Source organism: Cuculus canorus, chromosome 7 (genome assembly GCF_017976375.1).
Source record: "Cuculus canorus isolate bCucCan1 chromosome 7, bCucCan1.pri, whole genome shotgun sequence".
NCBI lineage: Eukaryota > Metazoa > Chordata > Aves > Cuculiformes > Cuculidae > Cuculus > Cuculus canorus.
In genome coordinates, this window is record NC_071407.1 from 22,456,205 (window position 1) to 22,526,803 (window position 70,599).

The 70,599-nt window shown below is 43.0% G+C and overlaps 2 protein-coding genes across 3 annotated transcripts; one reads left to right on the plus strand and one right to left on the minus strand.

Annotated features, from left to right (window-relative positions):
- The first annotated feature begins 418 nt into the window (after nt 1–418).
- Nucleotides 419–13,061, plus strand: VDAC2 (voltage dependent anion channel 2). Of its 2 annotated transcripts, none has more exons than XM_054071546.1 (9): nt 419–572; nt 4,478–4,549; nt 5,518–5,567; nt 7,816–7,968; nt 8,059–8,111; nt 8,557–8,784; nt 9,911–10,061; nt 11,162–11,219; nt 12,019–13,061. In XM_054071546.1, the coding sequence occupies exons 2-9, from the start codon at nt 4,483–4,485 to the stop codon at nt 12,108–12,110; spliced, it is 852 nt and encodes a 283-aa protein (XP_053927521.1). In that variant the 5' UTR covers nt 419–572; nt 4,478–4,482; the 3' UTR covers nt 12,111–13,061. The 2 variants fall into 2 exon arrangements, with proteins under 2 accessions (XP_053927521.1, XP_053927522.1); XM_054071547.1 differs by having other exon boundaries at nt 484–576.
- A 10,406-nt stretch (nt 13,062–23,467) lies between these two features.
- COMTD1 (catechol-O-methyltransferase domain containing 1) lies at nt 23,468–31,357 on the minus strand. The gene is made up of 7 exons (XM_054072064.1): nt 31,196–31,357; nt 28,828–28,961; nt 27,521–27,626; nt 26,590–26,712; nt 26,286–26,336; nt 24,735–24,868; nt 23,468–24,067 (listed from the first exon to the last, which is right to left on the minus strand). The coding sequence occupies exons 1-7, from the start codon at nt 31,275–31,277 to the stop codon at nt 23,915–23,917; spliced, it is 783 nt and encodes a 260-aa protein (XP_053928039.1). The 5' UTR covers nt 31,278–31,357; the 3' UTR covers nt 23,468–23,914.
- Between the last annotated feature and the right edge of the window lie 39,242 nt (nt 31,358–70,599).

Sequence of the window (70,599 nt, forward strand, 5' to 3'; positions counted from 1 at the left end):
GAGGACCAGGCCCCGCGGCTCCCCCGTCCCCCTACGCCGCTCCCCAGGCAGCACAGGCCGCACCCTCCTCCAGGCGGCCTGGCCTCCCACCACCGCCCTCCCCGCAGGACCCCTTGGCGCTGCCCCGTTCCGTGCCTGCCTCCCCACTGGTGTGCCGCCACCCTTCGTGGCGCCTGGCGTGTCGAGTCAGGCGCTGCACAGCAGCCCCGACGCGCCAGGGTCCTTCGCGGCTCGGGCGGGCGGGCCGGTGTCTCCTTCACTTCGCCCTCTCCGCAGGACCCCTCGGGGCTGCCCCGCTCGACGCCTGCATCCCCGCGCCCCCCTAAGCTGGGGGTCTTCAGCATCTACACCCGCGCCTTCCGTGGTTCATAGCGCTGGGTGGTGGCGCGGGGCGCCTGGCGCGGCGGCTCAGGCATTGCGCAAGGCAGCCCCGGCGCGCCAGGGTCCTGCGCGGCTCGGGCGGGCGGGCCGGTGTCTCCTTCACTTCGCCCTCCACCGCCGGCGGTTGCAGCAGCGCGGCTTTCGCCCCGCCACGCCCGGCCCCGCTCCTCCCTGCCTCCCGCCCGCCACAGGCAGGTGCCTCCCGCGCCGCCGCCGGCCCGGCTGGAGCGGGGGTCGGGGGCGCCGTTTTCCTGGGATATCGGCAGGGCGGGGTTTTCCTTATGCGTCCCCCCCTTCCCCATCCACCTCCCCCGCTGCGGCCTCCGCGGGCGCTGAGCGAGGCGGGGGCGCAGGGAAGGAGGCGGGGGTTGGGCTGGGGCGACAAGATGGTCGCGGGGCCGCGTTCACCTTGTGGAGAGGCCTTGGCGTGCGGCCTGGCGGGAACGGCGGGGCGGGGAGGGCCTGGGCGCCGCCTGGCCCCGGGAGCAGGGGATGGGGCTGTGTGGGTCCGTCGGTCTATGTGTGTGCTGGGGACTGTCTGTGTGTTTGTCTGTGCGTGCGGGGAATCTGTGTGTCTGTTTATGTAGGGAAGTCTGTGAGGGGATCTGTGTGTGTGTGTGTGTGCGCGCGCCTCTGTGCATGGGGAGGGTGTGCGTCTGTGTGTCTCTGTGCTATCTCCCGGCCTGGCTTTGCCCATCCGCGGTGCTCTCCGTTCCCGGGAGGTGCCGCTTGCCCCCTGCTGTCAGTGTCGGAACACGGGCTTTCAGATGTTCCCAGTTCTTCCCTTCTCCTGGGGCCTTTGAACCAGCTTGGTGCGGGGTGGAAACCGGGAAAGAATCAGGAGTTGATTTAGGCCTTTGTAGCAGCGTGAGTCTAAAGGTCACTGCGGTGTCCGGTGTGTTTTTTGAATAATACCAGTTTATTGTGACTTACATCACTGGAACACAGTTTAAGTGGAGTTAGTGCCAGTTTTTTTAGACTGCATTGAGTTCTTGAGGTTTTTTTCAGGCCTCTGTCCTGCTCTTCAGTATCCTGAGATCTAACAATTGTTAGAAATCCTTGTGGAACTCCTCGGTGTTCCTTTAATTACAGGGCGTGAGAGAGTTTTGAAATGCTACCTCGAAGAAAAACTGTGATGTAATAATTTTGGTAACATACGTTTTTCAGTTCTTGGACTGATTTTCTTTTAACTTTTGCAGAAGCAGACAGCATGTCTGTGGCTTGGGAGTGCCAGATTAATTACACATTTTTTTAGGGTGGCTTGAAACAAAGATCAGTGTGGAGTGATTCAAGTAGATTCTGTGTGTTTTGAAACGAGGAATAACCTTATCTGATAGTTCCTTTAAAAGAAAAAAACCAACACGTTGCTAAATGATACTTATATTTCAGTCACTTATAATTAGTAGTTTTTAAGTGAAAGCCCTCAAAATAGGGTTGAAGAAAATTAATCTTGAGAATTTGGAAGCCTAGCTAACTTCCAAACACTGAAGGACACTGGAATTATTATTTTTTGGCTCTGTTTTCATTTAATGAGCATTCTGATGATGGTGCTCACCTTTTGCCCCTGCCTGTCCCTCTAATTGCAGGATTAGAACAACAGTGTGACAGTAGTGCTCCCTTTTAACTGTTATCACATCTGTTGGCTGGAATCGTGACAAATACTGGTCAGTTTCCTTGCAGTGGGAAGGATGCTTAACTAGGCCAAGTAAAATGGTAGCATCCTTTTTAGAATAGTAAACCTTTGAATTTAGCTGCAGATACTAGTTTGTTAATTTCTCTGGGCCTTACTGCTTAGCATAATTCTCTTGTCTGTAATGGTTGTCTGATCAGACTGGAAGCACTGAAAATTACAGTGAAAAGGTAGTTTATTTCCATTGTGAAAGCCTGTCAGTGCTAAAGGCCAGTGTAAACTTTTAAAACTAGAAATAATCTTCTGAACGTGGTGGTTAGAAGTGAGACCTATTCATTAAAGGAAAAATACATAGCTAAAACGTCATTAAATTATTCTAAACTGCTAATGAACTGTTGTTGTAGAGTGGAAGTTTAGAGGGGAAAGAGCAGTGTTCCCACACTTGCTTGGAATTTGGTCTGCCACCTGCTTCTCTTTATTGGAAATAATAGGAACTGGGATTAGTACTGGGTCTAGAATTGGGGTTTTTTTTCTTAAAAAGATTTTTTTTTTTTTTAATCTTCTTTATAGACTTGAACTTGGGCTGAGCCTTTTTAAGCTACATATGCTCTCCAGTCATTTTCATAGCTCTTTCACAGAGTTACAGGTTTATGTTTCTGGGCAAGCAGCAGATGTCTTACTACAGTGACCTAGTTGTAGAGCATGGAATTCTTCACTAAAGAAGGGGAGGGTATTATCTTTTAGGTAGGTTAAGAGGAGAGGTTGAAGATGCTTAGAGAAGTGGTTGAAGTTTTATTGTGGCTAAGGTACTCTGGAAAACTGCATCAGAAATGGTAGAAAGACAAGATATAGTCTTGTGCTTAACCATTGCTCCTAAAATAGTTTGGGTTTTGGTTTTTTTTTTTTTAAATAGTAGCAGTTCCTACAATTGGGCTGTATAAGGCAGGGGCAATTAGTGTCGGTCTGTTGGGTTTGTTTTAATGTGAATGCTTTTCTGAAACAACAGTCTGTTCAGCAGAGTGGTGCCCTAAAGGAAATTCTTCTGAATCAGGTGTGCCAGGAAAGCTTTTCCTCTGTGTGGATAAGACCATGAAAAGGTGTAAAGAAGCTTTTTTGAGAGGGAAAAAAAAAAGCTTACCTTGCTTCTGTGTTATTGAATACACTTATGAGCTTGCAGAGGTCTGCAGAAGACAAGCAATTCTGTAGCCAGGTGTTGAAGACTTCAATATTGGTTAAAAGTGTATATAAATTAAAATATTTTTTCTGATTTGAATGAAAGTGAGCATGTGAGAGCAATGCCCTTGTTATTTTTGAGGTTCTGAAGATATTTTTCCATTTACTTAAAAAAAAACCAACCAAAAAAAGCCTATGAGAGGAAGTTAAGCAGTCAATTCTGTTAATCTGACTTTCTCTGCAAAACAAATGTGGTTAATCACTTTGGAAAGATAAGAGAAGATTTTTGTTTGCTACTATTTAGCCTCTTTACGGTGCTTATCTAGTCTGTTTCGTTGTCCTCCTGCCCTCGAATAGGCTCAGTTTTCTCTATTCTAAAACTTAGTAGGGTGCCTCTAGTAGTTCAGTTTTGCTATGGAAATCATGGGAGAGCAGTCAGGGAAGGAAGGTGCAGATAGCGTCTGTCTTCCCTGGGAGGAGATCCACGAAGGCCTCTGCCAGACCCGAGGCTGTATCGGTCCATCAGGCCCAGGGGCTGGGTCACAGCCAGTCTTGACTGACAGGTTCTGGAAGAGCAAGATTGCCGGAGGCTCTCAGCTGGAAAAGGGACTCATTTAAGAGAGCTTTTCTCACCTACTCAGCACTCCACAACTACTTCTTTGTTTTAAACTAACAAGACAAACCGCCCCCCCCCAAACTTAAACTCCTGTACCTTATAGGGTGGAGAAATTATCAGATTGGTTGCTAGTTAATGGCATTAGATGCTGCTTCTTAAATAGTATGTCAGCCATTTAAAATATGGGGCAAATGATGTTGCATAGCAGGTCTGCACTCTTTTTACATTGTGAAAATAAAATTTTGTAGGACCTTTTGGATAATTTTCATAAGTATCCACCAAATTTTACTTGGAACTCCAGGAAATGACTGCTTGCATTGTAGTTTTTCAGATTTCCAGTTTCCTGGTGTTTGGTGGTAATTGCTAACTCTGGAAATGTGAGCTATTAGTTGGCTTCTGGTAATTAAAGAATGGAGAAATCTACTTGAAAAATTAAGAACTGAGTGGTCTCATAATGCCTCTTCTCCACGAGTAGATTATGAAGAAAACATTCAGTGTTCCCACTGGCCATCACTGAAAATCTGTGGGTGTTTGAGTGCTGTAATTGAGCCATCTGTCAATTAACTGCCTTCGTGTATGAATGTGCCCTAAAGAGTGTCTGTAAAGGGTTGTGGTAGCAATTTTTGTGTGCGCTCAGTGGTTAAAGGTTCACTATTAATTACCCTATTATCTTTCAGCTCCAATGGCGATTCCTCCGTCCTACGTAGACCTCGGCAAATCTGCCAGAGATATCTTCAATAAAGGCTATGGTAAGAACAGTACCTTGTAGAAGACGCAGTGTTTGGTGCAGCAGTGAATTGCCTTTTTAAGCCTGCGTGTAAAATGCTCGAATGCCTGTGTTTCTGAGGAGGAGGAAGGTGCATTGGTTTTATATCATTACTGTCAACTGACAGATCATTGGAAGCTTGTTGTGGGCTGTTTCAATGTCAACCCTGTTAAATCTTGCTGCTTTAGCCACATAGATGTCAGAGGTGTACAAGAATGCACAAATGTAAGCATCAAATGTAATTTAACTTTGGAGTACACTTTGTGCGCGGTATTTTTTGATATAGCAAGAGATATTTACTGCTGTAGCATTACAGCCTTTTTATCCCAACATTTATTCCTCTTACTATTCCAAAAGAATCCTTTAGCATTTTAAAATGCATTAATACCAGGCACTTGCCTAGTTAAGTGCTGTTTCTTTCTGGACTTTTGGGGGCTCTTTCACCAAGAGCGTCACTCGGCTCGAAGGGTAAAAATGTGAATGGATGCGCCTGTCAAGCTTGCTTATATTACAGTTCCAGTGGCTGTGTATTTCCCAGCAACTTCACTTTTCAGAGTTTTTTACCATGAGATGTTTCTTCTTGGTGCTGAGAGACAAATTTTATGCATTGAGATAGCTCTTCAAACAGCATTGCCATCCTGGGAACAGAAAGGGATGCATTTTATCTGTCAATAAATTTGCTCTTGGAGGTAATTGTTTGGTAGTTACCTGCATGGTGTACAACTGAGAGGCTACTCCCCACTCGCTGTGTGGTGATGATAAAACAGAACTCCTGGTTTCTTCTAGAGGGGCCTCCTCTTTCTGCTGTGGCATCTGAAGTTTGAGTTTTAATTAAGTCAATCTGTGGTTGTTTTTATACATGTATATATGTAGCAACTGCTGAGCCTTCCTGGGAAATGTGCATGGTCTTAGTTAGAGCCTAGTGTGTAACTGTGATTTCTGTTTGTTAAGGTTTTGGGTTGGTGAAGCTGGATGTGAAAACAAAATCTGCCAGCGGAGTGGTGAGTTTAAATACCTTTTATTCATTACATTTTTTTCGGGCTGTGTTCTGATAGTAAAGACATCTTCCACATGCTGTTAAGTATTTTGTAGGTCATACAAGTGATAAATTACTGCTGTAAAATAATTTCAGAAGCCCCTAAACATCTGTCTTTATTCTGAATGTCACAGGGTACCAAAAGTTTATTAATTGCAGTAAAATAAAAAGGTTTATTTGTTGTCCCCTGTGTTAGGTCTGAAGGTGCACAAATAGCTGACATATCTTGGAAGTGTTTTACTATACCACTTCTACCACAGAGAATTTGCTTCTAAAGTACTTTGTGATACTATTTGTGTTGGGGGATTTCTCACATCAGGATGCTTATGTCAAGTGGTTGGCAGTGAATTAGCACTTTGACTCTTTGGCTCCTCTTTAAAGGTCTTAAAGTGTTACAGTCATGTTCCATGCAAGACTCCTTGGTCATGCCAGCAGTGCCTCCTGTAACTTATCTATTTCTAGAGCAGACTTTGCCAGATACAAAGGTAGATATCTCTTTGTTTTGTAACTGGAAGCTTTAACAGTGTAACTGACTGTGAGAAACAAGGTGTCTGGGTTAGACACTGTTTTGTGGAGGTCTTTATCCTGACTGAAGCAGTTTGCAAGAGCCGTGTCATAGATACAGTTGGTATTTTAAGCTTGTTTCTCTTGGGTGCTACCAGTGATACTGGTAAAACTCTGAGAAAAATCCAAACCCTTGTGAATCCCATATCAGTTTTAAGCCATCCGTCCCAGGAGGCAAAAGTGCTGGCATGTATGTACTGCAGATGTGTTAAAGCAGAGATAAGAGATAACACAATAACTCTCTGCTCCTGAAGTTGTTACCACAATGGTTGCACTCACATAAACCATGTGCAGCAGGAAAAGCATGAAGTCAAACTGAAGGTCTTTGGACTTGCAGTTGTGCGGTCCCTGTCAGTGGCCAAGAAATAGACTTTACTAGAATTATACAGCTGTGCAGGTGGTTCAGTGGTTCACTAACGTAGTACAGATAAATATCTTGGCTGTGGTTAAATTTGATCACCCACCATAAAAGAACAGACTAGTGCACGTGCTTGTGAGGTGCAGGAGGTCTTGGGCTGTGAGAAATCAAACGCTTAAGGACTGGTGATTTCAAATACATGTTTCCTTCTTGGAGAGGTGAGTGTGAGGAATCGATTTGAAAATAACACTGTGCATGGAGGAAATTGGAAGTCAGTTTTGATTTATAGGTTTTAAAACTTTAATACATTTTCTAAACCTTAAGGGCAATAATATTTCAGTGGAAATAGCTGCTTAACGTGTGTTTGCAAACCAGGCTTCCATTTCCACTAGGTATTGCCTATGGTTTCCAAATAGCGGTGCATGGAAATAATTCATTCTGCTCTTTATGAGAATCCAAATAGAGACATCAGGAACTGCTTAGCTTAATAAGGAGATGTAAGTGATGTTGCTAACTTTTAAATACTTTCAAGAATTATAAGTAAGACTGTACCAAAAGCGTAAAATCAGACTGTTGCCTTAGCTCACAATTCAACCATGAATGCTCTTACTGGATGTCAATCAAACCCAAGTGTCAGGGTACTAGGAATTTTATGGATGTTGGTAATACCAGGAATGCCCATGGCTTGTGTGAAAGGCTGGTGTGCTGGTTAAATTGGGAACCCTCTTAAACAGCAACAGAAAACCCTGAACAACCGACCATCTACCGCACTTCCAATATGAAAATGATAGCATTTTGTGACATTTGACAGTTGTGCGTGATTTATTTTTGGAGGTGGTTGACTGGAATAATGATAATATGTGTGATCCTTACAGGTTTTTATTGGAGTTGCACTAAGTGCCTTAGTGTTCTCAGCTTGGTGTTTAATTTGCTCATTAGGAGGATCAGACTTAAACATACATGTCAAGAACTTGTTTCTGCTTTTAAAGAGAATACCGGTGGTAACTACTGGTTTGCTCAGAGTTCTGTTGCAGACCTGTCCTTTTTGTAGTAGAGGCAGAGACAGTGCAACTGAGACGGAGAGTGTGGGGAGGCCTCTGTGTGGGCATGAGTTGTCCAGTTCCTGTCCATGTTCCTCATTCTCGGCAAGCTGTCTGATGCCATTGATCCTGCTGCATAGAATAACAACATCTTAGTGTTTGCTAAGAAGAAGTCTCTTTTCTTTTGTCACTGTGCAATACTTTCAGGATCACACGTGTCTTGTGTATAACATGGACACTGTCATTTTTAGGAATTCACAACATCTGGTTCATCGAACACGGACACTGGAAAAGTGAATGGGAGCTTGGAGACCAAATACAAGTGGGCTGAGTATGGGCTGACTTTCACAGAGAAATGGAACACAGATAACACTCTGGGAACAGAAATTGCAATTGAAGATCAGGTAATAGATTAGGAGAGTATTAATTTGTGTTACCTCACTAGTGGAACTGATTTTTTGTAGCTTTATCCTATCTTCTCTCCATTCAATTAGATTGCCAAAGGCTTGAAGTTGACATTCGATACAACTTTCTCACCAAATACAGGGTAAGAATCGTTAGCCTTTTTACCATCTTGAGGGCAGTAATGCCACATGTGGTCAGTAAATGTTCATCTGGGCTGTTGTACTGACGGATGTTTGGGTGGTTTGCTGTTAATGTGAGTCCCGATGCTAAAGAGTTCTCTATAGCATCACTATATTTATTCTACAGAATTAGCATTGGACATTTCACAAAAACCCATTTTGCTTATTTTCTGGGATAGACATACTTGGAAGATTGCAAGAGGTATGAAAATGCCTCAGTGTTCATTCTAAAATGCCTGTTTGCACTAGCCCTGTGCTTTCTTGATGGGCAGGCCTTGCTTTGCTCCAGTCTAGAGGATGCACATGTTTGGCATTTAGCTACATCATGTAGAGTCACATGGCTTGAATTCAGCAGCTCTTTGAGGAAGGGCAGGCTTTGTCTTAAGATAACTTGTTTTTCTGTTTCAGAAAGAAAAGCGGTAAAATCAAGTCAGCTTATAAACGTGAATGCCTAAACCTAGGCTGCGATGTTGACTTCGATTTTGCTGGGCCTGCCATCCATGGCTCAGCCGTCTTTGGTTATGAAGGCTGGCTTGCTGGTTACCAGATGACTTTTGATAGTGCCAAATCAAAATTGACAAGAAATAACTTCTCTGTGGGTTACAAGACTGGAGACTTCCAACTGCACACTAATGTGTAAGTACTGGGAATTGTGTCTGGATTAAGCAGGTTTCTCTACGTGTTCTTCAAGTCAGAATACAAAGGCTTGAAATACCAAGAGGTTCTTGCATGGCCTTGAGGAGGGGATTATTTATCAGTAGGAAAGTAAATAAATTATGTTACTATGTATACCTCTGTCAAGACAGTAAATACCCGTGGCTTGTTACCATTGACAGCATTATCTATGCTACAGCTTACTGGGTACTCGTCAGCAAGGCAGTATTTGAGTCACACAGAACTGATGATAATGCTTTTTTCCAGCTTTTCCATTACACTGAATTGTATCTGACTGTCATTTAAGGACAGTAGATTTGTTAGAGGTAGTAATTAGCACTGCACAGTTCAAGCAGGCCAGCTGTAGTTTCTGGAGCAAGGCTAGAGCTCTGCTTTTGGGCTTAGGGACTAGTTTCATGTTCTTCCCTCTCCAGGATGGAGAGTGCATGAAACAGAGTGTAACTAGTGTAAGACATCTTGTCTGCAGCTGCTTTCAGATCTTAAATATGCTTCAGAGCAAGTTGATCACAACTTCCTGAACAACACTGGTGTTTTTCTAGTGCATTTAGTGATTTTTGAGGTAGAAGTCTGCCTTTTTGGAAGGGGATGGTGGTGATTGTGCCTATCTGGGTTTATGGAAGTTGAGGGTTGTGGGAGGAAGCTACAAGAGACTTTGGTCTCTAAGAATTCCGTTTCAGTCTACTGATGTCAAACACTTTTTTTTTAAAAAAAAAGATCATTAATTCTTTACGAATATCATATATATTCAATGATCATAGAATTTAGAATGCCAATTTCCAAACTATTAACATTTGTTTGTTAGTTTTGTAAGGATGTATTGATCTGGAATAAAATTCATGCATGTAGCTCAACATTAGTGTGAGAATTAACTGTAGCACTCTAAAATATCTTCCCCACCTCCCCAAGAGTAATTGCAGTTTAATTTTACCTTGAAGCCTTGGTTCATCTTCCCTTCTGCCAAAAAACGTGAAAAAGCTCAAACTTATGGAATTCTTACTTGAATAAAAATTTGAAGTAGTTAAAAAAAAAAAAATAGTTGGGTTTATGTAAATATGGGAAACTAATGTTTTGTTCTTACTTTGTGCAGCAATGATGGTTCAGAATTTGGTGGGTCAATTTACCAGAAAGTGAGCGACAATCTTGAAACTGCTGTAAACCTGGCTTGGACAGCAGGCAGCAACAGCACTCGCTTTGGCATTGCGGCTAAATACAAGTTGGATTCGACTGCTTCTATCTCTGTAAGTATGGCTCCAACCACAAGGGTTCTGCTAAGCAGAACCTTCGGCTTTTGTGGATCTGTGTGTTACTGGTACAGAAAGAAGTAAGTTTTTGTAAGAATTACTTTGACAATCCAGGCAGTTGTAACTAAAGTGGCAGTACTTAACTTCTGTAAAGTTGCATACAGTGAAGTGTCTTAGATTCTGACTGTCAAGTGTGCTGCTCAGGGGGAAGGGGCCTCAAGGTGCACCAAGGGAGGCTGAGGTTGGATATTAGGAGGAATTTCTTACTGAAAGGGTTCTCAAGGGCTGGCAGAGGCTGCCCACAAAGGTGGTTGAGTCACCATCCCTGGAGGTCTTTAAAAGATGAGCATATGTCATACTCGGGGACATGGTCTAGTGCTGGAGTAAGCAGGGCAGGATCGATGGTTGAACTCTGTATTAAAGGTCTTTTCCAACTGAAACCATTATGTGATTCCGTGACTTAATGTATTTCTTTAAAAAACATTGAAAATGCCCTTCATGTCTGGCTCTGTAAAGTTTTCAAAATGGTTTTTAAAAACAGTTTTTGATGAACTTTGTTGTTCTCATGGTAAGAACTCTGGCAATCCCGAGTAAAAAGGGGGTACGCAGAAAAGTTATGTTATAAAGTCAGAATTGAACCTGGATTGTCAGAATCGTACTACAAAGGAAGTGATGCAAAGTGAGATCAGTAATTTTGCACATGATTATGATACTAAGCAATGTTTGCTGTTTGACGGGACCCACAAGATCTTAGATTTTTTTGTACTGATATGAAGATGGAGGGTTCCCCTGAAGGGGCTTGTTTGGGGAGACTGATGTTAAATTTCTCTGGCCTTCTAAAAGGGAGGAGTGGGGCAATTCTCCTGCCAAACCACATTGCAGTAACAATTCTTGCTGGCATTAAATTCTGTCTGCTTTTAAATGTTTCTGCTTCAATTGTAAGCTGAGAGCAAGGGCATAGCTGGGAAGAGAACGTCCAGTAAGTTGAGAGAGATTGAAAGAACAAGTAAAATGTGGTTAAGTTGGTAATGGCAGTGTTGTTACAATTACTCTAGCTACTGAATGATAACAAATGACTTTTGTCTTGTTCTTTTCAGGCAAAAGTGAACAATTCTAGTCTAGTCGGAGTGGGTTACACCCAGACCCTGAGGCCAGGTAAGGGTTATTGCATGAATTACATCGCATACGTATCTTCTATGCATCACAAAGAAAATCTGTGTGGTTTTATGCAGCTGTGCCCCATCTTCAGGACAAGTTTGTCTTGAAGGCAAAGTAGATGTTTTACAGTAGCTGAGGTTGCACATCAAACCATTAAACGAGACAAATTCTGTTGTATCTAGTGGTATTTCTGCATCCTCTTCCTCACTGGTTTGTGTTGGAGAGGACTGTGTTGTGTTTGGAAGCTTAGCTTTAGCCTATGGACAGCAATCTTTTAGCATTGCTTTTTCCAGTCGTATCATATTGAAGGATAGCAGATCTTGAAATAATGATTAGTCCACTTACTGCTCTTCATATTTAGTGAAAAACTCTCCAGAACTTAACTTGTTCTGCTTAAATATGAAAGAACCTTTTAATGCTATGTTACCATCAGTTAGCTCCTTGTTTGAAACCCAGTACAAATTGTTGTTTCATTTTATCTCTTCCTTGGTACAAGTGTCTGTCTAGGAATAGTTTTCCTCATTTTTGCACACTTTAATGTAAACAAGGAGAGCTCTTGTGTACTTAACTGGAGAGTCAGGATATCCATTGTATAACATAGTATTGACAAAAAAATCTGGTTGATTCACGTGCATAGATTCCAATAGGTTTCATAGATAAATGGATTCTCCTGTAGAAATCTTTAGAGCAAAGTGATGTAGAAGAGCTACAACTGGGGCTTGTAATACCAGAGGTTGAGTTGGGTGAAAGCTGCTCTGATGTTACATTGTAAACATGCTGTTTAAAAATCTTACAGGTGTGAAGCTGACACTGTCGGCCCTGATAGATGGAAAGAGCATCAACGCTGGTGGCCACAAACTTGGTCTTGGCCTGGAACTGGAGGCTTAAAAAGGTGAAGAAGCTGCTGCAGAGAAAGGGATATCAGAAGAATTTGGCCTTAAAATGTATTTCCAATGTGACCAGCAGGCTTTTTTTCCCAAGAAGGATGACCTAGAACAAGAGCTGTATTTGAAGTATGTAGACAGTTACTTGTTAGCTGGTTTCTAGTAAATTGGTTACCCATCTAGTTGAAATTCTGCATTAGTGCAGTCACTGAAACATTATTTAAATGTATTTAACTGTTTAATGCGCTACCCACAAATAATGAAATAGACATTTATGAAACCTGTACGATTGTGTGCATGTTTGTTTTTATGTTCCTTTTAACATTCGATATTACCAGTGAATGAAAAAATGGATCAGTGGATGTTTTGAAATGAGGTCAACAACTCTGTTACAATCACCTGAAGTAGAAATACATTTGGTATCCCGAATCAAATTATGAATAAAAAAGTACACACACATACTTGTGCCTCAGATATTTTAAGATATGAGGGTAGTGCTCAGTTAATGCTTTAACGTTTAACCCAAGAAGTAGTGCTCTGTCCCTTTGTGCAGTCAATGACCCACACCCACTCATGACAACACTGAATATAGTTGGCTTTCACTGAACCATTTGATTCCTCAAGCCAGTTGAATGTGCTTTTCTGTCAGGTAAGATTTGTCACAGCAGTTTAACTCCCCCTGTATTCCAGGGGTGCTGCATTGCTAGTTGGCCTCAAAGAGTGCAGAATGATGTACTTGGTGCACTGAGATGTTTAAGACTGTTACTTGATGCTTCTGCCCAAGAGGTGAAAAACCTCCCCACAAACACACCTTTTGCTTCTATTTGTATGAAGTGAGACGTATCTCTGCAACTGAATGTACTGGTGTCATGGTGTAACAACAGCCTGCTTACCCCAACTGCTGTGAGAGGTTTCTGCTTCAAATGACTGAAATAAAGGCTTGATTTTAAATGGAGATGGAGGAAAATGCATCCGGTTTTGCTTTCCCTTTGACTAAGAAATCATGGCATTTTAAGTCCAGAAACATACAGAATAAGGAAAAACTCATGTCTTTCTAGGGTAGAATTAAGAGAGAATAAAAGTAGGAGGGTTATTTGCTCTGGAAACATCCTGTAGAAGGTCAAACGTAACTTGCTGTGAGTGCTTTTAATATAGAATATATTCAATACGTGGACAACGGTTACATGTAAGAATGGGGATTTACTGAGTTTGGGATGGCCTGCAGCCTATTTCTCTCATGGCTGAGAAGAGTGTCTAGATCCTGAGTCTTGCAGTCTGCAGTTCAGAGCAGCTCCCTTTGCAGGGCAGGTGGCCAGCTTGTGGCTGTGAAGCTTTACCTCTGGTTTGTAAGCTGTATTTTGTTCACACTGGGTTAGACTCAACCCCCATGAAGTCCCAGTGATTTGCTCGAGGTCTTGCTCCATCCTGTACTAGGATTCTCGAGTCAAGTACTCTTGTAAACTGCCTGTGTCCAAGTTTCACCTGTGGAATAGCTGAGCCACCCTCTTTGCAGAAGGTAGAACAGAGCTTAAGCTTCCAACTTAGGCCTTAAAGCAGGCTTACCAGTGTATTTGAACATCTTCCTTACAGGATACAGAGAAGGTTTGGTAGTGTTTGTGCTTTGGAGACCTTTACTGCTGTTGTCACTACCTGCCCTTTTCTGAGGAGCACTGCCTCACCACTTGGTGATGAAAGGAGAGTGTAAGGCGCTCTTTGTTGCTCTCTTATTACATGTTAATGTTTGTAAACTGTATTTTTATTTTGAAATGTTTTTTACATGCTGGACCACCTAAAGCTAGAGGTGGTGCAACCAGAAGTTTGAATTTTAGTATGGATTCTCAACCTTTGGTGCTTCACACACTGCTTCCAGGCTACTGAAGAAAAACAGCGTGCTGCATCATCCAGCTCAAGCACCTGGGCAGGTAAAGGACTCTGTCTTCTGCTTATGAATGATGCTTTGTTTGCATCCATAAACCAGCAGGGCTGCAACACTGATGCCGCTCCATTTTTGGAAGTGTTTGATCAGGCGGTTGTGGTCTGATGCTTTTTTTTTTTTTTTTTTTTTGTGGTGGTGGTGGTTTGTTTTGGTGGTGTTTTTTTAGATACCACTCCTTTTGCCCTTCTCTTCACTGCCTGGTTACCTCAAGCTGTTTTTCCTGAGGTCACAAACTGGGCAACTGAAATAAAAGGAGATCTTGCAGTTTCTCTGACAAAATTTGTACAAATGAGTAATAGAAGCCTTGAACCTATTAATTTACCTCTGTTTTCATGTGTGTTGCTTTGCTGGTCCCGAGCCTTGAAACCTTAAATTGTTTCATTTGTTATAGCGCTGATAGGCAAGTGGAGAATCAAAAGGGCCCTGCAGTAGTTACGACAACTGTGAAAATGTGAGTTTTCCTAAAATATTCTGTCAGAAATCACTGCTTTGGCATGAAAAGGAAGTTCGTTGTCAATCTCTTGACATCCCTCAAGTGAGGCTTATAAAAATGTCTGTTAGACTTTCATGTGTGTTGCAGAAGCTGGTGGTGTAATCAGAGTTATTTGGTAAGAAATGTTGGTATTTTAAACAGCTCCATTTTGATAGAACATGTGAAAAGCCTTACCTTTCAGTGCTAACCAGCCTCTCCTCAGGTGTTAATCTGAAAAAACTAAACCCATGTGAGATCACTGACCTGAGCATGGCTGTGCATCTGTCTGTGAGCTACAGCATTGCATTTTCCCGCTGGCACAGCCGGAGCAGGGGTTGTTTGTGTGCATATTCTGAGACACTTAACCATGCTTCCATAAATAATCCTTTCACATGAGATTGCGATGTCCTGGATTTTGCAAGTTAATGTCCAAGTAACTTGAAGGTTTATGTTCTCACTGTGCTGTGGGAATCCCCGAGGTTGCTTCCATTCCTACTGTCCACTCTTCACGTGGTTCAGCTTGGTGTGGCATAGTCTTACATCTGCCCCTGGCATGCTGCAGCTGTTCAGAACTAGAAACCTTGGTCAGAACTATTTGAAATGGGCCTTGGAAACCTTTCAACCCCAGTAGTGGGGCACAGGTTTTTACCTTTCCCTTGGCTATCCATGGGATATACGGAGATAGGAACAGTGTGTGTTACTGCCCTCTAATGTCCTGTTTAGTGTTTGGTTTATTGCTGCAATCTGGCTGCCGAACACAAAAGTGTGGTTAAATCTATAGTGACTGCACTTTTGTAGAGAGTGGAACCGAGCAAATGGAAAATAGCCCACACATGGATCACTCAGCCATGCTTATGTCTAAGGTCCTCATTTCCTTATCTTATGAGTCTGCAAAGATAAAGCAATTCTAGGCAAGGAAAGCCATTGGTGGTGATGCATACTGGGCTGCACCCATGGCTGCAGTGTTGGAATCACAGGTACAAATGCTTCGAGTGAGCTGCAGAAAGAAAAACATTGGGAAAAAGCTGCTCGGGCTCTTTTGTGCCTTGAAAGGAGTGCTGTCTGTTGCAAGTTGTTCTACCTTGTCACCTTCCTCTGCACGTGGAATAGTTCTGTTCCTGATTGGGCATAGGAATAAAAACACTGATTATATCAATTATTTTAGTGTGCATTTGTTGTAATTTAGTGCCGTTTCCCTTCTCATGATTGGTCCTAGGCCTACATTTTGCTTCCCTGTTGTAGCTGTCTTTACCACATGCTGCTGAGTCAATTGGAAAGCATGAAACAACTGAATTCACTTTTGTGAGCTTAAAGTACAGCATCTTCTAATTCAGCTGTGAGTTTGATACTGATGCTCCTGTAAAAAAAGGTAAACTTCTTTTGCACAACAATTTCTGGAAAAGAATATTCAATTAAACCAAAAATTCTGTGGTGATACTTGCAGTGCCGTTACCACTGGCAGTGCACGTGTGAGAAGTCTTTCAGGGGTCTGTGGGTGTTTCCATGGAATATTCTCTGTCTTGGATCTGTGGAGGAAGGTGTTAGACCATACCATGATTTTATGATTGGGTTGGAAGGGACCTTAAAGCCCATCCAATTCCAACGCCCCTGCCATGGGCAGGGACACCTCCCACTAGATCAGGTTACTCCAAGCCCCATCCAACCTGGCCTTGAACACCTCCAGGAATGGGGCAGACATTGCTGCTCTGAGCAACCGGGGCCAGGGCCTCCCCACCCTCACAGGAAAATATTTCTTCCCAAGATTGCTTCTAACATTTCTTCCCTACCCCCTGCCTGGAAGTGTTTCCCCTTCCCTGGAGGTGTTCCAGGACAGCTTGGCTGAGGCTTGGAGCAGACTGATCCAGTGGGAGGTGTCCCTGTTCGTTGCAGGGGGTGGAACTGGATGGGCTTTGAGGTCCCTTCCAGCCCAAACCGTTCCTTGATTCTAAGATTTCATCTCAGTCTGCCCTCTTTCAGTTGAACACTGGTTCCCCCTCATCCTACTCCTGCAGTCCCTGTCCAAGAGCCCCTCCTCAGCTTTCCTGTAGTCCCTTTCAGTACTAGAAGCTGCTCTAAGGTCTCCGAAGCGTTTTCTCGTTTCCATCCTGAACAGCCTGGGCTCTCAGCGTGCCCTCAATACGGGAAGTGCTTCAGACCGCCTCTGGACGCGCTCCAGCAGCCCCGTGTCGCTGCGTGGGTTCTGGGCGCTGCTCCAAGTCGCCCCCTGGCGGTCGGCGGCGGCCCCGTCCCTGGCTGCGGGCGGCGCGTGGGGGCGCCCCTTCCCGCGGGAGCGAGCGGGGAAGCAGCGGCTGCAGGCGGGCTGGGGAGTGGGGCGGCTCAGCCTGGAGGGGGGACCTCAGAGCAGCTTCCAGCACTGAAAGGGCGCCAGGAAAGGTGGGGAGGGGCTCCTGGACAGGAAGTGCAGGGGTAGGATGAGGGGGAATGGTTTCCAGCTGAAATAGAGGAGACTGATATGATCTCTAGGGAAGAAATGTTTTCCTGTGAGGGTGGGGAGGCCCTGGCTGAGGTTGCCAGAGAAGTCCTGGCTGCCCCATCCCTGGAGGTGTTCAAGGCCAGGTTGGATGGGGCTTGGAGCAACCTGATCCAGTGCCCATGGCGGGGGGTTGGAACTGGGTGGGCTTTGAGGTCACTTCCAACCCAAACCATTTTAGGGTTTATGCTCATAAGGAACACAGCCCAAGTAAGCAAAAAAGGTTCTGAGCTGCTAACAGTGCAAGCCTGTGGGTCGTGGATCTGTTGGAGCAAGTCCAGAGGAGGACACAGAGACGATCCGAGGGCTGGAGCGTCTCCTGTATGAGGACAGGCGGAATTGGGGTTGTTCAGCCTGGAGAAGAGAAGGCTTTGTGGACACCTTAGAGCAGCTTCCTGTACTGAAAGGAGCTCCAGGATTGCTGGGGAGGGGCTCTTGATCAGAGAGTGCAGGGACAGGATGAGGAGGAACGATTTTAAACTAGGGGAAGATGGATTTACACTGGATATCAGGAAGAAATTTTTTACTCTGAGGGTGGTGAAACACTGGCATAGGTTGCCCAGGGAGGTGGTGGATGTGTCATCCCTAGGAACATTCATCATGAAAGTTACCTGGTGTCATTTTCACTGCTGTAATTGGTAGCATATGCTTTGGGGAGCAGGACAGGGAGTGTTTCTGCCTTCCGTTGTTGTTGGTGGTGTTCCATCTGTGTTCTTTAGCCTGGACAAAAGTCTGCGTGTGGCAAACACAGATATAGTGGTGTTTGCTGTGATAGCGTTTGGATACTGTTATGCCTGTGACATTCGTCAGTCGTGCTCACTGGGACCAGCTCTGAAGGACATCTTCTTGCATGTGGTAAGCAGAGGCGGTGGCCATCCATGCTACCAGCTATGGAGTCTTCACTGGCAGAGATGGCACTAGGTGAGTTGGAAAGGGCATCTCCGGTATGTCATAAACCAATGTTTTATGAAATGATTTTAAGTAAACTGTAATTTACAAATACCTCTTCAGGGTGCTGCAATTTAGCGTGGGTGTAGGCTGGTATTGCAGCCTCTGTAACAGAAGGGTGACCTCCCTCCATCGTGATTGAGGAAATGTTTTATTTTAGTTTTTGTAAAGTTGCTTGGGAATCTGATGCAGCATTCAGTCCTGGTGTAAGAGTTCTAGGCTTTCAGGTGAGCCCTAATGCTTTGTAGCAAACGTTCCCTCTGCATTTAGGGTCCATCATCAAGCTGTTGGAATTGCTTACATCCCACTTGCATAGCCTGGAGCTTGCCTAGTTTAATTTTATCATGCCCATCATAAGGTGAGTTCAGGAGTGTGCATAAACATTGGAGTCTTGGTAGGACTCCTTGCCAAGCCAGCACAACCCAGCTAACCCTCCTTCTGCTCCAAAATGTGTTCCTTTTGTGGGCTATCTAAATAGTCTGGTTCCAAGTCCCGTTTCCTTTTCTTCTGTGTGAAGCTATAGCAGGGAGGTACACCATGCAGTCCCACTGCAGTGGTTCGCAGTGGCATCTCCCAGCAGCACAGCTACTCCTAAGTCACAGCACATCCCCAGAGGAGTGCCAGGAGTTGCTTTTGGTTCCCCTCACATTTGGCAAAGCATCACTCACCACCGAGCCCAGAGAGCAATGCTCTCTGGGAAGTACAAGTCTGTTACCTTGCAAAGCTTTTGTGTTAATTCAGTTTCTTCTTCCTGAAATGAGATTGCTCTTGTATTTCTGTCTGGGATTTCTGGAATTAAAAATGTGGTGTGTCACTGTAAGACACGTGCTGAGTTTGGTGGGGCTGGGACATGCCTGGCCCCTGCACGCTGGCCATGCTGCAGAGCGCAGCTGTGTTGGTGGTCATTATGAGTGGGTCTGTGCTTGCCTTGCCGTGTGAGCTGCAAATGGGTACCTGATGGGCACGAAGAACTCTGCCTGCTTAGCAGCAATGGAGAGAAGGAAAGAGAAGTGTAGAAGTATCCAAAATGTAAATTTCTAGGAAAAAAAGGACTTTAAGTTTACTGCTTTCATTTCCCTCTTTACAGGATAACTTTGCTGTTGCACAGGAAAACCCATTCTCCCCGTCTCCCCTGGTTTTTTTTTTTTCCTTTTAGCCTTGAATCCCTTGGAGGGAAAGTACAGGGGCTTGGTTGAAATTATTTGGTGTAGTTGTTACTGCCCAATTTCTTTTTATGGAGATGAAGTAAGATAAGCGTAAGGCAGAAAGAAAAGATGATTAAACATAGAATATGCAGTTATAACTTCTGCTGGCGAGTCTGGCTCCCTAATTTCATCCACCTTTTCTGCTGGAGAAATGTGACTGTGGCATAACACTGCTTAGCCCTTCTGAAACCTAGAAATCTTTGCCGGCACAGGCTGCCTAAAGCCGGCTATTTTCCTGTTTCTGGGTTCTCAGTTTACTGACCTGGAGGCAAAAGAAGCAAAATGAGACCTACTAAGGTCAGGAAGAAGCACGTAAGAAGTAGAATACAGAGATGCTTGATCATAAAATTAACATCTTTATTATAATGCCTGTATGTAATAGGGATAGTCTAAATTAAGATTGTTTGAATTTACTTAGTTTTTTGTAACCATCTGAGGGCTCAGCTTTGCAGCCTTAATCGTGCTTTTAATGCAATTTGTGGAAGTGACTGTAAATGCTGCCTAAGCTCAACAGGCAGATCCTGTTGTTTTGAATGTATGGGTAGGTTTTACCCTGGGTGGCGGACACACATCATGGTGGTTTGTGTGTGTGCAGTAGTTAGGCGCTGCGTTTACTTGTGACAGCAATGATACTCCGTCATTACCCGCCTTCCACAGGTCTAATTTCACAATGTCAAAAAGTTACTACTTTCACTCCCCAGCATAACCCTACCCCAGCGAAACTCAAAGGGTTGATGTAAAAATGCCAAGTCTCTTGGTTGTTCCATAGGTGAATAGGAACAAAATTATGAGCCTTTAAACTAAATAATAATTTTTTCCTTGTAGCTCGAGATCTGTTCAATCAATAATCTTTCTGCTAACTCTGGGGAGATTTTTTAGTTGCCTCCATAAAATGTTTTAATTATTTAAAATCATAAAATATAAGTAGGCACAATTTGCTTGGAACTCATTAGGGAAATATATGAATAAGAAGAAAAGATAATGTTTGCTTCTGCATTAATTTAAAGCAGTCTCTAAAATATGAAATCTAATTCTGCAAAGCAGTGACTTATCAGAGATGTTTACTTTTCCTATAATAGGAATAAATATTAAAGCAGCTAGTTACATGCTTATCCCTACAGTATTGCACCAAGGCAAAAAGGAAGATAAATAACTTGTCTGAAATCCCACATTAATTTCCTTCTTTTACAGGTTTTATGTTTGTTCATTTCCTTTTTGAAAACATTGCTTTTAAAATTATTATTATAAAACAGGTGACTTGGAAACCATGAATAGCTGCAAATGCACGAGAGCAATTTGTGTGTGATAAGAATTATGCAGAGGTAATACAGAGCCTTTCATCCCAGTGCAAATCCCTGAGCAGAGCTTGGAGCAGCAGGAGAATGGGAATGGCACTGCCCTGGGGCAGGGCTTGTCAGGGCAGAGAGCAGAGCAACCCATGGGTGAAGAAACAAAAAACCTTATTAAAACCTGGCTATCTTTCTGCTGGGAATATCGGAGAGGGCCAGCACAAAGGGTGAGTGTGGCAGCACTGCTGAGTGAGTGTTGTCAACTCATTTAATTAGCTAGTAGAGTCTGCTCTGAAACAGCCTTCTGTTCCTTTCCCTGTCACTCACCCAAATATCACACCGCACTGTTTCTAATGTGACATTTTTGGAGCAGGGACTGAGGTACCCAACCAGCAGCTGGCATTACATGCTTTCATTCTTGTGGTGGTTCTGGGGGTTACTGTGCTAGGGAGTATTTTCTTTTCTTTTTTGTTTTTATGCACTATCCATCAGCCCCATTCACTTCTGAGGAAGTCCCAGCTGTACGTTTTTCACCTGCGTTGGCCTCTCTGGGGTCAACCTTTGCAACTCAGAGACGCCAGAGTTGTGATCAGGTTTGAGCAGCAGCTCTTATCCCAGATCAGCTTCACTTTAGGGGTAGAAAACCCTCTACAGAGCGAGGAGTATCTCAGGCCAACTTGTTACCTGAGAGGGGGGAGCAGGCCCACGAGCTCCCATACATGATCTCACCATGAGAGAGAGACAAAGACTTGTGCTGCTTTACCATGTGGTCCTCTTTTACCACCTACTGAAAGCCTAAATTCCCACTGTCCCCACAAATTCCCCCAAGCTGATTCACCACTTGAATTAAACCATAATTATGTATTATCAGCAGTCACTTTATGGTAAGGTTGAAGGATTAAATGCAGTTAGCGGTGATGAATTCCAGACGTGCAGGACAGAAGCCTGAAGAGAAGGCCAGCCTCTGAGTAACTGCAAGATCGAGTGTAATGTATTCTAAATATTTGATTCAATTAAGCTTCCTTCTGCTCTTTGTTTCAGCTTACAGATGGCTCATCAATCTATAGTTTAGGGACACATTGCTATTCTTTCTAATGGTAATTACGTGATCAGGATGGAGACAGGTTTGATTAAATGCTTATGCTATGCTCTGCATATTTAAAATGGAGCAGAGGCAAAACGCAAACTCACTGTGGGCAGCTTCAGACTCAGGTCTTCCTTGTGCGTAGGTGACTTTGCCAGCGCCTATCATTCAAGGAACTGGAGATTTTGAGGCTGGAACTGGATGATCTTTAAGGTCCCTTCCAACCTAAGCCATTCTACAATTTTATGTTTTTTTGTATGTGGTTTTGAACATTGCTAAACTGTTATACAACAGTTTCTTGCAAAAATCCTCCTGGTGCTTGCTCATTTTTGGCTCAGCCTTCCTACTAATGGGATTCTTGCATCTTTGAAATTAGTAGTGAATCAGTTAGAGGTCTGTGATCAATACTCCAGTGACTTCTGTGTGTTTGGGACGTGGCATCAGAGTACTTCTAGGCCAGGGTATATATTCTTGACAACCTGTAGGTCACTTGTGATTGTCAACCTACAGCTCCTGAAAGCAGGAATACTTGAGAGGATGCTCCAGCTGTTGGGTGTCCCATTTTGTGTTTGTAACCCTTACGATTTTTTGTTACCTACTCAAAAAGTACAACTGTAATGTATATGGTGGCCAGAAGCTTTGCAAGCAAACGTATAATGATCTCCTATATTCCTTTACCCATTTCATCTGAGAACTATTATAGTCATTAAGACTTTGGTAAAGTGTAATTTCTTCTATGCAGATAAGAAAATGGAGGCATGCAGAGGTTTGAAGCTCTGAGGGTAAAACCGTACCCAGAAAGGGAAGCTGGGCAGGCTTCATGTCCTATTTAAAATCTTATTTAAGGGCCCTGCGTACCTTATCCTGGCCTTCTCCCAGACATGGATTTTACTTTACCGCAACCAGTCCTCAATTCAGCAAAGTACTTAAGCATATCCTGACGTGCTCTGCTGAATCAGGGTTTTAAGTGGAAGTGACAGAAATAGAACTGAGATCTCCTCCCTCACTCAGAGCTCCACTCTGAAGCCATCAGGCAATGCTTCCTTTCTTCATACTCTCCCACTGCAATATCCTACCCTCAGTGCCTGAGACAGGTAGAGCTGTGCCCTGAACATCTGGCCCTTCTCAGAACCCACACTCCCAGCTAAAATCTCAAAAACCATGAGCTGAGTAGCCAGTTCTAAAAATTTTGACACTTAGAATCTTTGTCCCCCAGTGCCTTGAGTCATTCAAGTTCATTATTTAAGCAAATGGAAGGATTCTCTTAGCTGTGATACAGCTTCCCTACAGGAGACCAGCAAATCTAAGTGGCCTTTTTTCCTCAAAGTACAGCAGCCAGGGGACCTTTGCTCCATAACCATTGTTTCAGGTTCTTGTTTAATTAAGTTTGTCCTGTAATAAGAATATCAGGCTGAAAGAGAAAGTTCTAAATATTATTACTTTGTAATTCACCATGGGAAGAAAGCATTAGGATAATCTCTGGCATAATCTCTGCTTGCAGTAATTACGTGAATAGCCAGTATTGCATCCTCACACAATGATCCTCTTCCTTCTGTAGGCTTGCCACCAGTTCTCTGTGCTTGCAGCTTTCTAGGAAACGAACACCTAGCAAGATGCTTCTTTGGTAGGCAGGTGGGAGGGAGAGAGTAAGGAGGAAGAACTGTTTGGGTTTTCTTCTTGCCCACTTGCTCTTTCTATTCTGACTTGCAAAAAATCTACCTGTCCTATTACCTAGGTGAGAGAAACCCTGTGCTTGCACACAACTGGTTTAGGGAGAGCTCTGTTTTGGAAATCCTGTTTGACCTTTGACATGCTTTTAAAGACAACTTTGTGTTCCCTCCCCAGATCGTGCATATTTGAGGCTCCTTATGTAGCACCCTTCAAAGATTATCTGTGACTTTTAACATCATTAGTTTGAGAAGACTGGCTAGAAATCTCTTTAATATCATGTATATTTAATTAAAAATCCACTTTTCTATTATGGCTTTTAACATTAGTAAACTCCACTTCTTTTCCTTTTGATTATTCTGCTACTCTGTAGCCTCTTTTAGGAGAGAAAATGACTTTGTTGTATTGACTCTCTTGCAACTTTGTCATTGTACAGAGGGAGATTTTCTTTAACCACTGGCTTACAAGGACAACTTCATGAAAGTTAACTTGCTTTATTACAAGTAAAATAAGAAACCACTGTAAATCTCAAAATAAGTCTCTGTTCTCAAGTTAGCTGTCATTAGAATCCTGCTGCTCCTAACATGTTCTTTCCCAGGCTATACTATCCAGTGGAGATACAGGTTAAATAACTATTTTTTGATATTGCTCTGCCTGCATTCTTCCTGATGACTTGACATGGCTGATTGTTCCCCATGTGCAGGGCTGCCTCCAGTTACAGCTTGAATGCTAATGTGACTCCATCCCCCATTGGAAGCATGCTGATGTTGACTCGTGCATCTCTGAGAAGCTTCTCATTGAGGTGGTGGATGCTCTGGGTTTCGAAGTCATCCTTCCTTGGTTTTAGCACCTTTCCACTCCTAAGGACCTATTGAAAAAGGAAACAGCGTGCACCTTGTTTGTTCCAATACGTTCCTTGGGCCACAAAAGAAGCTTTTGAAAAGGTCCTGCATATTTTCTAGAAATTGATGGCATTTATTGTGGTAGGTTTCTAGTGGCCTTTGACATGGAGCTCTCATAAGCGGGTGGGATTTGGAGTCCACAGAATTAAAAAAATTTAAAAATGTGATTAAACATAGGTATTTTTAAAAGCCCTCATTTGTTCTTTGTTTGTACTAAGAGTTATTAATTGGTAACTTATTAGTAGTTACTGATTACAAGTGCTACCTTTGATCTTTGCTAAGAAATATACACAGCAGAAAATATGCTATGAGACAAATCAGAATACAGAGCATTCCTTGTGATGAATTACAAGTTTCTGTTATCACAGGCTGTTTGTGTACTCACAAATATTTAACACATTACTTCTTACTTCCATAAGGTTTTACTCCTTGCATGTATTAGTGTTCCTTACAGCTTGCTTTAGGAATTGATGTCGAATTTTAAAAGCCTTCTTTATATAACACGGAACAAACATGCTGCAATTGGCAACTGAGCTGCAGGTCAGAAATCACATTACTACAATCCCACTGTGACTTTTGTTCTTCTCCCAGAGGCAAAAGCAGTGCTACTACAACTACAACTGCAGTACTTACATTATCAATAGCGATTATTCCCCCTTTCCTTATGAGGCGCAAACATTTTTCATAGTACTCATTGTAGCTTTCTTTATCCGCATCAATGAAAGCAAAGTCAAAGGTTTCTGCTTCTCCACTGGCCAGCAGTTCATCTAGATGAGCAACAAAGCGAGCCATCACACCCTGGTTAATGCTGTGTCGGAGGAAGTCGTCCGTTTCTGTCAAAGTTCTCATTAAATAATGTTATTGGTGCCTTGACCAGGCAGCCTATTCCTCTACAGCTAATTACTAGAAAAGCTTATCCCACAGAAACTAATCTAGCCATGATGTATGCCATAAAACACTTGGTTACTGAGTTCTGCCTGCTTGGAAGTTTATGGAGGAATTGTAAACCTGCAGGATACAGCTGGGATTGCTGAAAGGTACAGTCAAAACAATGCAAGCAGTTTGAAACTGGATACGCTCTGCACCTTCAGCTAATTTTTAAGCTGACAGGGAACTGTTTTCTTAATTGGATGAAGATTTTTCTCACATTTATGCTAAGATTTCACTGATAATCAAGTTCCATGATATAGGTAAAGAACAAATTCTGTCAGAGATTTTTAACACAGCAAAAGATTGCTGCAAGTATTCCCTCTCTGGCAAGTGGAATTCAGGTTTGAGTTCTCCTAAACAGGCTTCTTGATCAGGAACTCAAACCCATCCATTGCAGAGGTGCTAACCGCTCCTTCGCAAGGCTCTTGGCTACCCATCTCACCTGCCCTCACCCTCTGTCACCAGGGGATCTTTGTGTCAGAAGCACTGCTAGGCAAAGCTGCCCATCAGATGCTAAGGACAATTCATCCTAGCAGCCTGCCAATATTTGCCTCCTGAGAAAGGAAGGAAGAATTTGGAAGTAATGCAAGGTGATGGATGTATCTGGATCTGTGGATCCATCAAACACCTTTGCTGGAAACCTCCTTCTGCCTCCTCCATTCCTAGCAAATCTCTTGCGTTTTCAGAATATTTATTAGTACCCTCTCTGCCCTGTATTTCCTTTTTCCTGGAATGAGAAAAGTAATTGCTTTCTAATGCTTTTGACAGACCCTACGTTTGAACTTCTCTAGGTACAATTCATCTGTTAGACTCTTAAGTTCTGTATTGGCTTCTTTTTTTCTTCTGCACTTCAACCCTTTCAGAAAACTCTTCCTGTCTGTAACAAATACTTGCTTAGAGTGGACAATAGGAGAAATTGGGCTTTGTTTAATTAATCTCTTTTAATCAGCTTTCCCAGAAGCAGCTGACAATAGTACTTCACAGATTAAACCAGGCAGTGGACAGGACAGGTGACCAGTACAGAAGAAGGATTTTCCTCCTCTCTGCTAGCACGCAGGAAAACTGAACTTAGGAAGCTGTGAAGTTTTCTGTTTGTTTGTTCATTGTGGTGTTTTTTTTTTTTTTTAATATAAGAAGCTGTCTCACTGTTAGCAAAGGGCTCACATCTACAAGCATATTTTATCTAGGTTTCATCATTATATCCATCTTCTATTTCTAGGGAAGGGAAAAATAACAGCATTTTAGGCTACATACCAAGTGTTTGAATTGCTGGCTTAATCCTCAGGTCAATTTTATGCTCTACTCCTGCCTAGAATGAAAAAGAGCAAAGAATTGGTGAAAGTGGTCAAGAAATAACCAGACAGGAGATTGCACTAGGGCAGTGGTGTTCAGATATTTTTCCTGTTGTTTCTAGTTTCATACAGTACTTGTCCCTCGCAGTTGAATTGTCTCAGCCTCCTTTACAGGAGTGCTTCTGTATGAATGTGCAAGTCTAAGGCACCAAAATCCCTTGGCATGCAAATGCAGCTGTACCAACATATAACGGAAGAGATGCTACTTGCCTCTTTCCATAGCGGCTTTCCAATTTTGGCATAGTCCTCGTTTATATCACAGGCAATAACTCTGCCGTTATCTGGCAGGACAAGGGCCATATTCAAGGTATTATAACCCGTGAAAACACCTAGGAAAAACGTAGGAGTCATTAACACTTAACATATTGTAAATGGTGAACTACAGGAATTCCCTTTAGGAATAAAAAACCTAGAAGAGTCAAGGATGGCAATTTGGTAATGGACACAAAAGCTTTTCCACTTCAATTTAATGCAATGGGGAATTGGGAGGAATATTTAATCTATCTTTTAGCAAGCCTTAACATTGGCTTTTTTTCCTACAAATCAGGACAGAGTTTGATCCTGCCTCTGAGGGAACACCCTTACTTAAATTGGAGCTAAATCCTGAGCCAAAGGGACTAGAGGAGCAGCAAACCACATGGTAACAAGGGCATCCTAACAGCCAGGCCAGAACGAAGATTGTGGAAACCCCTACCTGACTGCTCAGCATCACCCTGGCTCTGGGACATCCTGCTAACATAGGTCCATTAAGGAAAGTAGATTGGATTATGGGCCTGTGCAGCAAAACACTTCCTTCTGGCAAGACACTGATATGGAAAGGGAAGAACACACCCTGTCCTGCAACTTCTGTTTGACATTGGAGACCCAAGCAATCTGTTGAGCTCAGCTTTACAGACTGCCTCTGAGCTGATAAGACATCCATGGCAATGCCAGAGTTACTGAATGCATGGACTATCAAAGTGGTAAGTAAGTGCAAATCAGATGCTATTTTTCACGCTCACTAATTAGTTTGCTCACTAATTGATACGACAGGGATGCTGTGCCTTGTGTTTAGGTATCTTATCTTAAGTAAACATGGCTGTATTTGGAGAAGCACAGCTTTATTCTGCTATAGAGAGGAAAAAGTGACACTCTTACCTATTTCAATAACTTTCTTGGCCTTAATGAGTTTGACCAAATTTGCCATGAGCTGAGCCTGGTCACAGGACACCATCATTCTACCGCAGGGATGATCAGCAGTGAGCTAGAAAGGGGGGAAAAAATAACATATCACAACAAACAGCCCTCACAGCTTCCAAAACAATATTCTAGGGGAAAAAAAAAACCAACAGGGAAAACAGATACTCCCACCGTTCTCTTTTTGGATGGCTTTGTGCTCCATCTAGGAGCCAGAAACCAGTCTGAATTGAACAGTAACTAAGGAGGGTGGGGCGTGTGTGTTTCATACGCAGTGGCTAATCTCTAAAAGCAGTGACACGTCCCAAAGTCCCTGAGAAGGGGGCAGGAGGAGAAGCAGGGCTGTGATGTGGCAGTACAGTGGAAAAGACAGTCCTCCCATTTCCTTTCTTCCTCTAGGGCTCATTCCAACCAACTACCTCCAGTAATTAACATTTAATTGCTTTTACACAGGGGTAGTTTGTCTCACTTGAAATGACTCAGTCCTGAGTCAGGAGGTCTGTTCTGAGCTGGAGAACATCACTTCCCTGAGCTACAGTTTCCCTATACGCTAACTAAAAAGAACAGAAGTCATCTGTTCGTGTTAAAATCAAGCGCAGCCCAAACACGTGGTCTTGGGAGCCATGGATAAAAAGGCATGCCTAAACCACACACCAGTACTATTAAATACTTATTTGGGCAGTCATGAACATTGAAGAGTCAGGGCAATACCACTTTAAAATAAATTCTTGTGTACGTTTTGGGATTTAATAGATTGGACGACTTTGTGTTGCTTCTTTTGTGTAGGACGAAGATCCAAGCAAAGTGGATTTAACCTGGATTTTCTCTGGATCAGATGCCATCAACAAGTATAAATATGCATACAGAGTGGTCTCTAAGGACTGCAAATCCTGGAAAGCGCACGAGTGAGGAGAGGAAGAGGATTCAAGCTATCTTTCCATGTACATTATATAATGGTCTCTACCAGTAAGTAGGATTTTAGTTTCCTCCTCAAGGTACTGGGTTATAAAACTAGCAGAGAAACCTTAAGGGGCAGGGAATGTCCTTAGGAATGCCCATAAGGAACTGACAGCCATACAGCTGAGGCTGCCTGTAGTCCCTCCTGGATGATCTAGTAGTTTTGTGCACTACCACCCAGGACTGTGCAAACAAGATGAAGGTATGGATGTCACAAAGAGGCCAGCAGTTCCGGACAAGGCAGGGGCAATACCAAAAGGTCCTAGTGGAGCACTAAACAGAAAACCTGTGTCAAGGGATAAAATACTGACCAGTCGCAACTTCTTTAGAATCGGGTGTTCACGCAAAGAGTGATCAAGTATGTACTGCCAGAGAGGACTGCTTTTCCCGATAATACTCTTGGATGATTTGGGTATCCCAAAAACTAAAGAAGGGCATCTTTTACCTACAAAAAGATAAGGAATAATAAGATCTTTTTGTGAGTTACTGCCTGCTTAAGTAAAACAAGTACTTAGGTGTTACTAAAGGTTCGAAAGTTCTTGGCTCTAAAAAATACAGCGAAAAAGGAAAATGCAGTGTAGCTGGGAAGCTCTTTTTTTTCTAACTTTTTTCCCGTTCTTTTTAAACTGTAAGATGTCCAGCCCTAAGTCTGCAAAGGCTGACAGAGAAAGGCTCAGGTACTGTGTTGTTTAGTGGCCTGCGTGAAGGTTAAAAGATGTCACATTCTTACAGGACAAGTAACCACATCAAAACTCAGAGAGCAAGCATAAGGAGACAGGCATGACTGAGGTATGCTCTTTTCTTCATCTAGGGGCCTTGTTTTGCAGATGGATGGAGGCTGCTGGTCTTTAGGGCCACCAGCTGATGCATTTTCTCAAACCCTCTGTCCTAATGACTTGTCTCCTGCCCCTGATCCAGGGAAATCTGGCATTGCTCAATGGCTTCTTCAGCATGAAACCAGTATGCATAGGTTCTGAAAGCTGAAGTTTAAGGATTATTGCCTGTCTACTAAAAGACAGAATCGATCACAGAATCATAGAATGGTTTGGGTTGGAAGGGGCCTTAAAGCCCATCCAGTTCCAAGCCCCTGCCATGGGCTGGGACATTTCCCACTGGATCAGGTTACTCCAAGCTCCATCCAAACTGGTCTTGAACATCTCCAGACATAGGGCAGCCACTTCTCTGGGCAACCTGTGTCAGTGCCTCCCCACCCTCACAGGAAAATATTTTTTCCTAAGATCTCATCTAAATCTCCCCTCTTTCAGTTGAAAACTGTTCCCTCTCATCCTGTCCCTGCACTCCCTGATCAAGAGCCCCTCTCTAGCTTTCCTGGAGCCCCTTTCAGTACTGGAAGCTGCTCTATGGTCTCCGCAGAGCCTTCTCTTCTCCAGGCTGAACAACTCAACTCTCTCAGCCTATCCTCGTGTGGGAGGTGCTCCAGCCCTTGGGTCACCTGTGTGACCTCCTCTGGACTCACTCCCAACAGATCCATGTCTTTCCTGTGCCAAGGGCTCCAGAACTGAATGCGGGGCTCCAGATGAAGTCTCATGAGAGCAGGTGCAGAAGCCCCTCTCTTGCCCTGCTGCTTACACTTGTGATGCAGGCTAGGACACAGTTGGGTTTCTGGGCTATGAGCGCACTTTGCTGGCTCGTGTTGAGCTTCCCATGCACCAGCACCCCAAGTCCTTCCCTCAGGGCTGCTCCTAATCCATTCTCTGCCCAGCCTGTAATTGTGCTTGGGATTGCCTCGACCCAGACATGCAGCACTTTGCATTTCCTGATAGTTTTTTTTGCTATTAAAAACATTCTCATTTCAAGGTTTTTACTTATTTTCTGTTCATATGTCTATTTTACAGCCGATTATGGGGAGGAGTGGATGATTGTGGCAATTCCCTGAAGCCAAAAGGTAAGCACAAGCCCAACCCCAGCCTCCATTCCTGCCTGACCCTGGTCTTGAGCTTCCCCTGGAATGAAAGCGAAACTGTTTCCAGTCTATAAAGGTGTGACCAGGACATCACACGGCTTTTCCTGGCTGCTCTGATAACTGCGTGTCCCCACCCTTGCTGGGATCCTGGCCTGGGAGTACCTGGATTACTGGGAGCAGTGATACAAGAAGTAGCTGCTATTACAAAAAGTGGGAATTCTTTTGGTTAAGCTAAAGTAGAGTTAATTTCATCTAAGTAACCGTATTTTTTTCCTATAAGTTAGACAGAATGTTCCTCTGATAGTATGGGGTTTTATAGCATGTTTTTGTTCCAACAGTGTTTTTCCAGACCTGTTCATTCTGTGGCGATAACGTTCTGTGTTCAGTGTGATCTGTGCTGATCTGAGGCGTCTTCTCTGATCACCTCTGTTTGCTGCCTCTCCCCATCTCCAGTGCAAGGTCAGAGCTGGAGCCAAAGCTCCAAACTGGCAAGAGATCTGACTGTTGTGAAGTTCATAATGACACTCAAATGGATCCTTGGAAAATAACAGAATATACACAAGATTTCTGGGGAAGTTTATACATATGCATGGGATGCAGGGGAATCCGCTGTGTCCCAGCTCTTTCTGGCTGCACGCGGGCGGAGATCGCTGCCGCGTGTGCCCAGCTCTGATAAAAGCTCCACAAAGAGTCTTGGGTCGATCTGCGGGCACTTTCGGCCCCGGCACCCCCGCGCCGGCCCCGCCCCCGCTCACCTGCGAGCACCCCGGCGGCGAAGGCCACCCCCAGCATCGCCGTCCCGACGGCCACTTCTTTGGGCACGCTCAAAAGGGGCATCTCGGGCCGCGCGGCGCCCCTTCACCGCCTCTTCCTCCTCCACCAGGCTGGAGGCTCCGGCCAGCCTCCTCCTCCGGCGGGGCGGCCCCGCTCCGCTGTCTCCACCTCTTGCTCCTCCTCCCCGTTCTTCCTTCTCCTCCTCCTTCTTCTTTCTTTTCTTCTTCCTTCTTCTCTTCTCTTCTCTTCTCTTCTCTTCTCTTCTCTTCTCTTCTCTTCTCTTCTCTTCTCTTCTCTTCTCTTCTCTTCTCTTCTCTTCTCTTCTCTTCTCTTCTCTTCTCTTCTCTTCTCTTCTCTTCTCTTCTCTTCTCTTCTCTTCTCTTTCTCCTTTCCCTCCTTTCTCTTTCCCCTCCTCCTCCTCCCTTCTTTCTCTTCCTCCTTTTCCCTCTTTCTCCTTCTCCTGGCAGGGTGACCTTCACACCAAGGATGCACATCATGTGGGAGATGCGCAGCCTCCTCTCAAAGGACAGCTCTGAGGCGGGTGTGAAGGGCTGGAGCATGTCCAGAGAAGGACATGGAGCCCAGGAGAAGGACTTCTGGAGCCCAGGAGTTCTGGGAACAGCTGAGGGACTTGGGGCTGCTCAGTCTGGAGCAGAGGAGTCTGAGGGGAGATGTCATTGCTCTCTAGATCTTATTTGCAAAGAGTCTTGAGCTCATAGCTCTAGATGACACTAGGCTGAATGGTGTGGTGGACAGGATCCTATCCAGAAAGTCCTGGACAAGCTTGAGAAGTAAGCCTGTGCAAACGTCATGAGGTTGAACAAGGCCATGTGCAAGGTCTTGCATCTGGTTTGGGGCAGTCCCCAGTATCAATATGGGCTGGGGAATGAAGGAGTTGAGAGCAGCCCAGCAAAGAAGGACTTGGGGGTGTCGACAGGTGAAAAGCTGGACATGAGTCGGCAGTGACCACTTGCAGCCCAGAAAGCCAACTGTGTCCTGGGCTGCATCCAAAGCAATGGGACCAGCAGGGCGAGGGAGGGGATTCTGAACCTCTGCTCTGCTTTGGTGAGACCCCACCTGGAGCCCTGTGTTTAGTTCTGGAGTCCTTGGCATATGAAGGACGTGGAGCTGTTGGAGAGAGTACAGAGGAGACAAAAATTATCAGAGGGATGGAACACATCTTGTGAAGAAAAGCTGAGAGAGTTGGAGTTGGTCAGCCTTGAGAACAGAAGGCTCTGGGATTAAAGCAGTCTTCCAGTACTGAAAGGGGGCCTACAAGAATGATGGAAACAAGATCTTTAGCAGGGTCTGTTGCAATAGGACAAGGGGTGATGGTTTTAAACTGTGAGGGTGGATTTAGACTGAATATTAGGAAGAAATTTTTTTACAATGAGGTTGGTGAAACACCGGCACAGGCTGTCCAGGGAGGTGGTGGATGCCCCATCCCTGGGAGCATTCATGGTCAGGTTGGCTGGGACTCTGAGCAGCCTGATTAAGTTGAAAATGTCTCTGCTCCTGGAGGTGGTTTGAACTGGATGGCCTGTAAAGGTCCCTTCCAACCCAAACTATTCTATGATTCTTTTGCAGTAGGCAATCATGTCAAACACTAAGGAGTGTACTGGGCTTTCTGACTTGCAGAACAAAGCAAGATATCTGATGTGTTTTGGCAGATAATGTATCTTTCAGTTCACTTTAAAAATTTATTTGATTTTGAAAGGTGTTAGTGTTGTTAGTTTCTCCTTTTTTGTGTGTGTGTTTTGTTTGTGTGTTTTTGTTTTTTTTTTTTGCTTTTGTTTCTTCCCACTCCCTATCTCATCACTTTCTCTGTGTATGTTTTGTTTTTGTGAAGGGAAGCATTTCATTCTGCCTTTCAGAAGCTGAGTTATTAGGAAGTGCTGGAATGTGTCAGTTTTAGGCCAAACAGAACAGTGGGAAATGAACTCCTCTTGCAGCCATAAATCAGATTTGTGACTGTGCAGCTCCATCTGGTGATTATTTGCTACAACTGCAGAGTCACTGCGGGACGCGCTGTATTTTCCATGAAACATTCTACATTTGTAAGCGTCCGATATTGTATTTGCCTCAACTTGCCAAGCTGCCCCACTTGAATCTCCCTGGAAACGTAAAGCTTCTGAAATCTCCAAGCAAATTGGTGAATGGAGTTGCTAAGATACTTAAACACGTGCCTGGAACTCCCCCCGGAGTCCTTGTGCAGGAACAGCTTACTTGAGGTGGCATAGTCAGAAGGGGTTTCACTGTGTCGGTGTACTGGGCAATGTATTGTTTCCTTTAGATAAGGAAGATGATTTACAGGTGTCTAAGTCAAGATAAAACACTTTCTTAGAGTGACAAGAGGCTCTAGGGGGACCTTATAGTGGCCTTCCAGTACTGAGAGAGGCTCCAGGAAAGCTGAGGAGGAGCTCTTGATCAAGGAGTGCAGGGATAGGACAAGGGGGAATGGTTTTCAGCTGAAAGAGGAGAGACTGGGGTGAGATCTTGGGAAGAGATGTTTTCCTGTGAGGGTGGGGAGGCACTGGCACAGGTGCCAATCCAGTTCCAACTCCCTTGCCATGGGCAGGAACACCTTCCACTGGATCAGGGTGCTCAAAGTCCCATCCAACCTGGTGTTGAACACCTGCAAGAATGAAGAGCCCATCCCCTGCTTTCCTGGAGTCCCTTTCAGTACTGGAAGCTGCTCTAAGGTCTTCTTAGAGCCTTCTCTTCTCCAGGCTGAACAACTCAAATTGTCTCAGCCTGTCCTCTTATCAGAGGTGCTCCAGTCCTTGGATAATCTCCATGGCCTCCTCTGGACTCGCTTCAACAGATCCATGTCCTTCCTGTGCTGAGGGCTCCAGAACTGAACGCAGGGCTCTAGGTAGAGATGTATATGTCTATTGGTATAAATGACTAATGAAATTCATATTCATTCTGTGGTGGAAAAACATTGTACACCACAAACACCCTGAAAGAAGTGTGTGCGGGCATGTTTGAGCAACACACCTCACTGGAAAGGAACCCTACACATGTTGAAGCTATATTGGCCTATGATCATGGACAGTGGAGTTGCATGTTGTGTCTGCTTTGTTCAGGCTGCAAGGTTGCTGGTGTGGCTCTGAGTGTAATTTAAATGGTGCTTACTTCAAATCTTGGTTACCCATGCATTGTTCTCCTCTGCTGATCTTCATTGCTCTACCCGCATGTTGTTCTTTGTTTACAATGAGGGTATTAGTGATCCAGTCCTCTAAAACAGCAGCATTTGCATAAAATGTTGAGAAGCAAGTGTAAATACTGCATGTATTTAGTTCAGTGAGTAAGGCAGAAATGTGTTTGGAGGTTGTGTAGAGTCAAAAGAAGAGGAGACTGTGGTCTTTTTCCCTGAAAGCTCACAATATGGATGTAAAAAATAATGTTTGTGGGCAGGAAGTGCAAGAAAGAGTTGGATTGTATTGATTGGTGTGCTTGGCAGTAGCCTGATTGTCATGTTCTCAGGAGAAATTAAAGCAGATAAGTTTTAAGGAGAACTCGGGAGGAAGGGAGCTGTTGATGAGGATTTTACCTCAAGTAGGTGTGTGCAGAATGAGTAAAAGCCTAAATACACGGGGGAACCAAACAAGAATGCGTTGTGGCGTTCACATGGTCAGACTAATTGCTGAAAATGCTGATTGAGATGGCACTCCGGATAGATGAGACTGGAAAGAGCTGGGGAAAGAAGCTGCAGTAATCAAGGTGATGAGAGCTTGGACAAATATTTTTAGTTGTGAAGATGAACATACAAAAATAATCTTGGAAATAGGTCAAAATCTTTCTAATTGTTTTTGTATGATTGCATGTGAGGACCTGGAGAGAAATTAGAGTAGAAATAGAAGAGTTATGAGTTGAGTGATAGGCAAAATAGTAACTTTTATCTACGTTGAGCTTCGAGAAGGAGGGTTGGAGAGCTGAGGCTGACCTGATCTCAGCCATCCTTAGAAAGCCGTTTGAAACAGATGAGGATTTTATTCTGGCTGCAAGGAGATAGGAGTGAAGAGGGAGATCTGCAAGTGGTCTGCATTCATGCCATGGATAAATGCATGTATAAATGCGGACAGTTACTCTGAAACAGCAGGAAGCTAGGAATTCCCATACCTTTTAAGCTATTTACAGATAAACAAATCCTTAAGCACTTATTATCTTTATTTTTTTATTTTAATGTATTTTTGTAATCTATTTGGTTAAAACTGCAACAGAACTTATTTGCCATATTTATGTGTTCCTTCATCTATCTGTCTTACACATTGTAACAAAAAATGTATGTATTTTGTATTTTACACTCTGCAGTGTGTATCCCCTTGCAAGACCTAGATAAATCAATTGGTGGTGCTGTATTTTAGAAAACAGTATATGGAATTATTATTTTTTTTATTCACAGCGGAGATTTCCTTTTTCTTCCCATTGGTTTTGCTATTGTATTTGTCTCTTCCATCCCTGTTGTCTCTCTAGTATAGAGTACATTTAACACTTCTTTTTACAGTCTTATAATGCAGTGTTTGCCATTTACTGGCATAACATCCTTGACCTCAGAGATTTTCATTCCACATGTATCTGTTCCAGCAATTTTTTTGCCATGAATGTTCATATGTTTTCCCAACTGAAAATCTCAGGATTGTAAGAATGGTACAATCTTTTTTCTTTTTAATCTGTGATAAATAGAATGGCTCTCCAAAATTTTCTCCTGATAGCTGAAATCAGTAATTTGAAATAAGACTAATGGTTTCCAAAATAGTCATCATTGCTTCTAAAGTAATCTGGATTTTTATCAGACAAACTGTAAGTATCAAAGCTCCCTTTAATATGATTCATTGTCCAACTGGAGAGTAATCACTAAAATGGAATGCGGACATGAAGAATGAGTTTAACTAAGTTGGTTCAGTTACTTTCATCCTGCTCAGCTACTTCTATCGCATTCAGTCTTCTGTGGGAGCTTTTAAAGTATGTCTTTTGATAACAGCTTGTAAAGGCTGTGGTACCTTCACATCTATTTCAAGGCTAAGGTATCAACATTTCAAATGCTGCTGCTAAGAAAGCTGGTGATTCATGAGCCCATAAGCCTTAAGCCATTAAACTTGCAAACAGCGAATAGTTTAGAAATGGTTTTCAGCTAGAAGCATTTTGACATATTGGTAAATATTTTCAGGCCTTACTGGCTTACAGGCTAACATTTTGAATGTATATGACTACTTTTTGCCATCTCATTACACGACTGGGTTCAACTTTGGACATGCAGGTATCATGAGGAGAGATAGCCCCTACCAGGCGGCATAATTCCCAGTGCAAAGTAAGTTAATGGCTTCTAGGAAAATATCCCACAAGTATCAAGGACTGTAAAAGTCCAATTGAGCTTGACTAGGGGAGACCCAGTAAAATAGCTCATGCAGTGGCTCAGCTTGACAGATCCAATGATAGAAGCAGTTCTCGCTGACAAAGAGAGTTTGTTGTTGAAGGATGTAGTGTGATGGCATGTTGAATTTCTCAAACCAGGTGACAGACTGTTCTGAACGATCTCTTTCTGGGCGGTGGCCCAGCCTCACACTTGGAAGCACTGCCTGGACAGCTGGGCAATGAGTGCCAGCCACTGAGGAATAAAGCTTGGTATTAATTTGCTTCTGCAAATGGTCTCCATGAGATGGAAATGGGCAGCGCTCGAGCAGAGCATTCTGCTTCACCTATGAAGCCTGCTGTGAGTGTCAAGATGTTGATCCACTTAAGCTTTGAACTGTATAGCGCATAAAGAAAATGTGAGAAATTTTGCTCCTTATCAATGTGATACACCTATAAGATGAAAGAAGGAGTGAACAAATGAACCATAGCCATGACATCTCAGTAACCAGGCTCTCCTATGCCATTATCTTTTCCCTTTTTTTTTGACAACTGAAGGGGTCCATGTCAAAGGCCAGCAGACTGATTTTATTTCATACCAACTGTGTGAGTGGATGGCAGTTTTGGGAGTCCAGTGCTTTGTCCTTTCCCTTAAGGATATGTGTCCAAGACCTTCCAGTGCAGAAAAACAACAGAAGCAGCATGACAGAGAGGTGGAGGACTGGGGTGCTCTTAGATAGTCTGCCCCATCCATGTTAAAGAACAATGAATGATCACCTCACTGGATCAGGTTCCTAGAGATCTCTGAGTACATTTTCACGAGTAAGAATTTGTCACAAACATGTGAAAGCCAGGCCAAGCTGTTCACTTTGTGACTACAAATCAAGAATTCCTCTAGACTGTTGGTCAGTTGCGAAGAAAGGACGGTTTATGTAAGTCAGCTGTGGTTTGCTAATATGCTGCAGGTGTGAAGAAGTCCTGTTTTTATCTGACTGTAGCAGATAAAATACATCTGCAATTAGCAGCATCACCTAAAACCCTTTGTGTGGGGTGCTACTCTGAAAAGCTGCAGGGTGGATTTCTGGGATACCCCCCAGGAAACAGGTGGGTGAGAGGTGCAGAGAGCAGTGGCTGGCATTGTGGAGGGGAGATTGCTTGGAAGAGGAAATGTGAATGCAGGCAAGAACTTTTTTATTTGTGTGTAATTCTCCCTCTATTTCCTCACTCTTTTTTTAATTGAAGATGCAGTCTTAGTAATTGCAGTGAACTGAGTTCATGCTTTGTCTGTATATATTCTTAAGATGCTTGTTACAATTTCAGATCATTTTGCTCTTGATTGTTCTTTTTATTTCTTAGCTGTTGTGTTTCTTTGAGTTTGAATGTTAACAAAAGGCTGCATAGACTTTTAACTTCTGATTCTCTTCTGGCTTCATTTCGTTATACATATTTTAAATAATCTTGGCTTCTTTTCATAAAAAAAACTTGTAATCTTTTGTTAAGAGTTTTTTTAAAGAACCTGTAATAGATGAACTTTGAATTCAGTGCAAATCATCCCTTTGATAAGAAAGCATAGTATTTAGCATAGTATTCTCTTCTTTTTAGTATTTTAAAGCTATATTTTTACCACTTCCTTTTAGCATTTTGAAGATGAGGAGATCCTTCTTCTGTACTATACTTGAATCATATTTTCATGTTTTAATTGAGCTTTCTATCTGTTTTGTTTTTAAGTCATCCCTTTCTTCTTTATAGTCTGGGCCTGACTTCATAAGAATCTCTAACTGAACCATAAACTAACTTTATAAATATCATTTTTTCTTGAAAGCTATATCTTACTGCAATGACCAAAGTTTTGTCATGTGTTAGATTAAGATGTCTGCCTAAAATCAATAATGCTGAGGTAACAACATTGGTTTCTGCTCGGCTCTCAATTACTTTCTCAGTTGTTTGTCATAGGAAGAATATATGATCGGTTGTTTCCCCTGCAGGCTATAAACCAGGCTGTTCTCCTTTGATCACTTCTGCATACTTCACTTTTACTCTCCTAAGTGTAACACAGATTTTTAGAGCCTTGGACCTGTGAAGTAGCAAAATGATTCTTCTGTAGCCCATTCCCAGGGATAATAGCCTCCCCGGATAAAGGATCATAAATATCAGAAAGAGCCAGCTGTTGTCCATAGGTTACACTGCACGATCACTGTGGAATCTGTTCCTGAATTTGCCATGCTCTTTGAAGAAATGGCTGGGAAAAAAATTGCTTTGTGGTCTTTTCTCTGCGCCTTGCGCCCCTGTAATGCTTTGCACCTTCTGTGGCTTATTGTGCTTCCCTTCCTTTGCGGTAGTCTCTTATTCTCTGTGTCAGTTTATATAATAAGTATAGCTGTAAGACTGCTAATCTTTTTGTCTTTCTCTTTTCTTTTTGTCTTTCTCTTTTCTTTTTGTCTTTCTCTTTTCTTTTTGTCTTTCTCTTTTCTTTTTGTCTTTCTCTTTTCTTTTTGTCTTTCTCTTTTCTTTTTGTCTTTCTCTTTTCTTTTTGTCTTTCTCTTTTCTTTTTGTCTTTCTCTTTTCTTTTTGTCTTTCTCTTTTCTTTTTGTCTTTCTCTTTTCTTTTTGTCTTTCTCTTTTCTTTTTGTCTTTCTCTTTTCTTTTTGTCTTTCTCTTTTCTTTTTGTCCCCTTCCCCTCATACCTTTGTGATTTTAAGATGGTTTTTAGTGCCATTTTGTTCTTGAAGTTGCTGCATTTTGCTATGGAGGAGAAATGCCATCATACTGTGCTCTTCTCTGGGAGCTATAGTTTTGTTCTCTCTTGATCTCCTTTATCTGAAGTAAATTACACTGTACCTACTCAGTGTCAGTAAAGACTTTGCTAGGCAAAGGAATACTTAGAGCATATAGTCTCTTGGGAAAATGGGAGCAGCTGTACTGGGGCAATAGTGGCTGCCCGTTATTGTAAGGTTTTTCCTCAAAATAGTTTAGTGTGGCTCTGAAGGAGGCTCAGTGGCAGTGGGAACTTGGAGAAGGTAAAATGGAGTTTCAGTCCCATTGTGCTGCTGGAGAGAAGCTGCTCTTACCTCTGGATTTTCACATGTCCTGTGTTATAAGGACAGAAGGTAATGATGCAGAACACCGAACACACTATTTCGATTTGAAATTAAAAAAATAGCCACAAAGTTAAAAATTAATCTCATCAACCTCCATTTCTTGTCCAGGGAGTGTGTGAGAGGCCAGTCAGACTTGGTGGCATGAACATTTGGATTTCAAGGATATGCAGAATGCTTCCCAACACTGTAGCCTGGCAAAGCCCTGCTGACATATTTCACAGCGCAGAGCAGCTCTGCAGTTAGAGAGCTGTTATATTTCCTAGCAGGGTATTTGTAGTATGTTGTAAACAGTAACTGTTGTAACTGAATCCTAGTCTGAGGTCCTTAAAACCCGAAGCACTACCCAACTGGCAGAAGCCTTAGTGCAGTTTGCCTTTGTCTTCTCTCTAATTCATTTAGGGGACAGTGGAAAATGCCAGAGTGCTTGGGAGCTGGGCCAGGAGGAGGATAGGTGTGCAGCTGGTTGTCTGTCTTGCAGCTTTTGAGAACATAGGTAATTACTGTGTGCCATGCATGTTCCTGGTGAAATGCCTTTTGGAAAATCAAAGCTGTTTGTCTGTTTCCAAGGGAGAGATGGTTTCTCTGACCAAATGGGGTTTAGTAACTTTTCTAGCCTAGTTGTAGTGTTTTTAATGGACTGTTCAGCTTCTTGGTGTTTATTCATCCACAGACTTGTTGTGTATCTAAAATAAGGCATGAAGTGTGGACTTGATGTTTATTGTGAAATCAGCTCAGAATTGGAAAGGCCAAATGGCAGAACTGATGGAGTGTTTTGTGTCTTATAAAAATGTTAGGAAATATGAGGCTGGTTGTGCCTTCCCTGTGGATTTCTGTATTGGCGCGTTCTTGGAAGTTGTAGTAGGTCTTCAGTGCTAATGTGAACGTACAGACTCAACTATTCACCACGCTTGAAAGCTTGGTTCTCTCCTATTGGATCAGACTTCCTGTCTTAAAGCACAGAGGTAAGAACTGGTCTCTCCTTAATGGACAGATGAACTAAAGCAAGAGAAAAAGGAGCAATATATATGATTTGAAAGAACAGTTATCTTTTCCTCCTTTGGCCATGCATGTAAAGCAAAGAAGAAAGCAGTAAGGTGTTCAGGTGTTGTAGGACTGCTCTCATTGCCATGCAGGATCTGATGGAGCGTGGGAATCCAGGAGTACCTGAGGATTCTGTGGAACCTTGGGAGCTTTGGCTTCACTGTTTTTTGTTTAATCTGAATGTTCTTGGCTCTTTGGGTTTTCTTACGCAAGAGAAATATTAAGGGGATTATGTTTTCTTGACAAATTTCTGGTGGAAAGACATGCTGTGGGAATAGTGTAAAAAACCCAGAACTTTCAGAAAATCTGCTACTTTTGCTGACCTCTTATTTCTTCCTCTGGAGCTGCTTTTGGTGTCCTTGAGGAGGTCAGAGAAAGGAAAAGATGCCCATTTCACATCTGCTGCACTGACAAGCAACCAAATGTACTGTTTGGCTAGTGGCTGGCATTTTGGCAGCACAAAGCTTCAAGCTCCCACCCTTCCGCAATCAGATGGGATGAACAGCAGAGCTGTGTTCTATTGCTTGTTGGCATATGGATTAAGTACATGGGCTGCATACAAGTCTATTAATCTGAAGTTATCCTTTCACATCACTGCCCAGTTTTCTAGCATAATCTTCTTGGAGAAGAGCTTGGCATGTGCATCTCCTTTTCTGTTGGCACATGGATGGGTGGTTTTTTGTGATGTGTGTGAGGCTTTTTTCTCTCTAATAATTTCCTAGTGTGCACTATTCATCCTAAGCAGCAGCACTGGTACCTGACAATGAACGGGCATGTTGCAATCTGGAGATGTTGTGCCCTTCTGGTGTGGATTGAGTGATACAGGCTGTGGAGGGGTGTGTGTAGTGGCCATGCTATAAATTAAATGTTGTCTTTGCTGTAGGCCAGGGATAAGAAGAGGGATACTCCCATGCTTTCTCTCTTTTCCTCCTTGGGCATCAGAGGTTGGAATAAGCCAGACATAAAAAGCAGGGCCAGGTCGTGTTAGATAAGTATCTTCACCTGCTGTAAAATTCAGAGCAGCATTTAAATCCCTGCCTCCCCTAACACTCCTCTAAAGAATCACCCTATTGCTTGTAATTGTTTGCTTGAAAGTGCATTGGAACAGCTGAATTTCCCTGGATTAGGATAGCCTTATGTTATATTTCTGTTCTCTTCTGGACCAAAAAAAACCCCTCAAACACCAATTCATGGTATGGTGTGTTGGTTGTGTAGGCAGCTAAGCTCTGTGAGAAACAGAAAGGAGGAGTAGAGATGGACAACAAAAACTTGTCCATGTAATAGCTTCTCCATCCTCTTACTTTGTCCTATATATTTGGTTTATGCCTCAGTGCACCTTATTTTGAATTAGGGCCACTTTGGGGGAGCAGGAGTTGTTTTCTGTTATGCATGTGTGATGCATTTGTCATTATGGAGTTGTTCTGCCATTGGAGACATCAGTGAACTCAGTGGTACAAGCAAAGATATGCTTGGAGGGCAAGGCAAATGCATCCTTCAAAGCGTAGAGAGCTGTGAAGTTACACAGCTTCAGCAGCATCTTGGAATATAGGAGCATGTAACTGGTACTAACAGAGTAGCCAAAAGGCTTATAGATCCCCTCAGTTCTTCCTTTATCTCTGCCCTGGATCATACATGAGTGGAAATTAAGCTCCATCAGGAGGAAAACAAAATAATGAAACTCTGCTGAAAATCCACTATAACTTGAGGTATGAGATCTTGTGTAGAACTCTGCTGAAGGCTTAGGAGATGGAAAGTTTGGGAGAGGGACTACAGCGTCTGGATGTCTGCTGTGGGTCTGGTGGTCATGTCTTCATCTATACTGCACTGTACTGCACCAGTCTGTACAGATAACGGAGCCAGTGCAGGGCCTGGGAGCAGCTTAGGAGCATTAACATGACCATTTGAATTGCTATTTTGAAAACTGTAGTCTTATGGTTTCCCTGTTGATTTTTCTTTCTTAATGGCTCTGTTGGACTGCTGGAGACCTTGCACTCAAATGGCCCCTTATTCCCTGGTCTGGTGCTGGTCAGTGTTGAAGGAGATACAAATCTTGGTTTTCCTTTTCTGACCTTGATTGGGTCACGTGGTCATTGAATTAATGTGTTGTAGAACCAGAAATACAAATTCTCTTGCCTGGCTCCTGTAATGGGAGTCTTGGTGTGTATAGGTTCTGTTATCTGTAATGGTGCTAATCGCCTTGACCTTCTGTATTACAAATAACTGATGAGTTTGTCTTCTTTCTCTCCCTTCGTTTTTTACCACTAGCCAAATCAGCTGTGGCTTTGTCTGCAGGTTTTTCCACTTCATCCTGAAGGCTGATGCGTGTGGAAGTTGCTCATCTGTTGAAGGGTGGGTGGGTGCGAGGACAGGGCAGTTTATCAGTGAATGGTGATGGGCATGTGGGACTGATAGCTTTGGTGGGTTTCCCTATGGGGGAAGTGTGCTGGTGTAGAGGGTGAAAGCCTGGTTTCTTTGGCGTTTGGCAGAGATCAAGGCAGCTCAAGGGTATGCAAAAGAAGAAGAGGGAAAAGTGGAGCGGCATTCCTGGTGGACTACTGTCTTGTTTCTAAAGCAGCTGGAAAGTGGAGGCAATATGTAACTGTAATAGCCTGCATAATTTATATTGGTAGGGACTGTAAAAAGGTGTGCTTGGGAGAGAGCAAGGATTCGAGAGAGAATTCACAGCACCTAGTGACTACCTATAACAGTCTTGTCCCCTGTCGCCACAGTCCAGAGTCCTGTAATTCTTCTCCAAAAGCCTTATTTGAGCTGTGACTGATGAGATCTTGAGGAGGAGCCTTTGGAGATGTGGGAACTTTGGGTGTGCAGGAGGTGAGGTGGTGGTTTAGTAGGTGACTTGTTCTTTTTTAGCTGGTGGGGTTCCAGTCACCTGGGTGTTGCTTTGTGGCTCACAATAAATTTCTAAGGAAAGGGCCTGTCACTTGTGGCTACTAATAAGTGGTGTTACTTCTCACTGCTGTGCGCAGCTGAGGTTATCTCCAGTACCTGGCTATTTTCCAGCTGTAGACTGTTTCCTTCAGTTCACCAATCTCTGCAGTTCCCTTCAAATTGGCTGCAGTGTGGAGTTAATTTTTTTGCTGTTGAATCTCTCCAGTGTTTTGCTGCAGAGGAGATTGTGTCCCAGCACTGAAGGAAATAGCTCTTGTGCTTGGTTTATCTGTTAGTTCAAAGCCGTGAAGAGCTTTTTTTGCCTGTGGTATATCTTGATGCTCCGTGATAGGCGCACTGCCTCCCCTGACAGAGTCACTGAATTTGCAGTGTAAATTACTTTTGCTGCCTGCCCACACAGCCAGGCTGGGCAGGTAACACACTGTTATCCTAAGCTATGACACATGTTGCTCAAACATTGCTGCATCCACATCCGTTCCAAGTTGACCAATAATCTTTTTTTTTTTTTATCCTATCCCAGCTTTTTGTCAGCTTATGAGGATACCCTGCCTAAAAGCGCGTGTTACTTCAGCAGCAAAGGCATTTCCTGGCTCTGTGGGAAGACAAAATGTTGATGTAATTAACAAAAGATCTGCTGTTGGAGATAGGAACAAGTTATTTGAAGTTGTGGCTATTTCAGCCTGGTCTTTGATGTGTATTTTTCCTTTCTTTTATACAATCCCATGATTCTACTTTGAATCTTGGGTAAGGTGTGACCTAAAATATATAGAAAAATTTCACTCCACTTTGCATTGAGTATCAGTGAAGGGAGAGTCCTGCGTACCATTTTTTTTTTTTCTTTGGGAAAGATTAGGAATGAAGCTGACAGATAGCTTTTACTTATTATAGATGTGGCAAGATGTGCTCGTTTGCAGGACAGCCAGGGTTTGTGGGTTTCAGCTGGTGAAAGAGCTGTTGACCATAACCTAACAGCTCATTCTGAATCATCTAAAAATGGTCTGAGTGCTGGAGTGCTTCCTGTACAAAGACAGGCTGAGAGAGTTGGTGTTGGTCAATCCAGAGAAGAGAAGGCTCCAGGGAGACGTTAGAGCAGTGCTGAAAGGGCTCCAGGAAAGCTGGGGAGAGGCTTTTATCAGGGAGTGCAGGGATAGGATGGGGGGGGGGGATGGTTTCCAGCTGAAAGAAGGGAGATTGAGATGAGGTCTTATGAAGAAATGTTTCCCTGTGAGAGTGGGGAGGCACTGGCCAAGAAAAGTCGTGGCTACACCATCTGTGAAGGTGTTCAAGGAAGGGTTGGATGGCGTTCTGAGTAACTTGATCCAGTGGGAGGTGCCCCTGTCCATGGCAGCGGGGTTACAACTGTGTGTGCTTTAAGACTCCTTCCAACCCAAACCATTCTATGATCTGGTATCTCTTTTAATGGAGTCCTCCTTGCTGAACTTTAAGGACATTGTGGCCCATAACCAGTATAATCGGTGCGTAAAGGAGGACCTGTGCTATGTCTCAAAGAGAGCAACACCACTAACTTCTGTCAGTGCTGTGGAGTGCTTTGGCAATCTCACCTGGGTAGTGATGCTCTCCGAAGGATGGCAGAAGTAGAGCTAATACGAGTCACTGCAGCCTAAACTACTGTTTAATATTGATCTACATGCACCTGCAGAACCCATAGCTCAAGCCTTTGCTGACAAAGCATTTTAGGGCAGGGAGTGGAAAGATGGGTACAAGGCGCAAGCTGTGTCTGATTTATAAGTGCTGATGTACTTAGTTACACGTGTACTAGGAATTAGTGAAGTGCAAAACACGATATGTACCTTACTGGATGAGAAACTAGCCTGAATATGGAAATAAAAGCTCTCTAGTATGCAGTGTTTGAAACACTTACATGCAAGTGCATGTGAATAAGAATGTTACCTGTCAGCCAAATGTTACTGATCCTTGTACAAGAAGTGAGGCTACAAGTCATATGGCTTTAAACTTGAAAACTAGGCATTCTAGTTATTTTGAATCATTACTTGTGAAGCGTTGATAGCTTGTAAAGAACGATGCTTTGGGAGAAATGTGGAGAAGCTTAAATGAGCTAAGAGTGGCATACTGTCATCCTGTGGACCTTGGAGGGGAAGGAGAGAGGCAGAGGTGTGGAGACAGGTAAAGGGCTGGAGTATTCTATGATATTAAATCATGTGAAGTAGTAAGTGTCCTTAAAGATATCATGGAGAATTTATGGCAAAGGTAGGAAGATTTAGATGAGGTCTTGGGAAGAAAAGTGTTCCTGTGGGGGGGGAGGTGCTGGCAGAGGTTGCCCAGAGGAGTTGTGGCTGCCCCATCCCTGGAGGTGTTCAAGGCCAGGTTGATGGGGATTGGAGCAATCTGGTCTGGTGGGAGGTGTCCCTGCTCATTGCAGGGGCCTTGGAATTGGACGGGCTTTAAGGTATCTTCCAACCCAAACCATTCTAAGGTTTTTTGATCTAGTTGTGCTTCTGTATTCCTTGGTTTGCAGTGTAAAACACTTTGTCCTTTCAAAAAGAAGAGGGTTTTTCTGGTGTAGCTTTTCTTTAGGTTTTGTGTCTGTATTGGCCAGTCTTCATGAGTCTTTCAAGCTGTTTCTTGTTCATGGTACTATGTGAACAAAAAACATTACTAACTTTTGATTCCAGAACCTCTAATTGTTCTAGTGGTAGGGTAGCTAATTTGTTATTTACCTTGCATATTACATGTAAAACCCGAAGAAGGCTAAATCTTTTCAAAAGTGAAATGAGCTACTACAGTGCCTCTTTCTCCCTGCAAAGTAAAGGAATAATGGAACTCCTTTTCTCTTGTCCTCATGTATATACCAAGAAATTAAACTTGGTAAAATTTTCCGTGGAAGACAATTGTCGTTGGGCAGCTGTTGTTATCCCAACTTGGAGTAAAGATATTCAGGGACCAGAAATGACTTAGCAAGAAGCCAGAAAGTCTCATGAAGCTTCCCTGGGCTTTATTCGCAATGCGGTTATAACTAACAGAAATGCTTATTGCAGTGTGTGACAGGGTTTGTAAAGTGGAATGCAGCATCAGTGTTCTAATATTTCAGTTTCCTTAGATGCTTAAAGCTTTCCGTAGATTTGTGTATTGCTCAAACATAACTTGAGCCAGGCCTTTGTTTTCTTATGGGCCTCAGGTAAAAGGTGAGTGAGCTAGTAAGGAGGAAACAAATGTTCTTTAAGTAAGAAAGCAACAGCCAGGCAAATTCCAACTGCAGGAAGCATACTTTAACCCTTGCCAGAAATATTGTAGTATCTAATTGAGCAGCAGTTAGTCTGCAGCCAAGCTGGCTCTGGAGGAAAGATGAAAGTGTTTGATCTCAGCTGTGTTACCACCTGTATCATGCCAGGGAAGTTAAATGCCCTGGAAGAGCTCTGCCTACCATTGATTTTATTTCTCCAAATGAAGAATGTGTTGATAAATGGCTGATGAAATGAGGTAGCAGTGGGTAAGTGGGTACCCTACTATGATCCCTTTTCTCTGTCTGGAGCTGCTAACCCTGGCACCATTAAAAGTGATGCTGCTTTGCAGTAATGGCAATGCTATAAAAGCAAGTGGTGGGCCAGTTCCTGCCATTTGAGGTAATGGGATGAAAATCTGAGATCCAATAAAATTATGTAGAACCTGGAGAAAAATACATCGCTTTAAGAGCTTTAGGACTTGCTATTACATTCCTTATCTCCCTCATGCCAGTGTTTAATTTGCAAGAGATCTCCTTACATAAAATGGATTAGGAGGCAAAATATGGTTGTGGCACAGTAAAGTGGGAAGAAGCCCTATAGGTACAGACCACTGTGAAAGGAGGAGGTGTAATGCCTCCAGGCTTCTGAAAGTAGCTTGAAAAAGCATCAAAACACCAAAAGGGTGGAACATGAGCAGGCTGCTTCATCTGTGTCTGTTCTCACTGAATGTAGAGACTTCTCCCTATGTGTCATTTAAGCAAGCTTTTGTGTTCCGGTGTGCCAATTATCTGTTGCCTAAGGTCTTGGAAATGCCCTGCACTGGAGCTGTTGTCATTGAAGCTGCAGCACCTTGATTCAAAGTGATTAAGTGGAGCTTTCTTTAAAGCGAATCGGGACCTTATTAAAGAATATTGCCCTTAATTTGACTTCCTGAGATATCTGACTGCAAATACAGCATAGAATCTCAAAATTGCTTAGGTTAGAAAGGACCTTAAACATCATTCTCTCCAACTCTTAACCTAATGCTGCCAAGTCCACCACTAAGCCATGTCTCTGAGCACCACATCCATGTGTCTTTTAAATCACTCCAGGAACGGGGACTATACCACTGCCCTGGGAAGCCTCTGCCAGTGCCTGAACACCTTTTTTGGTGAAGTAATATTTCCTAATAACCATCTGAACCTCCCTTGGTGCAACTTGAGGCCATTTCCTCTCGTTTCATCACTTGTTACTTGGGAAAAGAGCCCAGCACCCACCTCAATACAACCTGCTTTTTAGGGAGCTGCAGAGAGTGATGAGGTCTCCCCTCAGCCTCCTCCTTTTCAAGCTAAGGAGCCCCAGATACCTCCACTAGCAAGTATGACTCAAGTTTAGAGTTACCTGATTTCAGCCTGAAAGAGTTGAAAAGAAAGCTGGGGAGACTAACCTAGCATGTGAAAGTTAAGAGCTCAACATAATTAATGAGCAGCATTGAATTAAATTGAGTTAATCAGACTGGGCTGTTCAATGAGATATTAAAATCTACAAGAATCAATAGCCTCAGAGCTGTTCTGTATCAGTTTAGATGATGTATGCTGACCGACTGGTTTGTGTAATCTCTCATTGTTGAAGGTGGTTGACACCGAGATAAAAGGAAGTAAACAACGTTAAATGAGAGGAATAATATACCTAAATCTTAACTGTAAAGTGTGACATACCTGTGAAAACTCAGTGGTGGCCTAGTAGGGTCTCAACAGGAGATACCATGCATAGATGGGTAAAGTGGCATCTCTGGGTGGTTTGAGAGGACTGGGAATGAGCTGGTTAAAAACATCACATCATGTCAAAACAGTGCTATGCCAGAAAAGGGGCTTTTCAGTAAAATGTGCTTCTCCATTAAAAAGGTAGCTGTGAAATGCCATACCTTTCAGTGGAAAACCCTTGAGGAGAAAGGGAAAATGAAGCCAAGATGGTGCTCTAAAATGGCTCTCAGAGGTAGTAACAGTGTAATATTGTACCAAGCCTTTCTTGTAGCTTATATTTTACATTGTTATCAGTTCTGCTGGCATCTGGATTATGTAGAGACCACTTTCTTTGTGTTCCAGCAATCTTACATTGTTTCTGAAGTGAACTGCAGGTATTAGGCATCCAGCTCTCTTGAATTTAATTCCTTTGGACCTTTCAAAAAAACCCAGTCAAGGTCTTTACTTGGCTTCCACTACTCCCTCACAGGCACGTTTAAGATATTTAGGTGATTTTTGTGACCTGGTCCCAGAGAGGTTAAGTACAAATGTTAGGAATTACTATTATTTTGCATAAATAATTCCAAAATGCCTACTTTTAATTTTTACTATTGTTTCAGTTCAGATGGAATTGGCTGGAGTGGAGTGATGAGTGATGCCTTGGCTGGTGCAGACAACTTGCTGCGCACAGTAGTGCTTTGTTTTACACATCTATCAAAGAAATAACTGGTGTGTTGGAAATGATGCATGGATTTATCTGGCAATAAAGGACCTGACTGGCTGTGTTATATTACAGTGATGGGCGCAGTATAACAGCGTTGATAGATAAAACAGTAGCCAACCTTTGGGCTGGGATGGTTAGGTCACCAGTTGAAAATTGGAGACCATTCATATCAGCTTCCATTTCCATCCCTGTCATCCAACACTCTGCTTTTGTCCTGTATGCCTGATTTTCCACATGCTGCAAAATTTGCCTATTTACTGTACCAATGGCATGGTGTTTTCCCTGATTTGCCGCATTTACTTTGTATTCTTATTTGCACTCATCCTCTTCTCTGAGAGCCTATATTTCACATTCTTAACTGCAGTTAAAATGAGCATTTGAACTTGATGGCCAGTGAGTGATTGACAAGGTGCAAGTATTTCTATGTCAAGGCTGTGACATGTCATTTGTTGAAGAAGCTATTCAGCTGGATGCACTACTCATCAGAAAGCTGGGAGAGGAATATGCGGTGTTCTCAAAAGGATGCTGCTTGATGTTTAGTGGCACCATTGGTGACATTTTGATCCTAATGAAGAAGGGAGCACTTTCTGCTCTGGAAATTAGGCTTTTTAAGCTTGGAGGATGCTTCATGAAGTCTGTGCTACACTGTCGCAATCTGTGTAAGCACCTAGCTTTGCCATAGAAAATGAAGTTACAGCATGTGGGTTGCTGTGGTCCATAGAGTATTTGCTGATCACGCTGTGTTGAAAACAGCATGAAAGACAGCTGAACGGTGCTTTGCTCTGCAAGCAATTGCTCAAGGTGCCGCAGGGATTTTAGAGGTTTAGTGGGAGAAAGGGAAGATGATGGGGAGGTTTTGTCTCTACTAAACTTTGTTCTGGAACATGAAGGAAGCCCTAACGATTGGAGATAGCTTGACTTGAGTTAATGTGCTACGTTCCCTATTGTGAAAACCGAAAATGTTGCCATTATTGGGTGCTACTCCTCGGATGTCAGCAGCACTACCGTTGATTAGCAGCCGCTTTCCTGTTTTGTATGATTTATAGGTTGCAAATGACAGTCCTATTATGAGAACAGAGTCAACATGAACTTACTCATCTAAAACTACAGCCCTCCTGAGGCAAGGAGCATTTTCAGAAGATGCTTTGAATGAGCTGGGTCAGTTGACATTTTACCACAATTTTAACGAATTGGTAGAAGTGCAAGTTGAAAAGCCATTCCTACTGTATGATTTGTAAGACTTTTTTCCTCTAAGTCTAATATGGGCTTAAGTATTTTAGCATAGGTCTCTCACCTAGCTGTTCTACAGCTCCTCTTCAGGTGTGTTTTGTAATATTGTATAGGAATGACTACTGAAGCCCTAAGTAAATTCTGTTTAAGAAAATATAGAAATCATGATGTCTCTTAAATCGTTCTTTAATGAATGGTGGTGTTTTTTCACAAGGTAAGAAAAAGATTTCCCCCCCCCCCCCAACACCTAACAGACTTTCTGAAAAAAGAAATGAGTTTTGGTCAAAAAGTCTTCTGGAGACCTTTCTGTCCTGGGAGCAGAAGTCTGTTACCTTGTGGCTCTGGCTGTAGATTCCATCATACTCATTTCTTGTGCATCCTGAGGAGTTGCTGCATCTCTTGCTCTTCGATATTCTAGAGACACAAGTGATCTGATGAAAAACAGCAATACCACCTGAAAGATCTGTGTGTTGAGTGTGCACAGCCATGGCTATTGTTGTTCCAGTTGATGAATGCATCATATGCCAGTTGCTTTGCTTTGAGTTTTTTGGGGAATAAAATTCATTAAAGTCTTTTCACTGGTCTCTTCCTGAGACAGGGCTGGGGAGGGAGGCAGGGAAGTGCACTCCTGCTATACTGTCTCCATGAAACTGCTGCCATAGATGCTGCCTTGGATGCTGGTAGCAGTGTCAGAAATGGCAGCAGCCTTCTGCAGAAGTGGTTTAAAAATAGCCCTGTTTGGTTATGCTTGTTCCCTTAAAGGGACATTGTCAGTTTGAATCAGTCCCAGCATTTTAACTCTGTTGCTGTCAGATATGCCATCACTTCTGAGCTGCCAGCCAATTTGGCCAGCTATGCAATCGGTTCGATGTTGTTTCACATACAGGCAAATATGCTTTGAACATGGTGCAATAAAGTTTTACTAAACCTAGTAAATTGGTGATACATTTTTTTTTTTTTTGCCTGGATCTGTTACCGTGAAAGCGAGGCACAACTGATGTTCCCTTGCTAGCATCATCACCCTTGCAGCTGAAATCCTTGTGCTGTCAGATTACTGGCATATTCATTGTCCTTGTACTTGCAAAATACATTTCTGTTCTGTTCTTCATTGTACTGTCTCACAGCTCAGGATTCTGCTCTTTTGGAGTCAGAAATGTCATTCCTCTATTTCCCCTCTTGGAAATGGGAAGGTTTAGATTAGGCATTAGGAAGAAATTCTTCACAATAAGGATGGAGAAGCCCTGGCACAGGTTGCCAGGGAAATTATGGAGCACTGGATGTGTTCAAGACCAGGCTGAGCAACTTGATCCAGTGGGAGGTGTCCCTGTGCATGGCATGTGGAACTGGATGATCTTCCAACCCAAACCATTCTAAGATTCTATGAAAATTAATTTAGGTGATGTAGTGGAGTAAGATTGGAAACATAGAGCCTCCATCTCCAACCTCTCCTCTATGTTCTTAAAGACCAGCCTTGCTTTTAAGGGCAAGTGGTTTTTTGAAACCATAGTTTCTTGGATTTTTTGCCTTTTGTGACTTCCGCTCCTCAGAACAAGATGACACCTTGCTGCTGGTGACAGGAGGCAAATATCAAACTTGACCTGCAATGCCTCTGCCAATGAGTCTGTTGTCATCTACCACTTTTGTCAGAGCCAAATGTCCCAATGCCACCACAGGTTGTTAAAGCCCTGGAGAGCAGGGCAGCTACAGCTGCAGAACTGCAGAAGGAGATCCAGGCCGCAGTCCTGGAAGTTCCCTGTTTCATTTTTATCACTGTGATGTTTGTTCTCCTCCATGCTTGCTTGACAGTGCTGAGCAAAGGCTGTGAGGGCTGACTGGAGCAGGCTGGGAAGGGATCACTGAAACATGATGTCAAGAAATCACATCTGGCTTTGCAGGGGTACTGTCAATTTAATTTCTTCCTCCTCCACAGTCTTCTCCGTTAATGGCTTTTTCTCCTCTGCCTTGTTGCCCTTCTGCAATGCCTCTGTTACTCTTTGACATGTCCCCATCTCTTACATCAACTATTGCTTCCATCTAGGCCTTCTAGCCTCTCCCTAGCCTGGTTTCCACTTGTCTAATCTCTTTTTCATTAGGCATTGTATTTTGCTGACGTGTCTAAGCTTCCCTGTCTCCTGACTTTGAGAGTTCAGCATTGATTTCAGTTAGGGTCTGTGCCTGGAAGGCTTGAGCAAACAGGGGTCTCCTCTCCTGATAATGAATTATTCCCATCTTCCCAAATGTGCTCCCTGTGCCCTGTTCTCACAGTTGCTCTGATCTTCAATCTCTATTAAACCGCACAGCATGGCAGCATTCGGGGGTTTTCTCCCTGCTTCTGTTGAATGGGTGGGTCAAGGGGCAGCTGCAGAGGGATTCCCTCTAAAAGAAGTCTTACAATGCTGTAGTGGTAGTTTAAATCTCTGAAAGCGTGCTAGGTTGAGGCACCTGCCCTCTAGGATTGTTACTGTCACTTCTCCATGTTTGCTTTTGGTTTAGTTGTGATTTCATGAGATGCTTGATGCACATCGTGTGCCAGGCAAGTAAGTGCTGGAGCCAACTTGCCCCCTGAATCCATAAGCAGTTCTTAAAATGATGGCATGCCCATTGCTCTGCAATAAAGATGTTCATTCCGGAGTCTGTGGGGAGGTTCCAGATGCCTAATCTTTTGATTAATCTCTCCTAATCTCTCCAGAAACCTAATCTTTTGCCAGTGAGAAAAAGGGTAAACAAGACAAACATTGTAATGATAGCCATGTCAACTTGATGTTGGTCCTGGGCAAAATAATGAAAAGATTGATATGGGAAATTGAGTAGCAAAGAGTTAAAAAGAGTAATGTAATTAACATCTGTCAAGACAGGTTTATGGAAAATAGATCCTGCCAAACTAACTTGATATTGCTTCTTTGATGAATTTAGTTGATTAAAAAAATACCCTAGACATCTCCAAAGCAGTTGACTTCCTGTGACAGGAGACTGGGATAAAAAGTGATACAGAATTAGCCTGGCACACCCTAATGATGTTACCAATCAGTCAGCTGGGACAGGTCTCTCAATGTGATGGTTAACAAGGAATCTTTGCTGAGCAAGTGTATTCCTAGTAAGGTCCTGCAGCATTTAGTTCATAGATCTGTGTTGTTTAATATTTTTGGATTAAAATTCCATATTCGTGATTTAAGTCTGCAGATACGCTTCCCCACCCAACCTTGAGTCAAAAAGAAAGATGGCGCTCAGCGATACCAGGTTTTCTAGCAAGAAAATGTGGATCCTCCTAACAGGGCTGAAAGTTAATTTTGGCATCTAGGAGCTCAAGAGGTCATATTTGCAGAGTGAGAGACTGTTCAGGGGAAGGAGAGGACACTGAGAGGGACTTAGGGCATCTGCTGAATGACCTGTTCCCAAGTGACCACAAGGATTAGTGAGGTCTTTCGATGGGGAAATGAGGGACTGGGAAATGGGAAGTAATGCCTTTGTCACTGGTGCAGTTGTTTTTTGAGATAGGATGCCCGGGTCTCAAAAGTGTTAGAAGGATGCTGGTAAATTAGGGGAGGATCAGAAGCGATCTGTCAGAATGATTAACGAGTCTGAAAAACATGTCCTTTAGTGACAAGCGCTAAGAGCATAATCTGCTTTATCGTATTCAGCAGAGGTTGAAAGGTGACTTGATCAGTCTATAAGTACCTCTATAAGGACCAGAAATGTTTTCCTAGCTGGCTGACAAGTGTGTTGTGTTTGCTGCTGTCTGAAAGTTGCAGCTGGACAGATTCAGGGTAGAAGAGAGGGAGCTGTGTTTGAGAAGGGTGGGCATAGTTAATTGCTGGAGTGTTTCACCAAGGACTGTCATGGATTCTCTTTCACTAGCAATTTCACCTTCTCTTGATGGTGTGCTCTAGCTGAAGTAAGGGATTGATTTAGGGAATGGTATGATCTGTCTTTTGTAAGAGGTCAGAGAAGGTGCTTGCTTTGGTGTCTTCTAGCTGTAGGATCTCTGAATGAGGTACTGGGTAGTTTGCCCTGTCCAGGATTGTTCCCATGCGTTAATATTTCAGGCAGAGAGTCTCTCTTGTTTTAACTTGTGTAAAATGGATGCAATTTAAGAAAATTAGACATTAGTTCGCATAATGAATAACCTTCATTTTATCAATTTGCAGCTCTATTTTCTGCAATTTGACAAGTTTAAATGGCATTCAAGTAGCTTTTCATGTAAGGTGTCACTCTGTTTCCTTACTAATGCCTGAGCAAGTACTTTGACTATTGTCAGATCGTTAATTCTCTGTTATTAAGTACTTCAGGTGCTTCTTCATTGAAAGGACTGTCAGTTGCCATTTGGAATTCTTCATATTAGGAAGCTGGCCTGTCAGAGTCTCCTCTGCTTCTCCAGACTGGAATCTGACACTACGAGAGTCTTCTTTCCAGAAGTTCAACTTTGGTTCCTTAATGTTCCCTCACCTCTGCAAAAAAAAAATTGAGCGATCACTAGAGAGGAATCCACATCCCACTGTGGTGTGCAACATCTGCAAATGGGGCACCTCCCTTCTGAGCACAGGCTGAGAGAGTTGGGGTTGTTCAGCCTGGAGAAGAGAAGGCTCCGCAGACACCTGAGAGCAGACTTCTAGTACTGCAAGGGGCTACAGGAAAGCTGGGGACAAACTCATTAGCAGCGCCTCTTGTGACAGCACAAAGAGTAATGGTTTTAAACTCAGAGAGGGTGGATTTATACTGGGTATAAAGAAGAAATTGGTTACAGTGAGGGTGGTGGAACTCTGGCACAGGTTGCCCAGGGAGGTAGTGAAGGCCACACCCCTGGAGAGGGCAGGTTAGATGGGGCTCTGAGCAACTTGATTGAGTTGATGTCCCTGCTCCTGCAGGGAGGTTTGACTGCATGACCTGCAAAGTTCTCTTCCAACCCAAAGCATCTGTGATTCAGATGTGTGTGCAGGCAAGTCCTTGCTGCTTTATTTAGTAGAAGTGTGAAGGGAGGAAACTGCTTGTCCCAAAGCTCAGGCTTTTTTTGTTGTTCTACTTAAGATATTAACTGTGTAGCCTGGAGCTCAGCAGGGCTCAGTTTCTTGCCTAGCTTCATCTGTCGGAAGAGAACTTCTGCTTTAGGACCGGGGAGACCTGATGCTGTCTGTTTAGGCTGCCAAAGGATTCTGGTGTGACTCCTGGGTCTCGTTTTCCTGTGCTCAGGAAATGTGAACACTATTAATGGTTTTGCCTTCTTGGATTTTCCTGAGGGCCTCTATGTAGAGAACAGCAGAAGGACTCAAGAAATGTGTCATCTCCACTTCCCAGCTCACAGAGCATCCTGTAATTGGCTGTTGAAGACATTTGGGATCAGGGTACTTCTAGAGTCTAGGCTGAATGAGAGCATTTGTGTCATGTATGTACAGAGGGGTACCTTGGAAGAGCTCTCTGGAGCCTGGTGCCCTTTTGAGATCCCTCACCCCTCTGGCAGCACAGGTTTTATTTTGCACTATGGTCAGGTAACAGGATGGCTGATATTGGATCAATGGATCTGTGGATATGCAGTAAGATGCAGTTGTCCACAACATTTTCCTAGCTGCATCTTCATTATGATTTTTTGACCAGATGCTAGATAGGATCTGTGTTTCTGGAATAACTGAATGGTTAGCCTAGAGAAGGAATGTATTTGTGGAGTAGGAGGCTCCTATGAGCAGTTGAGCAGTACTGGAGGAATACAATCGGTGTTCATGCAAGTGGAGCTGTATTTCATTGCTTGTTTTTTGTGAAGCCTTATTTGTTAAGCTGGGCCATACCTACCTCTGGTATGACCATACTACACTATGGTCATGAGACAATTTGATCTCAAATCCTTCAACTTCCAGGTCTGGCTTTCTGACATCTTTCTTTATGAAAACTGTGTGCCTCCAGTCTGGAGTGACATATATCCCTCAGCAGCTGATGGAAATTGAGACCTTTGAGCTTCTTCACTCTTAGATTCCCCAGTGTCATCTGTATGTTACTTGTGCTCTCTTTGGCTTCATCTTTTGCTATTATCAAGACTGGTCTATAAGGTGTGGAACCCCTGTCTGAGTATGAAATAAGGAGGTAGGTGGGGAATACAATGTTAGTTATGTACTGCAGGATCATTCAGCTACTTTTGTAGTGTCTAATTAAAGTGGTTATAGTCTATTGTTTCCAGACTCTTTATTGGAAATTAATCATGTAAAAGCGAGTCATAGGTTTGAATCTTTGACTGTTTCTGGCTTTGTGGTTTCCCCTGTTATCAAAACTTTGAAACTGCTGCTGTTAACACTGTCTCGTGTTGCTTACAGGAGGCTCCCAGGCTTCTCTCTGCAGAGCAGTTGAAGAAGTTGAATTATTTTCTTTCTTGACTAGCTCCCAACTTCAGCCTAAATGTGTATGGCTCAATACAGAGGCTAATCTCCCAGCGCTGTTATTTAGCTCTATTTAAAGAACCGGGGGGCTTGGGGGGGGTGGCTGTCACATTGAAGTCTGTTCCTCAGTTCTACTAAGAAAGACTTTAATGGAACCTTTCCTCTAAACATCAGTTGTGGTTTTTTGGTAGAGTTCATGTAAGCATACGCTGCAACCTTCAGTCTTTGAAAATAAATTGGCTAATATTGAATACCAAAGATAAATTTGACCTTTGCAGTTTGATCCATCAGTTTATCTGATTTGCTGAGGAAGGACAGACAAGAAAGAATGGCTGGGACAGTTACACAATGCGGGGAGTCTGGGGAGACTAGGGAGAAGTTGGCAGGGAAATAATAAAAGCGGAGAAAATAAGTGATGATTTATTTTCTTTCTTCCAAGGTAGAAGTGAGCTGATTGCAGAGCCTGGATGAAATTGCTCTCAACTTTTGGAAGCCTGGATCTGAATGTAATGTTCATGTCTTAATCCTATCTATGATAAGCTTGCTTTCAGCCCAGTGACTTGATAAAGGTGCTGATCTGTGTTCTCTGTGGTAGGCGATGTGAATGTCATCAGCAAGAAGCAGATAGACAGGGAGGCTAGTGGGATCTTGTAAGGTGACTTGTGGCTTTTGAGCACCCTTCTGTTGGAGACTGCTGTCAATGTGGAGCTTGATTACAACATAAACAACAAAAATACTGTGCTGCCATGGAGCTTTTGTTCATTCTTATTGTTCCCCCTCAAATAAAAAAAGATAATCTTTCAGGTAGAAAGCTGAGGTGTGGAGAAAAATAAATAGAGAGAATAAATTCCATTTCTTACTTTGGCAGAATGAAATGCTAGTTTATGAGCTTGAATGAGGCAGCTTGTGAAGGGGTGCGTCTAATGGTATAGTGTTTCTGAGTTTTATCTTGGCTCAGGAAACCATTGTCTCATACATTGGGGCTTTTGTCGAAGAGAATTTGTGCATTTCAATTGTGAAAAATGTTTTTGAAGTATTGGTTCTTGATTTGCTTAGCTCACTTAATAAAGAAATTGAGACATAAGGTTTTATTCTTCCTAGAAATGCTGGCAGGCAGCACTACTTGTTACCAGCAAACAGGTGATTAAAAAAAGCTAAGAAACCCTTATATTAGACATGAAAGAACTAGCATAAGCACAAAACCCTATATCTATTAAAAATGCTACTGGGAGAACCGGACAGTTATGGTTAGATGAATCTCAAAGTATGTTGTTCTTTTCCATAAGGGACCATGCTTGATTTGAAATGAATTCATGTGATCAGGGTTTCAAAAATGCAAATCTTGGTGGCTTCTTCTAAGCAGTACCTGAATCTGAGCACTGAGTCTGAACCATGGCATAACTTTAGGAAGAATTTACTAATATGAACTTTAGTTCATAGGCTATGTGGAAGATTTTTGATGAATAGCTTAATATAGAGGCTGTTTTTTTTTCTTTTTACCTGTTGATTCATTAAAAGAAAGAAAAATCATTAGTTCTCATCTTGTGTAAACGCACTCACCTGACTTTGAGTTTTGTTTGCATTTCTGATCTGAATGTATTTTCTAGTTTCTCATTGTTTTGTAGCACAGCTATGAACCTGGTGGGGTTCTAATACACTCTGATTTGTCCCTTCAGCATTGCCTAAAAGACCTCTTCAGAAAGCATGGGTTTAATGGACTGCAATATCTGGAGAATCTTACTTTGTTCCTTCCATTTTAAGAAGCGTTATTGCCTTGTTGGCATACAGCACCACTGCGGTGGAATGAAGGGAGGGACCAGCTGTCTGAACGGGTGTGCTGTACAGCACACTGAGCAGTCAGGTGTAGACTCTGAGAAGCCACTATTAGCCTCTTGTTGTTGATTGCAGTAGCAGTCTTGCAAGATTGTGTCATAACAAAGTAGAGTTCCTTCTATAGGTCCTACAAGGCCAACTCCATTGCTGGTGAAGTCATTCTGCTGGAAAGATAGCTCAGGTTCATGTTTGGAATGTGTCCTGTACTTAAGTGATTAGAGGAGACCTGTGTTACCTGTGGTAAGCTGTTCCCTTTTCTCATGTCCAGCTCTGGCTGGTGTCTGGGGTTAAGGAATCTTGTTTCCTTGAAGATCCAAAGCAAAAATCTCTGTATTCAAAGCCCTTCTCGAGGAGCATTCCCATTGCTGGATGAGACTTGCCCTTGTACTACTGGTGAAAAGTGCTACAGAAAGTCCTAGGCACTGTTTTTTCTGCCTCTTTGTGCTGCAGATCATTAAGTGAGCTCCAAACCGGATCTAAGCCTGATAGTTTTGAATTTCTAATGCAGAAGGGCAAGAAGATGGACTTTCTGTTAATGAGGCAATCATTGGTAGGAAAAAAGGGGATTTATATCCTTTTCAAAGCAAAGTTACTGATTTTATATTTTAGATTAATCATCAAGTAGTGGCTTGGTGAGGCTGTTTTTTCTTTTCCTTTTGCTGCTGTTGTTGCATAGCACTGAAGTAAAGCTTAATCTTAGAAAATTATTTACCCTGGCAACTTCAGCGAAGGTTTCCTCAAACTGTCTGGTTTCTATTATGTGCGTATCTGCAAGTCTTGCTCTAGTATGTAGAATGCCAGTAGGTGGCAATCAAGAATATGCAGGCCGGTGCTTCTGTGTTTCATAGGACCAAAAGGCTCTGTGTGTGTGACAAAATAGCAGCTCTAATGGACATGTTAAACTGGAGCACCTGGAGTTAGTGGAAACTTGTGCAAAGGTTGGCTTCAGCCTCTCTTAGTGTGTAGTTAATATCTACTTTCCTGAAGGAACAGATAGGGGTTAGCTCTTCATAAAGCCCTTGAAGGTAAAACACCTGGAAGCAAAGCTGCAAGCTTGCTCCAGCTAATCTCTCCATGTTTTGAGTGTTTGAGTGTGATCCAAGAATATGTTGGGAGTCAGAGCATCCGCTCACATTGCAGTGGAGCAGTGTTCTCAGGACAGCTGTACCTGGTGTGGAAATGGTCACTCTGCAGGGTGGCATAAGGAACCTGCATCAGTGTAGCCAGAAGAGAAGCTGTAGGCGTGTGTAACTCCCACTGGGTTACTCCTTGCAGAGCTTGATTTGCCCTCACAATTTCCCATGACTCTCTTTTCCTCCAAAGCTGCTCCAATACGGTGAGAAACGAACTCGCTCTGGGCACTTTGAGGGTTGTAAATTGAAAAAAACTGTCCTGGAACTGCACTGAAGTCAGGCAGGGGTAAGAGTTTTCCAGCTTCCTTTCACCCTGTGGGATAGGAAAAAAAATGACCGTTTGCTAATGAAGTTAACGGTTCATAATTTGCTGGTAATTGGATGGACAGGTTTATTTTTGGTGCAGCGGGGAAATCTTATTGCTATACATAAAATTTCCAATGAAGCCGTTTGTAAGATCAGATTACAACTGACAGTACAAGCGTTTGCCTCTAATATTTACCAGCATAGCAAATGACTTCTTCCCACATCTGCCCTCAGCTTGGTCTTTCCTCCTGGTAGGAGGTTGCAATGAAAGGAATGGGAGAAAGGTGCAAGGTTTTCTTTCTGCAGAGGCCTTTTTCCCGAAAGAAACAGCTGTGGTGCGAGGTCATTTGAAACATTGACTGCTTTGTATTGGTGTTGTTAAAGCATTGTGACCTACATTGCTTGCGCACTGTGATCTGCTCCAATTAATGCATCTGTCAGCATAGATTAATTATAATACTGACAGCCACTTCTAGATATAGTGGGTGCTGGTGACCTCTAATGCAGAGTGGAAGGTGCTGGCTTCCGCTTTGTGCGCGATAACGTGGCTTGTATGAACGCTGCCCTGTGTAAACTCTTTTTTTAAAGGACAAATACCGTGTGTACTGTACCTGAACTATTTTAAATAGATATTCAAGTTTCTCAAGACACTGGAAGTTTGTAATGCCAAAATGATTTACATCTCTGAAATTTGCTTCTAGTCCTGTGTTTTGCTCTACTTCAAAAAAACATGTCAGTGTAATCATCGTTGTGTTAGCTGTCATTAACTTCATTAGTGAGCCTTTCCTGCTGTAAGATACTCAGCTTAGATAGAATTGCTTTGCGGAGGGTAACTCAAACTTTCCACGCTGTAGCTGCTTACAAAGAAGGGAAGTTAGCAGTTCTTCCTATTCTCACTGAATATCTGTCGTGGAAATAACACTTGTAGAAGTGTTAAATAGTTGGCTGAGTGGGATGGTTGGTACGCACTTCCCATCCACAATTGCTGCACAATGTTTGTGAGTGATAAGGCTTTCTTGTGCAAGGTGCTGTATAAACACAGGATAGCAGAGTTTCTAACCTGAGAGGAGATAAGGTAAAGAAAAATGGGAAGTAGGGAGAGGTGAAGGAAAGCCTTGCTGGGGGGACAGTGTGTCTCGGCAGCAAACATGCCTTCTGGCTGTTCCCCATGATCTGGTTCCTGACCCTCCCACATAGGCTCTGCTGCTTGAAATTCCTTGTTTTGTCCCACTGCTTCATGATGTGGTGTACTTTTAGTACATCATCATTATCTCCTTCCGAGCTTGTGCTCTTTTTTGGGAAAAACAAAGTTGTGTCTAGGTGCATGTGGCACCTTCCCCTTTGTCCCTTGCTCAAGAAATGCTACTTCAGCAAGCAGAGGAGGATCATCTCCTCATGCTTTAGCTCTGCTTACAGTAACAAGAATGGGCGAAAAGGGAGCAGTGTTTGCGCCTGTGCAAAGTAGGGGACTGTTGTTCAACTATTGCATGAAACATACACTTCAATAAAGGATATTGTTTGAGCCTTTTCACGTGCCCTTGTGTGGTGGCAGAGAGCACAGATTGCCCTGTAACACATAAAAATAATGTTTCTAATTCCTTTGCAGCTCTTTCTTGATTCCACCCCTTTGCACAGATCTGCTTTCGATTCTCTTGGTTCCGTCCTTGTGTTTCCAGATGGAAGATTAAGTGAGGTATTTCAGATGACAGTTTGATTTACAAGTCTTCTATCTGTTTGTAGGTAGTTTCTAAGCTTTGCTAAACAAAGCCAAGAAAGAGGGAAGCTGTCTGCTTTAGTAACTTGTCTGGGTGGGAAGAGGGCGGGCGACTTTACTGTGATTTTCAGGTTGGCTTCTCTGCCCTTATTCCTCAGAGAGGCCTCCATCTTTGCAACTCATCAGTGTACATGAAAAGTTAAGATTGTTTTGCCAGTGTACATTAGTTTAAATTCACGCAAGTTGGATTTCATCTGCCGGCATGTTTCTTGGTCCCCCAACATGTTTCAGGACAAGTGGAGTGACTCAGGTTTCAGAGCTGTCATCAACTGAGAAGATTTACTCTTGCTGGAAGACTTTGCCTACTCCATGTCCGCCTCTCCTGTTACGCAAATGTCCAGGAGACGATGGACTCTCAAAACCAGGCTGCGGCTTCTCCGAAGGCCAAGGCAGCAGGCAGTCATGGGAAAGAAACAGGCTAAGAATGTGACATGAATGTCATGTCACTTAGCTATGGGATGTAGAGGAGAGGAATGTTTATACTGACATGTTCCCTTCTGACGGCTGGTCTTTAATATTTCATGAAACCAAACTAGTTCAGAAACATAAAGAAACCTTTTACTAAAGTGATTTTCTAGAACAGACTTGGCATAACACACATAAGCTGGGTCCAGCCAGAAAACTGTCAGGCCTTTTCCTCCATTTTCACTTCTTTAATAAGCTCAGACACGTTGCTCTTATGCTTGAAGGCATCCCAGGAAGCTGGAGATCCCGTGCTTCTCAACTGGTACAACTGCAGACATTTTTCCCTAGGATTTATCTACAGTCTTTCAACTGGTCTAGAAAAAAATTTCCCGTGCTTCAGTGCACAGAAGGGAAACTGTCCAAAGCTGTTTGGAAACATCTGTGTATTAAAATTCTTTATTTAAATATTTGTATAAGACTGAAATTGCCCAATGATCTGATATGGAACATGAGTACACTGCAGGCAAATTTATTCCCCGCAGTAGGTACCATAAACCATTTTCTATGGAGTATGTTCTATCTTCCTTTTAAGACTGTTTTCCTAAGGCCCTGTAGCTGCTGGGTACAAACTACAGTTATTCTTTCTCAGTAACGAGGGAGAATTTTTTTAGGTGCATGGTGAGAGCTGTGCCTTGTGTGCACTTTTTCTTTGACACCTTCACTGGCTTTTCAGCTTCTCTGAAACCCAGGTGTTGCCATTTCCCTCGTGCGTTAGCCTAGGGTCTACAGAGATTATACTTAATCTGGAATGTTTTTGCTCCTTCTTTACTCACCATAACTAAAGGAAAAGCAATCAATACTTTAAACTGGGGAATGAAAATCTGATGCTCTCATATATGGGCTGCAGGATGGCAGTGTTAAACATACAAAGCTTCACAGGTCCAGATGGAGCAGAAAACCTGCATCAGTTGGTCTATCATCTGTATCTTACCCTGTTGCCCAAAAGAGTCCAGATATCTCTTTTTTTTTATAGCCTCCTCTGACGCTCGTGTTGCATGTCAGCATGTGTTACAAACTCCGTTACACTATGTGAAGTACAACATCCGCTCCAGCAAGAAACTCCAACTTTAGCTTTCCACTGTGGGTAGGAGCAGTCGTAAAGGATAATTGCAACCCTATTAAAGCAACCTGAAAAGATTTGTTGAACTGAAGTGGTAACGGAGAGAGAGGGCAAAATTAGAACAAGGAGAGCATAGGTGTAAAATGTTCTTAAACTTACTGCTGCCACTCTCATCCCCCCTTTATCCATGAACAAGTCTGGTACACGTAGCTGGAGGGTAAGTTGACATCAGTGATGGCTATGGTGATGTGAAGAATGCTGGTTGACTTTGCAAGGGGCAGTTCATTCTGTTCTTGTGCTGCATCAGGATGTTTCATTGATTGTCTGTAGAACTGAACAAGGCTTTCTGTTGTATCCTGTAAAAGCATCTCTAGGTTCTCTGCCTTTTTAACAGCATGACAGGAACTGATTGGAAGGAGTTGGATGTTCACCATCCAACATTCATAGTATCATAGGATGGTTTTGGTCAGAAAGGACCTTAAAGCTCATCCAATCCCACTGCCATGGGCAGGGACAGCTTTCACTGGATCTTGTTGCTCAATTGCAACTGGTCTTATTGGTTTGGATATTTAAGTGACCTAGACGCTTGCTCTCTTCTGGGAGAAAGCTGCTGTTTCCAGTTCCATGTCTGTTTTCAGACCTGTTAGGCTACCTTTCTCACTCTGTTTTCACCAGGTACTGCTTGAAGAGTCGGCAGCTCTAGTGGGGTTTGCTGCCTCCTGCAGGCACAAATAGATTTCATCCCTTTTATAGTTTCTGGAAAGGATTCCACCACCCAGGCTTTCAAAAAGCAGTGGCAGAAACAGTTTGCTGAAAACACATACATTTATTTATCCCAGATAAATGCTACAAGTAGAGAGAAGTAGATTGAAAATAAGAACACATTATGTGCCTGTGGAATAATCTTACCTTTGGATTCCCTTGTCAGCTAAGCCAGTTATGACTTTGGACACTTGCAGCACTGTTGACGCAAATGGAGCCCTGCAATTACTGTCGCTCCAGCACTTCCCCCGCTTTTAGTTACTGTGTCCCCATAGCACATAGGCTGTTTTTTAAATAATTTCCAGATATTCCAAAGTTCTTTTGACTTGCAGTCCTGCTTGGGTGTTTCCAGAGGTGCTAGCAGAAGCCTTTTGGTGGTGAGCTCAGGCTTTGTTCCTTTAAGGACCAGGAAGGATGCTGCCTGCATTCCTCAAACTCTTTAGAGCTCAAAACTGGATTTAACCTTAGGGTTTCCTAGAACCAGGCACTAGATTATCCCTAAATCCCCAAATATGTATCCTGTTGATAACAGCTACATTCTTCACTCTGTCTTTCAATGTAATTGCTTCTTTCTAGAAGTATAAAAGTGCTTCTGATCCTTCAGTTTCTTTGCAGCAGTTATACCATTGAAATTATTACTATCATCCGAGTCTAGCTCTGCAACTTGTAAGAAACAAATGCATGTGGGTTTTTTCCTCCTCCCTTTAAACTAGTAATGAGTCTATACTCCAGATGTGAGCGTGTATGCCCTTTTAATGTGTTTAGCTTACTGTGTCATAAAGAAAGCTTTGCAAAGCGGACACAGCAGTAACTGCTGCTGGTGTGTTGCAGATGGCAACAACCATATAAGCTCTGCCATACAGCCAGTTCCTAATCCACCTCCCTGTCCATTCATGTAACCCATGCTTCCTAAGCTTACCTGTGAGTATGTTGTGGCAGACAGTGTCCTAAGCCTTGCTGAGGTTGTGTTCCAGGATATTTCAGGTAAAGCTGCGTAAGTGGAGAGTAAGAGAAAACTATGTGTTTCTGCTTTGCAACTCAGGGTAGGATGCATTTGTTAAAATGTTTTTATTATTTCCAGACAAATAGAGGTCAACAAATCCAAATTTATCAGAAGCCAAATTCTGTCCTTCTTTCCTGCTTAAAAACAGAAGTAATGCTCTCTCAGGGTATTATACTGCAGAGTTTAACATAAAGGGCTCTAAAGCTTCTTATCAACCGCAAGAGAGAAGTGATGGAGATACAGCACTTTCTTCTAAGATTCAGGCAAACTCACTGGAAATGAGAGGATCAATGTGGATAAACTTTCAAAAATCCTCTAGAAGAATCCAATTCTATCTAATGACTGAACTTCTGAAGTCTCAGAACTTTTTGTGTGTCTTACTCATAGCATATAAGTTAAAGGGCAGTACTAGAGTTGTATTAAGTAGCTTCTGGAACTGGACCATCTTAGGTCTTCATAGAATTATTCTGAATTTTTAGCTTCGTAAGCCTAGGTCACAGTCTGCTAGAAGGGATGTATGGAATGGCGCCTCCTCCTCCTGTTTTGCCTTTGCAAGGATTTCTTTCCTCTCATAGTGCCCAAGCCTGTTGAATTTTGCTGTGATTTAAGATACCTTTCGTTTTAGTGGCAGGTAACAAACCCTAAGTAGTCATGCTTCCCTGTCTCAGTGTTTGTTGCTGACTGAGTTTCATCTATAACCTTCTAAAGTTAGTAAAAATGCTCTTAGCATCATGGATCTTTAAAGCAGATGATATGGAAGGATAAGTCTCCTTACTTCTGTGTCTTCCGCGGCTGTTGTGTGTACCTTTCTCTGTAGGAAGCACTACATCTTCATCTGTAGCTTTGTCAGTCTGTCAGGAGCTGAGGAGTCCTGATGGGGATGGCACTTGACAGAAAGGATCAATAGAGTGTGAGGAGAACGAGGAGACCACAGGGACTGATATTACTTTTCACAACATCTTCGAAGGCTCTGTCGGCAGACAGTGGACAGAGCTGGATTTCCTGAAAAGGAGCATGTTAAGGAATTGCTCAGTACCCTGAGCTGTGGATTAGTGCAGTACAAACTTACTTCATTACAGCCAACGTGTACAGAAAGTGATTAAATGTTTATCCTTTTCATAAAAAAAAGCTTAAAAACCAAAACAAAAACACCGAAGAAATCCCAAACATTGCAACTTTTTTTTTAAAGAAATGTAACCAAACAAAACTCTTGTCCCCTTACTCTCCAAAAAACTAACAAACCTCAGGAAATGAAAATTAATTTAGGATCACTTTGTGTCGTGCTTCTTATGACTGCTTATGTTATCATGTAAATATTCCCATCATAAGCTTTGTATTGAGCCATTTAGCTAAGAGAATACATGAATGATTCATGGTAGCCCTACACGGAATTCATAATTAAATCACAGCCTGATGGAGTGGAATTTATTAATTGTGAAGACACATGTGTTACCATGATACTAATTTATTTCTTTCAATTTTATTGGCATATTGCTCATTCATCTGTGATTGCCTGCTTTGTTGCATTACCCAGGAACAGTAACATGTTGTTAAAACAAATTATCTGGACATTTGGATAGGCTGCTTGTTCAGTGATAGGAACAATATGTATTTAGCAAAAAGATTTAATGTAAATTATTATACATGGAGTATTATCTTAGTGCAGACCCATCACGCTGAAGCTGCTCTGATGAGCCAGATTAATTTCTGATAAAAACAAAGAAAACTATTAGGAAAAAAAACCTGCAGAGACTCATGCAAGAGGGAAAAGCAGAATTTCACAGAAAATTATATTGGCAAAATTCTGTGTTGACTTTTAATATATTTTAAAGTATCTTTACAATATTAGATTGTAAAATGGATAAGGTATTTTATCTCTGTGTGCCTGCCAAAGGCCTTTAGGTCTGATTCCTGCCATGTCTTGGTTGGATCTTTGGAAAGAGGTTTTTGTTTGTGTTTTTAGCAGGGTGTACTTTTGCTAAATAACAATTTCATGTCTTAATGGTGGACTAACATTTGGAAGTGGGTGTTACTTTTGAGTTTTGGTGTGGACTTAGTGTGTTATTTGTTTGAAAGCCAGTATTTGAATGAAAATTAGGGACTTATCGTCAGGCAATTTTAGGCAGCCTCCTTTTCTGCGTCTTTACGCTTGGTAGATAAACATGGAAACTGGAATTGTAGCATTCAAAATTGAAGTAACTGGGTTTGTATGAATTTGGTGGAAGGAGTCAAGTGTCTCACTTGGAAAAGAGACCACAGGCTTATCAGCATGCACCTTTTCAACCATACTGTGTTGAGTAGCTCTCACTGTACTGAGTCTGTATCCGTCAGGTAAAACAGTATCTGGAGTGTATTAGTCATCCTGGACAACAGGGGCCAAGTTACTGGTGCAGAACTATCCGAAGATAAATATTTTCTGCTTTAATCAGATAATTTTCCCTCAAACTTTATCTTTGCCCTTTTTCTTGCGGAAGTATCATTGGTCTCTGTATCTAATTCGTGACAAACGGCACTTGAATTAACACCAAGATTGTATGGAGTTTTTTTTTTCACTAGAGCTAAGGACTATGTCCTTAGTTCCTGCAAGCAGGTCTTGTTCCTGTGGGATCTCTGGGTGTCACAGAATCATAGAACGGGTTGGGTTGGAAGGGACCTTAGAGCTCATCCAGTTCCACCCCCCTGCGATTGGCAGGGACACCTCCCACTGGGTCAGGGTGCTCAAAGCCCTATCCAACCTGGCCTTGAACACCTCCAGGGATGGGGCAGCCACCACTTCTCTGGGCAGCCTGTGCCAGTGTCTCCCCACCCTCAGAGGAAAAGATTTTTTCCTAAGATCTCATCTAAACCTCCCCTCTTTTGGCTGATAAACCTTTACCCCTAGGTACTGGCCTGAATGCTAAGCTTTTATCGTGACCTTACTGTATTTGTTCTCATTATGTTCTAGTTTTAGATACAGGATTGGACTGAGATCTCTGTCCCAAAGATCTATGAACTTTGAGCTGTTTGTATTCTCTTGCAATCCCTGCTTTTTCAAGGTCTAGTTTTCTAGCTGATATTTCTAAATAATTCCAGATGGTCAGATAAAAAAGATCTAAACTAGGGTTTCTCTCTAACTGTTTTTTTGAGATGGGAGCTAAAAGTCTTATTTAAACCTCATCAAAATGGATTGACTCTAGTTTATCTTTTATGCAGTTAGCCCCAGTAGCTGCCTGAGTTGTGTGAACACAACACGTTTAATAAATGAGAAGGTACTTTCTTTGACTACGAGTATAGGAGATGGTTTAGCCTGAGGCAAACCTGCAGGCTACAGATAGTTCAGCTGGCCATGTACTATTTCAGCACGAACTTAAAGCTATGCAAAATAATAAATCATGGTCTTTAAACAGATATTTGTGGTCAGGGATGAAATGAGGGCTAATAGGAAGGGATCCAGGCAATGCGTTATAGTCATAATAGTTGAATAGGCTACTGCAAGGAGGAAAAAGGGGTTGTCCACTCTATCTTTAGCATCTGTGTGTGTATGAAACTATTGGAAGAGCACAGTTTTTTACTGAAGAGGAGCAAGAAATGATATCGGATTCCACAGCAAAGGAAATACTATTGCAGGTGGTAGAGCAATAGAAGGAGACTGATCACAGTATATACGGTAATTAAAGCAGATGATGCAAGTTTGATGTACAGACCCTGTTGAAGCCAGATCTTGCAGTCAGTGAGGAGGACTCATGTCAGCAGGTTTAAGCCTTACCCAAAGTGAACTCTTGGCAGGATTATTGGCAGAATTCTCCTGTCTTCTTTGCTTGATTTCTTAGTCACAGGGATGGATCAGTCTTGAGCTTGAGCTGGGTTAATAGATATAGCCAAGAAACATCCACCCTCATGTGGGGCAGGGATAGTGGCTAAGCTGGATTGGTTCCCCTTCTAGGCTGCTGAATGGACTTGAGCAGTCCCGCTGATGTGATGCTGGTGTGGAACAGAAGTGAGGGCAGGTTGCTTAAGCTAGGGCTGCTGCTACAGAAAATGAGGTGGGGCCAGTTCCCAGCCAGCTCAGCGGCTGGAGGGGGTAGGTGCTGTGGGCTAGGTAAGTGGGCTGCTCTGCCTTTAGAGAAACAAAACAGCCCCAAATCTCTCTGAGTTCAAACCACAGATTAGGTCTCACTGGCTATGCTCTGGATCTGAGGTTGAGTGTTGTACTAAGTGTTTGCCTTAATTCCAGCCAATAACTGCATGGTATGGACAGGCAAGCAGTCAACAGCTTGTGTGAACAAAACTGTGGGTAGCCTACACAAAACACTAAAAGCAGGAAAACGCCTTTACTGCTGCTAAGAATTATTTTATTTAATAATGTTTGTTTGCTTTGCAGTAATAAAAATAGGTGTCAGTTCAGCCCAGAAGGCCAACTGTATCCTGGGCTGCATCAAAAGGAGCGTGGCCAGTAGGTCGAGGGAAGTGATTCTGCCCCTCTGTTCCTCTCTTGTGAGACCTCGTCTGGAATACTATGTCTGCTTCTGGAATCCTCAACATAAGAAGGATGTGGAGCTGTTGGAATGGGTCCAGAGGAGGGCTGCAAAGATGATCGGAGGGCTGGAGGACCTTCCCTACGAGGACAGGCTGAGAGAGTTGGGCTTGGTCAGCCTGGAGAAGAGAAGGCTCCAAGAAGATCTTATAGTGACCTTCTAGTACGTGAAGGGGGCCTACAGGAAAGCTTGAGATGGGCTGTTCGTAAAGGCTTGTGAGGATAGGGTGAGGGGAAATTGGTACAAACTGGAGAGGGGCAGATTTAGACTAGACATTAGGAAGAATTTCTTCACTATGAGAGTGGTGAGACACTGGAACAGGTTGCCCAGGGAGGTCGTGGATGCCCCATCCCTGGACGTGTTCAAGGCCAGGTTGGATGGGGCCTTGGGCAGCCTGATTTAGCGGGATGTCCCTGCCCATGGCAGGGAAGTTGGAACTAGATGATCTTTAAGGTCCCTTCCAACCCAACTATTCTATGATTCTATGATCTACAAGTGGCAAACCTGAACCAGGACATCTGACTGCTTTGGTGCAAAGGTTGAGGTTGGGGAGAAATCTCAAAGGTGCTTTATGGAAATCAAAACTTAGTGTTGTAGGGAAGCTTCCTGGAGTGTGGGATGCTCTCGCTCATTTAAAATTCAGGATTAAATCAGTTGTATCTCTGAGCAGTATTGATTTACCAAGTGGAGCGTGTCTTCCTTTGGGATTTTTTCCCCAATTTAGGCTTCAATTGGTATAATCTCAGAAGGAAAGCCTTGCTTCCCCTTATAAACTGTTCTCACCAGATGTCTTGTAAATCTTTCCCTTTATTCCTTTTAAATGACTGGGCTTTGACCTTAGCTTTCTTAATGTTATTTAGCCCACATGGAATATCTATAAAAATAAGAGCTGCAAACT

Coding starts and splice junctions, on each gene's coding strand:
- VDAC2 (XM_054071546.1), top strand. CDS start 4,483: ATGGCGATTCCTCCGTCCTACGTAGACCTCGGCAAATCTGCCAGAGAT. Junction 5,568..7,815: donor CAAAATCTGCCAGCGGAGTG/GTGAGTTTAAAT, acceptor TGTCATTTTTAG/GAATTCACAACATCTGGTTC. Junction 7,969..8,058: donor AAATTGCAATTGAAGATCAG/GTAATAGATTAG, acceptor CCATTCAATTAG/ATTGCCAAAGGCTTGAAGTT.
- COMTD1 (XM_054072064.1), bottom strand. CDS start 31,277: ATGCCCCTTTTGAGCGTGCCCAAAGAAGTGGCCGTCGGGACGGCGATG. Junction 24,869..26,285: donor GCCAGCAATTCAAACACTTG/GTATGTAGCCTA, acceptor TTGCTCATCTAG/ATGAACTGCTGGCCAGTGGA. Junction 24,068..24,734: donor GAATAATCGCTATTGATAAT/GTAAGTACTGCA, acceptor CTTTTTCAATAG/GTCCTTAGGAGTGGAAAGGT.